Source organism: Bidens hawaiensis, unplaced genomic scaffold (assembly GCF_021521415.1).
Source record: "Bidens hawaiensis isolate Kalapana, Puna unplaced genomic scaffold, B.hawaiensis_p1.1 tig00007248_1, whole genome shotgun sequence".
NCBI classification, from domain to species: domain Eukaryota; kingdom Viridiplantae; phylum Streptophyta; class Magnoliopsida; order Asterales; family Asteraceae; genus Bidens; species Bidens hawaiensis.
This window is the reverse complement of record NW_027491500.1, coordinates 379354-451442: the sequence shown is the minus strand read 5'-3', so window position 1 is coordinate 451442 and position 72089 is coordinate 379354. Positions and strand designations below refer to the sequence as shown.

Below are 72089 nucleotides of genomic sequence, written 5' to 3'. Positions count from 1 at the left end.
TCAAGGTTTTGGGCTATACCCCTGACTATGGTCTAAGCCATATAATATAATAATAAAATAATATTTGGGCAGAACCCCTACCTTAATAAGTACTCAGGAATGTTAATACTAATACAGAATGACGGCTTGATTGGCAGAACCTTGTTTCCTATTCGCTTAACTGATCTACGACGCGTCAGAACTTCGATTCTCGCACGAACTTCAAGAAAACGGACCTCGGAACTTCTCGGCAAAGCTAGCACGCTTCCCAACACTAAGTGTGTGTTTGTGAATGTGAAAATAGGATGAAATGGGTTGAACCCGTAGCTGTTCTTTTATAGGCGAGTTTTAGCCACCATCGCGTAGCGCGACGGGGCTTTCCCTACGGCCATCGCGTAGCGCAACGCCGCAATCCACGTGTTGACACGTGGTTGGCCACGTGTCCCTGGTTGCTTAATGAAGTCATCGCGTAGCGCGATGCCCTTTTGATCCTGGACCATCGCGTAGTGCGGCGCCCCTTTTTCAGAACTTCTAGGGAATAGCATCGCTTAGCGCGATGTTCAATTATGTCCACCCATCGCGTAGCGCGATGGGTCTGGAAACCCAAATTTTTCATTTTAACCCCTTTAAGTTTCAGAATTGTCACTTTTAGCCCAATACTTGAATGGGGTATTTTCAAGATGTTACAATAAATGCTTATATTGGGAATTTCCCTATATAGCATAGGTTTTAAACTTGTCGTGGTAGAGAAATGTGACGTGACAAGTTTTTCCCAGTTCTAGGTGTAACAAAATTAGTTTTCTTTATAACAACTGTCAAAAACAAACACAATAATAAACATATAAAAGTCTATTACATTTATTGTAACAAATTCTTTAAGCAAAACGTCAAATAATATTACTTATTGTCAAAGTATTAGGGTCCGTTAACTGGTTGACAACGTTTTATAATATGGAAAACTCTTTATTTGCATTAGTAAACTTTAACTACATCCTTTTGTTAGGATTTGTGAAGGCTTTAGGCCGGTTTTGGGTTTGAACTCAAATTAGCGACAAGGAAAACACGAACTTGGGCTCAGATTGGTTTCTTATTCATTAAGCTATTATAAACCTAATTTTCTCTCCATATATACAACTAGTTTTAGAGCCCGTGTCACACACGAGATAATTCAAATTATAAAATTATAAGTAAAACAAATAATTACATAGCGTATATGAAAAAAAATGTCTTACATCTATGCTTGTATCTATACAATGTGTACATAAATTGATTTTATTTATATCACAAAATTATTTTTTTAAATGAACTTATTAAAAAATGCTCGTGCAAAAATGTACCCGAGAATATTTCTTTCTATTGAAAAATTCATTCTCGGTGCCATATATGTATAATTGAAAGACTTTTGGTTATCAACCAATTTCGGAAATAAAGCTTCTCATACGATAGGAGTTCTAATCATTCAGTCTAAATATAAAAGGAGCGTTACCTTTATTGATATTTTTATCAATTTACCACTAATTAAAGGAAAGTGGAACATTAAATTGTAACAATGGATGTTCTTCAAGAGCTATGTTTTTCTGAGCTATACCATGAAAAAGATTTTGATAAGTTTCAGAGGGTTTCTCGACTTTGTCATAATGACAACATAAAAAATAACATGTTAACACAACCAATTTTGTGAATATTTTGTTTCATTTGAGCATAGTTTTCCATGACATGCTTCCCATACAACGTTCTGATCACCATTAAAGGAAAAATTAATGTTAACATTAATATTTCAAAATTGATAAAAGTTAGAAGCATTAATAGGCATGGGAGTGGTATGTCGAAAGTGTTCGCAGTCTTTTCTTACATTTTAATAGTTGAGGGAAAAATAGTCAGTTTGCCAAATCCCGAACCTTTTGATTATTTTAAAAAAATCCTTTAAAAATCAATTTTAAACCCGAATCATTTTTAAAATTCTAACTTTCATACTTTTGACAATTTAAAGTTAACACTTTGAACCCATAATAAATTTGACGTTAAATCTATTTTGCATTCTCAAACTTTTAAAAACTCAAAATTTTCATTTTTGACCCGTAACAAATTTTTAGTTAAATTTAGTTAATTTGTACCAAATAATCTATTTACCAACTTTTGACCCATAATATCAAATTTAAGTTCCATAAAAAACCCGAAACAATTTTCATTTAAGAAACATGATTTGTTGTTGATTTTTGAAATTCACCAAGTATTTTGAAATATATAGTAAAATAATATGTTAATATTTATATTTATAAAAATATATAGATATTATATAAATATAGTGTAAAAGGAAAGTGAATAATTATTTATCTATTACATATATTAGGGTAAATTAGTTTTGGAGGGAAAAAATTGTGAGAATTAACCAAAACATGACAAGTGTTCACATTTATTTTACTTTATTATAATAGGTAGATGCTATGTAATTGTAATTTTTGGTAACTCTATGCTACTAAGAAAAACCGTAGTTATAGTCCGTTCATTTAGGTCCCCACTTGTGTGCATTAAGGAGTTAAAGCGTACCGGTAAGACGGAAAAGGAGACATTATGAGCGAAAAGAGCCGTAAGAGATCTGGAGTAAAGTGGCAAATGTGGTTTTGACAAATACAAATGTCACACCATGTCAAAAGGAGCATATACATTACCAGTTGATACGACACACTGTATTGAGTCATTTTAAATAACGTGAACCAAATGTCAAAGGCGGATACGTTTGTCCCAAGGTCAAGTAGTACCACTACCCATATATGCTTGTGGTTCAAACGGTCAGCATGGCCTACACCATATATGTAACAGCTCAAGTAAACCGTGTTAAGATATTCGCTTTGCCTTCGATGGATTGCTCATTTAGAAACTCATGGTTTTGTATTTACCTACGAATTGCTCCTTTACGCAAAACAAGTCTTTTTATAAAGAATGTTTCGTTCTCCCTCAACGTAATGTTATAATAGCTATAACGACAAATATCATTTTCTTAATTCTCCCTTCTTTTACGGTTATTAATCCAACAATGAAATGTTGTTTGGCTTTAAATAGTGTATTATGAATAAGGGTGGGGCCTACACCATCTTTTATATAGGTTTTTCTAAGGACACCTTATACCTCCTATACGCCTCGTATAATTTTATACGGGGCCCTATACGCCTCGTAGAGAACTATACAGGGAGGCTATATGGGGGCCTATACGCGTTGTATAGCCCTATACAGGACGTATAGAGGGGTGTCCCTAACAAGACCCTGACTAAAATGGAGAAAAGTCCTTTGCTGATAAAACATGGAATCTTTACTCTTTAGTCCTTTTCCAAGTCACATGCGATTGATAAGTTTCGTGAGGTATCAATAGACCATAAAATAAAACGTTTGTCGGATTAAAATTAATAAACATAGATGTTTTATATTTTATATCGTTAGTATTTACTGAGTTCGATTTTTTTTTATTCAAAAAATACTATTTACGAATCAACGGTTTCTCACATACTGATTGATCATGTTGTCGTTTATAATATCTATAGCTCATTATGTGAATTAAATAACTGAATTAAATAACTACCATTACTAAATGGTTGGATGTCAATTCTAACACTTATATGCATGTTTTTATCTGTATTCATATGTGTTCTTTTTGTTTCTTTGAAGGCTAAGCCTCTTTTTGATATTTATAACTTTGAATTTACTTATAATCACCCTAACTTAGAAAAATCTTTTATTGAAGATGATCTAGTATCTATGTTTAGAGGGCCGACTTCACAAAGCGAAACCGGACGAAAGATTTAAGCGAAACCGGACGAAAGATTTAAGGTAACTTACTGTTAGGTTTTGCTATCATAAGGATTAACACAGAACATCAATTTTTAGATTTAAATGTATTTTGGAATATGACTTACAAAAGTATAAATGAAACAAAACATTTTAACTTTGTCATATTAAGAACATTTATACAACCTGTCTAATTAAATACTCTCGAACCATTTGCCTTTAAATGAACAGATTATATTATTAAATGGTTCAAAAACAAGTTGGTTTTTGTCACATGTATAATGTATTGTATAATAAAATAGCAGAAAAGGGGGAATGTTATGTTAGATAAGCATGAAGATTAGAATAGTGATAATTAATAGCATAATAATAATAATAATAATAATAATAATAATAATAATAATAATGATAATGATAACTTTATATTTTAAGATACTTTAGATTTATAAAATAAATGAAAAAGGATAGAAGTAGGGAATTGTATCTTGTGATATTGTTCATGCTAGCCTATATGCCAAATTATAAATAGGGGTAAAGTTAAAATACAAATGACAACAAAAATGAAAAGTGTGGGAAGGAATCTAATCAATTAATCTTAAATTTGAAATGTGGAGACTAATTTAAGAAATTAATCGATGAGAATGACATAAAGGTAATAACTCACTTTTGTAATCATTCTCTTTCCACACGCAAGACACGTGTCAATTTTCCTATCATTTAAAACGTTCATAACTTTTTCAAGCAACAATATTTTTTTTTAAAAATTTCATCATAATAACAAATGTTTTTTTATCTTTAATATAAGTATCATATTGTTATATAAAAATAAAAAAATAGTAGGTTTTTTATATTGTGTTATTGGTTGTTCATTATGATTTTTAGTTGTGTTTTTCTATGCATTGGGTTATAGATTTTGTTCATTGTGTTATCAATTGATACTCATATTAAAGATAACAATTTACACAAAGATTACGTCATTGTGTCTTTTTGTTTGTCATTATGTCTTTGTGCTCATCATTTGTCTTTCTGCTTATTATTGTGTTTTAGTCATTGTGTATTACGTTTTTGTCATTGCGTAATATGTAGTTTCCATTTTGTTTTACGTTTCAGGTCATTGTCTTATATGTATTCACCATTGTGTTTTAAGTTTTAGGTCATTATGTTATATGTATTCACCATTGTGTTTTACGTTTCAGGTCATTGTGTTATATGTATTCATCATTGTGTTTTACGTTTCATGTAATTGTGTAATACATTATTGTGTTTTATGTATTTGATAATTTGTTGTTATTTTATCATTATATTTACGTATTATTATTACACAACCGTTTTATTAGCATTTTAAAAAAACACAATGATGATTTGAAAGACACAATGACGAAAAAAACACAATGACAAACAGAAAGACACAAAGACACAATGACGTAAATTTTGGTTTTAATTTTTATATAGCAAAGTCATACTCATAATAAAGATAAAAAACGCTTGTTATTATGGTGAAATTTTTTTAAAAAAATAATGTTGCATGAAAAAGTTATGGACATTTTAAAATAATGGGGGAATTGACATGTGACTTGTATGTGAAGAGAGAAAATATGTACTATTATTTTTATACTCTTTTACCTTTGGTCCCCACTTGACACATGTCAATCAATTATGGCTTCTCACACTTCTTATTTTTATTGGCCTTTGTAGAATAACTTAACCCTTATAAATAGTAAAGTTACTAAAGAATAACAACAGGTAAGTCTTATACAAATTAAAAAGATACAGATATAACAATATATAACAACTATGCTATGTCTTGTGGATGCGTCATTCATGTCATGTGGGTATGATAGAGCCTGCTACACCATGTCGGAAAATTTATGGGGCGCCATAGGTGGAGAGCGCCACCCCAACAACAACGTTATACAAAACAAATTGTAAGTCCACCCCTCTAACAATCAAAGAATTTTTATTGTGTAAACCAATAAAAAAAATCCAAGTAAACCCACTTTACCACTTTCTTTTTAAAACTTTTTTTTAATAATTTAATTGTTATTTCAACGGTTAGTTAACCCATAATGCTTAAATTAGTGAGATGACTAGTTAGCCACGTAGTAATGACGTGACGCGATTACTAGTTTTTGCTAGTTATTCCACAACACATAGCACTATAGTATTTTTAATTTGTGACATTTGGGCCCTGAAAAATCATAGATGTCTATGGGGGTGTTTGGCCTAGCTTTTTTAATAAAGCTTATAGCTTTTTTAGCTTTTTTTTATAAATAAGCTTAATTTAGGTGTTGTTTGTTTTTTAAGAGGTAAAATGTCTGCAGTCTGCGGACCACATCTGCAAACATCTGTAGTAGAAGAGGTGGACCAAACCTCTGCAGTCTGCAAGAAAAGACTGTTTGTTTTTTAACGTCTGCAAACTGCTAAAATAAACAGAAATTTAACTAAACCGATTTTTCCAAGAACCAATATTCCTGTGTTATAGAACCAAAAAATTTCCAGAAACTCTAATACAAATAATATACAAAACATGTTTCAAGTATACAAAAGAAGTTTCAAAGTACTACAAATGCATATATGTTTAAAAATAGCATACGTTTCAAGTAATATACAATAACTTCCCGAACCAACGTCTTCACTATTACAACCCGAACCGACGTATTCTCACTTGCAACCCAAACCGACGTCTTTATTTTTGAAACCCGAGTCAATGTCTTTATTCTTGCAACCCAAACTTTAGTAACCGCCTAACAAAGCGTAATATATTACATTAATACAACAAACTAACAAACAATAAACACGTTAATGTATATGACAAAAACAAACCCAAAACATTCAATATCTACAAGATCTTCATAGACAAAAAGCATTCAACAACATTTCTATTAAAACATATAAATCAATTCCAAGTAACAAGCAACAAGATCTTCGTTAGACCTAAACTTTATACAGAGTGTTTTCAACTAAAAACTAATTATAATTATAATCGAACAATTATGCAAAATTATAATTGAACTAAAGACAAACAAGAATTCAACAAATCAATATTTACAAACTTTTTTCAACTAAAAACCTAATAAGAACCTAATTGAACAAACCAATTAACAAAAGTCTAATAACCCAATTGAACAAACCAATTAACAACAATCAAACCTAAACATAAACAATTTTTCAAAGCACAAATTAAACCTAAACATAAACAATTTTCAAGGTATAAATCAAGCATAAACACAAACATAATTCCGAGGCACAAATCAAACCTAAACATAAACAAAATGGATCAAAAAGTAAAACTAAAATGAAACGGGTCAAAAATCAAAAATCAAGAATCCATGTCATGGGTTTCACTTTAATACACTAATGTCACTTATGACTCGAGCCATTATTAACCAAGTAATTGAAAATTAATCAAGAGAAAATCATGAATCAAGATTGTAATCTAAAGAAAATCACTTTAATCAAGATTGTAACAAAAAATAAAACCTTAACAAACCAAAGAGGAGAAGAGAGAGGCCGACGACGGTTTGCTGGAAAGAGAGAGGCTAGCGGCGGCAGGGGGCGGAGGTGACGGTGGCTGGAGGTGGCAGGAAATGGAGGAGGCAGGTGGCGGCGGCGCACCAGAGGTGGAGGGAGCGGGTGGCGGCTCACCGGAGGTTGAGGGGCAGTGGGTGATAGGGGGAATGAAAGAGGTCTAGGGTTTTGAAAGACCTGATGGAGAGGGGATGAAAGAAACATGAGAAGATGTTAGAAGATTTGAGAAGTGGGTGGTCCATGTTTGTGTGAAAAAGAGGGCGCGCAGACCTTTTTTAATGAAATGTCTTCTAAAAATCAAATAGTCTTCAAGCCTAAAGGTCTGCGCGTGGTCTAGGCGATACAGACATAAGAGGTCAGGAAGATCTTCAGACAAAAAACAAACACCACCTTAGTGTTTGGTTTAGCCTTTTAAGCTTATGCTTATAAGCTTATATAAGCTAATTTGAAGAAGCTAATCTGAAGATGGTTTTTTAGCTTATTTGAAGAAGCTTATTTGTGTAAGGGTGTAAGTTACTCATTTACCTTCAAATAATGGTGGATTAATAATTATTGAAGCAACTTATTATTATAACAAATTAAAGAATAGTGGATTTAACAACTTATTATCAACTTGTAGAATATAAGCTAATCCAAATACTTAAAAAGAGCTTATCAAATAATTAAAAATAAGTTATAAGCTAATTTAAAATATAAGCATAAGCCAAAAAATAAAAGCTAGGCCAAACACCCCCTATATTACCAGAGGTGTACAAAACCGGTTTTAAACCCAAACCGAACCGGTTTATAAACTGAATCGGTTTGGTCAATGGCTGGTTAAAACCGGTTTGACTCAAACCGGTTCGGTTTATAAACCGGTTTAGACACAAGATAGGCCGACCTGGTCACGTCGGTTCGGTTTGGTTTATAAACCGGTTTAACCGGTTTTAACCAGTTTTAGCCGGTTTTAAACCGGTTTTTCTCAAACCGGTTCGGTTTTAAAACCGGTTTGGTAGATCTTAAGGGGAACGGTCCTGAAACTAGCGGTTTGGGTCGGGTTGGAAACCGGTTTAGGTGAAACCGGTTTTAAACCCAAACCGGTTCGATTTGGTTTGCCTAAAACCGATCCCAAACCGGTTTTTTTGTACACCTCTATATATTACTATACATGCATGCTGATAAAAGACTACTCACCGGCCCAATCCAACCACATAAACTCAAAATGCCTACGTCATCTATGTTTTACAACTTAAATGCCTACGAATTGTCAAATTTAATGTCACCAAGAAGAGTTTATTTATAATTGAGTTATTTTATATAACCAAGCTAGTTTTTGAACCCATGTATTACACGGGATTTGTCAAATTAGCGAAATTTAGGTATTTAATAATATATAGTTTAGGGATTTTCTTTTAAATTTATAGATTATTTTTAATATTATCACACACACTTCAAATATTACATATTTTTATATTTTCTTAAGATTGAAATAATGTTTTAAGAAGACATAAAATCAATTATTAGTACCTAAACATATTAAATATGTTTTATATGATCAATAGTGTTTTACAAATTTAAATAGTGTTAAATATGTTTTACAAATCTAAGTTAAATAGTGTTTTACAAATTGTAATATTATAAATAGTGTATTTATTCAACAAAATTTGAAGTACACACGTAATTAAATATATATTCTAAGCATAGGTCACGAATTGTTATTGATAATGGTTCGTAAATCATTATTTAGCTAATTAAACTATTCGTTGTATGATTTTAAACTTATTATAGATATTTAATAGTTTATATGATTTTTAAAAATCATGGTCAAACTTTCTATATCTAATAATGTAACGGCTTAGTAACAGTTATTGTGATTTTAAATTACATTATATACTTTTTTTTTCCATATGAGTTACAGCTAATGGGTTACCAATTAAACGCATGGACCCATGAATAGTATGAATTAAGGAGAGTGAAGATTAGAAAATGGGAGGAAAGTTAAAGTTAAGATTGAATGTGGTTATGACACATCATTATCATTATTTTTGCTTATTAGTATAGATAGATTAAAGTGCATGAGGTTTCTGCAATCTGCATACTCAAGTTCGGAAAAGTGTCGGCCTGACTTGGATTTTAAAGCTAAATCGAGAATTCATAAATTATGAAGGAAAGACCTTCACAAATTTGGCGAACCCATGATTTTTTTTCATGTGGGACGATCAGAAGGTTTAAACAAAATTGTATGTAGGCGATCTAGGATTTTCATATATAAATAACATTAAAGAAATTACGGAGGGCAACTGCCAATCATATCAGTCAAAATCAAGATCATTTGAAATGCAAATTGTTTCATCATATATCAATCATTACTTTAAAGAAACCAATAAAATTATAAATCAATAGCATGCCTCTCATTGTCACACATGAGCCAAAAGTGGTTTTGAAAACATTATTAGTGTGTGGAACCATGATCTAAGAACAATTACAAAGATTATAGAATGCGTTGTAAGATCCAATTTATTCTATAAAAATTAAAACCAAAAACACACAATATGATGTGAAGCAAAGTACCACAGCTGATAATTTATCAACTTGAGTACAACTTGTCTTTAAAAGGTTTACATATCTCAGCCAAAACTTGATTAATTTTTATGTGAGGTTTTGAATGTTTAGGAAATTACCATTCGTAAAACCTAAAAGTAAGCAACACATGTAAGACTACGATGTATATGTTTTAAATTAAAACTTAAAAGCAATACGTAGACATGAATTATGCACACATGCATTATTTAATTCTTGCAGTTATTACAGTTCTCAACATATTATTTATTGGTTATGAAATAAACGTGCAATTATATTAATTACTAACTTTTGAATATTGGTTACTAGCTTTTATCCCCCGTATTACGGGATTTTTTTACATTATTCGTTTCTAATATTTATATATTGTTTTGGATTTTAATTTTATTTATTGTAAGGAAGTTAATAATATACTTAGGTGCTGTTTGTTTTTTCAGAGATAAAATGTCTGCAGTCTGCGGACCACATCTGCAGACATCTATAGTATAAGAGGTGGACCAAACCTCTGCACTCTACAAAAAGAAGACTGTTTGTTTTTTAACGTCTGCAGACTATTAAAACTTTCAATATAAGCTTCTATACCAAAAACACAAATTATCCAGCAACAATTAAAAATATAAATCCAAATTTTATATCTCTAAACTAGCAAATTATAAAACTTACATAAACAATTTTCCACATAATGTTTTTTCCTCCAGAAGTTTCTTTAATTGTTTTCGAAAGTAGATAGTTCATACAAACGAATGAAACGAGCCAAAACTCGAGCTTAAAACAACTCACAAGCCGATGACATAAACCTAAACTTTCTACAAACTTTTTTTAACAAAAACTTTCTATAGACTTTTTATAATCCTTAACTTTCTACAAACTTTTTTCAACTAAAAACTAATAATACTTGAATAATTATGCAAAATTATAATTGAACAAAAAAGAAAAAAACCTAATCAATTAACAACTCAATTGAACAAATCAATTAACAAGAATTCAATTAACAAAAACTTAATAACTTAATTGATATCTGATGGAAATAATGAGTTTAGAAGAGGTTGAAAGACTATGGTCCAAGTCTGCACCAAGAAGAGGGCGCGCAGACGTTTTTTAATGAAACGTCTTCGAAAAAATAAACAGTCTGCAGAGGGCAATGTCTGCGGGTGGTCTGCGCGCTGCAGACAAAAGAGGCCAAGAAGATCTTTTGTAAAAAAACAAACACCACCTTAGGATTTGATGATAAAAAAGCTTTACAAATAAATGAGATGTTATAACCCGGTTTAAAAACTATATGGGTTTAGTGAGACCTATGACACGTTTACTTTTTTTAGTATAAAACTGCATCTTAATTATAAATAATATTTTTTTTAAAAAAAATTGGATATTAATTTTTAGTATATCCCTATTTTATAGGATTTCATATCAAATATTTGGTAAGATTAATTTTTAATTTAATGAGATATTATAACTCATTTAAGGGCTATCTGGATTTGGTGAAACTAATACCCATGAATTCGGATCAAATGCATGAGAAACCTCTATTTACAAATAAAGCAATATTATGGCTTGAGAGAATATAGGGAGCAACCAGAGAGCTTTTAAATTTTTCGTTTATATATATTTAAGATTTAAGATTGCTTTACTATAGATGTAGATAAATGGTTAGAAATTTAGAATGTCTTTTTTAATATCACAGTATTGGGCTAGTTAAAGCAGTCTTATTTGGGCTAACAGATGTAGACCTTTTCAAGCCCTTCGGTGAAAATTTTTCTGACTCTAATATGCTTGGGCTAGCCTATCTAATCTAAGTTCTAACTTAATAATATGAAAATGTAAATGGCCATTTAATTATGACAACTTTAACTTCAACTTTTTAGATTTTCAAATTTGTTATATTAGATGGAAATATTAAGAGTGAAACTGCAGTTAAATTGCAGAGGTCAGATTGTTGTAATAGTTATAACTACACGCATGAGCGGATCTAGCATAGGACGAGGGATGGCTTGCTCTACCCCTCAATTTTCTTAACGAAATATGTTTTTAGTGTGATTTTTTTCTTCTTTTTATGTGTTGTCTACCCCTGACCTAAAATATTTTAGTCGCGCTATTTCTCAACTCTTCGTGTAATAATTATAATTACAAGTACAATTTCTTCTTACATAACAATGATTTTTCTCACAACATTTATAATACTAATATTTCGCATAAGGGATCACAAACATTCATTTATTGGTATTTGTATCTACAAGTATTCAATAACACCATTCTTATTTTTTTTAATTATTTCCAATTTAGAGAAAGTACAACGGTGAAATTGTGCTTTCAACACGTACAACGGTGAGAAAAAAACAAGAAAAAATGTGGACGATTATATGAATAAGTATAGAGAAGAACCAAGATAAGAGAAAACACATTAACGTACACATCTTCTTAAAGAGGCAACATTACAAAAAGCCACTAAAAAAGTAATGCTTGTGCTATTAATATGTATTATACTATTACTGATTAGCTCATTTTAAAAAATGTTTTCTTTTTAGTTAATTATTATTGTGGTCCAACAAATTTGTTGATAATCTAACATTGAAACCAAAATGATTTTATTTTTTAAATTTCATCCTCATTAGAAGAATAAGTTAAACATATGGATGAGCAAATGGTACCGGTACTGGTACAGAAACGAGCGTTTTGTTACCGGTACCCGTAGGGGTGCAAGCGAGCCAAGCTGATTACGAGCTACTCGAGATCAGCTCATTTAAAAGCTCGATCGATCCGAGTTTAATCGAGCCCAAACTCGAGCCTAAAAGTAAGCTCGTTTAATAAAAGAGCCCGAGCCTGAGCTTCACTTATTGAGCTTGAGCCAGCTCGCAAGCCTAAACGAGTCTGTCATTTATAATATTTTTTAAAATATATATTTAATAATTATTAATTAATATATATAATGCCATGAAAAAAAATAAACAAACTAACTAAATAATATATATTATTTTATACATAAAATTATAATAGACAAAATATATAAAAATAATTATAATGATATAGAAAAGAATTGATAAATAGTAAACGAACCGAGCTCGAGCTTGAATATCTACCCACGAGCCGATCTCAAGCTTTGAAAATAGTGCTCGAAACAAGCCAAACTTGAGCTCGAACTCTGTGTAAGTTAAATGAGCCGAGCTCGAGCCTAGTTGAGCTCGGGCTCGGATCGGCTCGTTTACACCCCTAGGTACCGGTACCAAGTTTTAAAAAACTCGGGATCGGTATCCAGCTTATCTCTAATTCAACATTTGTTTTTATATCAACAAATATAGTATTTGTGAAAATGTTAAGGAAAAGTAAGTGTGTGAGTAGGTGTTACTTGAGGCAGACTCAAGTTAACAATTTGTTTGAAGAAGTATTATTCGGTGTGGGGATGAGCTCGGTACCGGCACCGAAAATCCCGATCCTGAAAATCGCAAATTTTTGGTACCGGTACCGGGACGGTACCGGTATTTAATGTAAAATTCGGGAAATACCGGTCCCGATAACTCAAAACCTTGGTACCGATTCGGTACCGACGGTACCAAATCGGTACCGATTTCGGTACCGGTACCAATCGGTACCGTACCGATTTTTGCTCATCCCTAATTCGGTAGGGTAAAGTGCAGTATAAAGTTCGACTTTTAAAGTTGTTGAAATAAGTTTGGAAAATTTAAAGCTGGAATCCAAAATCAAAATACTCTAGTAGGACCTGGCGGAATATTAGTGGCGCAACCAGTTATAGTTGGACTGGATTTAAGAACCGGATGATGTTGTAAGTAATATAAAAAATTAAAATTGAATATATGTTTATGTTTTGGTATGAATTGACACTTTTGATTAAATATAAAGTCGTTATAAGTAATATTAAATTAGATAGTTCACCGGTAAATAAAAACGTTTAAATAGGCTTTACCTGGCTAGCTTCATATCCAGTTTCTAGTCTGGTTGGTTGTTAAAATAGTGTCTGAAACTAATTATGGTATTAGATGTGCCCTGACTAGATGATCTTAAAATTGATTTCAAACATGCTTTCATATCAGAGTTAATATTTTTTAAGGACTATTTGGATCACTGACGGGCCACTGGCACACTGATCCGAACCTCTTATTTTATGTCACTAACTCACTGGTGGGACTTGAACCTAATATCTCCTCCTTATTTAATGAAGTCTTTGGTTGGCTCACTTTAGCCTCTCAAACTAGGAATAATTGGTTATCAAAGTTAAATGTATTAATTTTTTAGTACATTATATATTTAAAATTATATGGCAAATAATTTTGTAGTAAACATATGGATAGTTTACTCTTAGGTTGTACAGAAGAAAAATTTCTGATAAGATTCAAAACCTAACATGAAAACAATCGGGGCTCGGACTGACATAAGCAACTCATTTAAAAATGAGTTTTCAGTTGCACTTGGATTGTCATATTTAACCCGTCAACTTGCATAATTAAACAAATAGACCCACAAAGTTTCTTAAACCCTTTTTTTACAACCCAATCAACACATTTATAACTTGATTATTAGAAAAATGAGTTCAATGGTAAATGTTTGGGTTATACGATTTTTAGTATATGTAGTTGATATTTTTTACACGGATAAAAATACGAATAGTGTTTGGACTCAACAATTTAACCGTGACTTCGTGAGTTTGGTAAAAGAAAAAGAAATAAAGGAAAAAAAATTAATATTGTGAATTGATGGTGCTATTGTTATTAACTTATAATATGCCACAATTACGACAATTGTGCCACCCCAGCTTTCCAGCCATGAGGGCTTTAACTATGTCACATTTATGAGTTTGAATTTGGTTTCGAATTAACAAAGTCGTAACATGAAGTTTAACCAGCTACGAGAATAAATAAAAATTACGAATTTAGTCATCCATAGTTTTATTTTACTTTATTGAACAGCAAAATTCAGGACATCTGGGATCACCCTGACAAATAAATCACCATTCCACCATGGTGTCAATCGTTTTATTTTATAACTAGATAAATTAATAATATACCAAAACCTCTGACTTTATGATGTATTATTGACTATTGTGAATCTGTGATTGTTCAGTTGTTAAAGGAGTTAAAGTGTTGGTGGAAAATAATGGTGGCGTATACTACAACCCACCGATTCCTGCCCCCCACTTTCCTCTTCATACCTTTTTATCATCTACATTTGGGTAGTGCTTAACTTACTCATTTACATTCAAGAACTTATATACAATTTATACATACACGTGGTGGATCAAATACAAATTAACAACCGGTACGAAGCGTACGATACAAGGGACGAAAACGACGCGGTGCAAACCATAGTTACGTTACAACACAATATATAACTACCGTAATAAAGTTACGCTATAGTATTTGCAACCAATGTGATATTATTACGCTAGTAGTAAATACATCGAAATAAAACTACACTAGCTGATTTTTATGGTTTAGCGTAATTATCAAATTGCCACCATGTCATTTTCGCTACTTGCCTTGTACGTTAATTTGATTTGTATTTTGACTCTAACCCTATAATAAATCTATATATTTGTATGTTACATTTAATTAGTTTTATATAAAATAACAAATAACTTATCATATCATATAAAATTACACGCATATTGACATAAAAACAATTAATTAATCATATTCAAACTTTTGGCCTCCTATAAAACCACCACTTCCCACACCTATCCATCCCTTGCTTCATTTTCAAACCCCCATTCCTACCAATGACTCAACTTTCATTAATTTCACTCTTCTTTACTATTTTATTTATAGCCGGAACCACCAATTTCCGGCCAGCCACCGCCGCCACCACCACCACAACAACCCGAGACCAAGTCTCTTGCACCATGTGCGACGAATGCGAAAACCCATGCCAACCCCCTCCCTCACCACCTCCACCACCACCTTCAGCGGACACAAACTGTCCGCCCCCACCCTCCCCACCAACTTCAGGCGGGAACCCCCCTCCCGCCACTCCCTCTGTTCCCAATTTCCCATTTTACTCCCCTCCTCTTCCAGCTTCAGGAGCTGAAGGAGGAGGGGGAGGTGGTGGTGGAGGTGGATACGGATACCCAACTCCACCACCACCCAACCCAATCCTCCCGTACTTCCCATTCTACTACTACAATCCACCACCCCAACAGACTTCATCATCCGATCAAATAAACACCAACCGGATGCATATCATCGTCTTGCTTTCATTTATCGTATTATTATTCATCTAAGGAGCAATCAAATGGGGTTCTAATTTTAGTTTCTGACATTTTATGATTCATCATCAAAGAATTCAAGAAGAACGATCAACCAAGAATGAAGAATCTGTAATTTTCCTTGATTAATTGTAGCTTTACTATCTTAAATAATAATAATGAGATTATATATATTTTTTTTATCAAAAAATATTGTCTACAGTTCTCATTGATCAATGATTGGAAGTTTGGAACTAATTTTGGTGCACATTATTTGCATTTATCACCCATATCCTTCTCATCACTTTTAGTTGGTGGGCTTAAATGAGCCGAGCTGAGTCCGAGCTTGTTAAGGCTCGAGCTTGGTACGTTTTAATTTAAGGCTCGAGCTTGACTTATTAGTAGTTTTTTAAACTCAGCCTTGCCTTGTTTATTATTTATTAATTGTTTGATTTTTTATTTATATATTTTTATAACTATTTACCAATATATTTATAATTAAAATTTTGTATATGTAATGTAATGTACATTACTTAATAATTTTTTTCATAGTTTTATACATAATAATAGTTTTTATATAAATATATTAGATAAATGGACAATAAATATTAAAAAAAAAGTGTTGTTTAGGCTCGTGAGACGGCTCGTGCTAGATACATGAAGCTCGGGCTCGTTTATTAAATGAGCCTTACTAAAGGCTCTAGCTCATTTAAGCTCGGCTCGATTTGAGTTTTTCACGAGCCAATTTCAAGTAGTACACAAGCAATTTGTCTTGTTTACACTCTAATTTTTGCTACAGATTACTCATTTATTTCATAAACAATTTTAAACAGGTATGTGAGATTTTGTGTTCTAACATATAATTTAAAATAATATTGTTCATGCGGATTACATTTTTTTAAAGTATTGTGTACATTAGGATCTGATTAGTGATTGACTGATTTTATTTATTTTGTGAGAGCAAATCAATTTAAAAATAAACATATTGTTCCTTCAATCATTATGGAAATGTACAGGGCAAGCTGTCAAAAGCATAAAGTGGCAATCAGCAATATTTGGGCTTCAAATTATATTCGCTTTTGGGTTACCTTTGCAATAAATGGGCCAGGAAAAAAGGAAAAGAAGGTTTTTTCTTTTTAATTGTTTAGCATAGAAGCAACTCAACACAAAGCTTTGTTGCAAAAGTGTACAGTCACTAACATATTTTACTAAAGGTTTATTTGTGGATGGTTTAAGATAAACTGATTATTGGAATTAGAGTGTGTGTTGATTAATTGAATTTCAAAATTTTGAGTATGAATTATGTATATATGTGTAATTTGTCAAGATTTAAATTTGAATTTAAATGATAGAATGATTGGAATATGAATGGAATTGAAATTGCAATTACAATTGCAATGAATTCTCTCATGCTCCATCAATTAAAAGAATTGAACATTGATTGTGAGGGAGTGTTTGGGATTATTTATTTTACCTTCTTATAACTTTTTATTAAATTAATAAGTTATAAAAGTGTAACTTATGAAACTTTTCCTCGCACAATATAAGCAATCCCAAACACCCCCTAAATTGTAAATTAATTAAACCAAGCAATTTGTTTTTTTTAAAACATACTACAAGATTTGAACCATCAACCTCTAAAGAGTGAGAACACCATTAAACCACCCTATATCATTGGCCAAATGCCTTTTGATCAAACAAATCGGATATCCCCACTCTCTAGCCATAGTTGTCGTCACCCCTACCATAGCCACCCCTATAACCGCATTGGTCTTTGACACCAAACCGCCGCAGCCTTCGTTGATCAGCATGTCACCATTTTATAAATTTCAAATTTGGTTTCTTTTTTTCTTTTCTTTTTTTTTTACTTTTGCGAGTTTTAGTTTTAAATCTAGTAAATTCAGTTTCAACTTCTTTTGACATTTTCAGTTTCTTTAAAAAGTTTATGTGTATCAAAATCAAACGACCCAAAAGTTTTATTATAACTTTGTTAAACTTAAATACAAAAATGGTTATTTCAGTCTCTTATATGTTACTTTTAGACTTTTAGTTGGAAACAATAAATCAGCTTTTTTTCTTTACAAACACACTTTTGACAAATGACAACTCTCGAATCATATAATTACATGACTAGTAATATACATGGTTTTTATATAAATAAAATAATTATGCATTTCTTATGAAAGATGAAATTGAAAACGTATATATTTATTAGTTAATTATGATAAAAGAAAATACTAGGGATAACGGATAAAAGATGGAAGCTTGTGATTATAAATAAGTAAACTAGATTACTAGAAGTTGATAATGTGATTAAAAAGTAAAAACCTTACTCGAGCCCTAACTCGTAAACTCATACAACAAATGCCTACTAAACAATAGATCGGAAAAAAATAATTAAAAAAAAACAGTTTACCTATTTGATTTGGATACAAATTGATATGAGTTTGTGGATTAATATAATGTGAGAATCATAAAAAACCAACATATATATTTTTTTCTCATAAAAGTGTTTCAACAACTTTTTATACGTAAAAATCTCTCGTGAACAAAATTATAAAAACCTGCACTGCTTAAGTATTTATTTATTTTTCTTACATGCCTTACATTTTTTTAATCTCGGATATTTTTAAAAACATTTTGAATGTAGCGATTTTTGTTTCGAACTCTCATAATTTTATATAAATTTAATATGTAGGACTTTAACGTATAGAAAGTATTGAAGTACTTTCTTGTGAAAAATACGTTGCTTTTTATGATATTGACCGAGTAATATATGATAGATATTTGTTACTATTACCAGGCAAAATATTAATTAATGAAAGATGTGAGTTTTGAACATAGAATCCAAATTTCTTAGAGTATCACCATGCAAAATGTTGGCCTTACGGACGCTTAGGTGGAAACGAATGATACAGAAGTAGTAAGGGGAGAGAATGGTAGTTGTTGTTTGTCGCCGTGAACCTGGATATGAAGCTAGTCTACGGTATATATACCTACGTATGTTTTAATATCTTCTTCTCGAGCTATAGTCGTTGAACTATTTTTATTTAATATAGAGCTATTTGAATCCTTGAAACGAGTTTTATTGTATAAAACTTAAGTCTTAAAATATGTTTCCTTTTACATTGTGAGAAAACATCAAAATACGGTGGACCCAACAAATGATGGTAAATGAACATTATTGACTATTGAGTAGAAGCATCAACTACTCAATTTTCTGCCATTTTTTGTGGCTTTCTTAGCCTTTTCAACAATAGTGTCTTCCTTTTATTATAGCATCGCTTCAATATTATTATTTGGTACATTTTTCGGATCGGGTCTTTTTATCGGGTTGGATTTTAAATCAACACGTAGAGAACCTGATAGAAGGGTTTCGAGGTCATAGCCCCGAGGAGGCGAGGATCGTATACTCACGATCAACTCGAATACTCAGATAATCGATATGTAAATAGAGAGGGGAAAAGGGGAGAGAAGCCCTCATCATGTTGCTATGATGTGGGTAGGCCCAATGGATTGAACTTACCCTGACTTGGGTCCATACATGTAGCCCAATATGAGAATACATTATGTGTTCTTAAAACATGTAATATTCTATGTTTAGAGGTGGCACTTGGAACTTGGAAGGGATTATTATTCAAATATTAAGTTAACTTAGAAAAAAATATATTGTATATGGGCTTATTGGGTCAACTTTAACTAGAAAAAAAAAACTAGTAAAATTATATTAAATGAGTCAACCGGTTACAACTATTATAGAACTTGTTAATTTTCAAAACTGGTTAGCACCACCTATCACCATTGTTTGGCTCTACTACCACTATCTGGGTCTACACCTCCACCGACTCCTCCCCGAAGCCACCCCGTAGTCCTCCCAACCACTCCATCGCCATTAATTACCATAAAAATAGTTGGTGAACTTGTTTTTTACTTTTAAACATTACTATATATTGTTCAAAACATGGTTTGTTCTAAACGAAACTGATACCTTTTCAGAACCGTCCAATTTAACCCAAGCTCATTTTGCTCAATACTCGTTCCAACCCGAACCCATTTTGACGTATACCCGAACCAGCCCAATAAACTAGGCCTAGTTACAGGTCAGTCACAAAGTACCAAACTTTAGTGATACATTGTCAAACAAAATCAGCTTAATAATCCATCTTTTAGAAAATTATTACACTTTATATTAAACAACCCTAACAAAAAGACAGGATGTCAGATTTGACTTAATAAAAGCATCATCACCTAAATTACAATAAACATTAAAAAACAATCTTGTTACTACTAGTAGTATAATTGAGCTGTAAACAAACCACAACAAAAATTTGCCTCTTTTTTTACTAATGTTATAGGCAAGCAACAAGTCCATAAGTTAGACTGTTAAGAGTACCAATTTCCCACAATTTCTAATTTGAAAAAAAAAAAAAAAAAAAAAACCCATTCAAAATCAATACATAGATCCACCACAAGAGATTGCCATTAACAGGATTGCAGCTTGTTCTTCTTCCCTTAACTTGTTCCACCAGGGCTTACCTCTTTCATAAGATGATCGCTTTCTCGGCTGCCTTAGCGGCGGTTTATGAAGATGATTATCATAATCAATGTCATGTGGTTGTTTTTTGTTTACTACCATTAATCTCATCTTCAGTTTCAAATCTTGGTTTCGCTTTACGGGGTTTGAAGTTTTTCGTTCGGTTTTTTCGAATGCGCTTATTTGTTGCCTCCTCTTCTTGTTGTATTTGATTCCACATGCATTGCATAGAGACTTTGAACCAAAACAACAAAAATGCGCATTCATAAATACTTTTAGAGTCATTACAATAAACCAATTACCAAATACTGGTACTCGTTTTTCATGCTTTCGGTATCAGTACCATACAGCTTCGCTATTTTCAGCGATACAGGTACCGATCGACACCGAACCGAAAAAATCGGTACGGTATTCGGTATCGGTACAATGTTTTATGTTTTCGGTTTCAGCGTCATACGTTTTCAGTTTTCTATAATAGTACAAGCATGGTTGCAAAAATCTCGTCTAGGCGTCGATTAATCCTTGATTAATCACGAGTTGGTAAACCCACCGACTAGGTGCCGATTAATCGTTATTCGGTTAAAAGTGAAAAGTTTTATCTGTAAAATGTGGCGTGTGTGTATATATACACTGAATGCATATTTAAAAATTTACATGTAAATTCCAATCTGATTAATCCCGACTAATCGTTACAATAAACCAATTACCGAATATTGGTATTCATTTTTCATGCTTTCTGTATCAGTACCGTACAGTTTATTTTCAGTAATACCGGTATCGATCGACACTTAGCCGAAAAAATCTGTACACCAATGGGTACATGGTTTCCCAGCATCAATATTTTCATACACACTACCAATCTCATGTTATTAAACAAAAACTTACCTTAGGTCCAGCAGGACCGCCTCTCCAAAGAGGAGTTTTACTAGTATGACACCCGGTACAACATTTCTTCTCGTTAGACGATTCGGTTACATCTTCAACTGATAGCTGCAAGCATGTATAGTTTTATTATTTGAACTTGTTTAGATTCATAGCAATTCAAATTAATGCACAATACCTTATCGTTGGGATCCATGGCTAGATGTGATCACTCAATGTGAGTGTGAGTATAGACATATATGGCCGTTGGGTTGGATTATATGTGCAGCCTTTTGAGTTATTATTATGACTTTGACCGGACAGACCAAAGTTTAATTTAAAAAATGAAAAATATAAAATTAATATTTTGGGAAGAGAGATTGACTGCGTGGTGAGTGGTACTGGTCGGCGGGACACAAAACCCTAGCAAACGTTACATTTTATTGCCAAATTACTACTGTACCCTTCACTGGTTAGTTTATGAACAGTAAAACACTAGAGTGAGAAGCAAACACTTAGGCTGAGGGGTGTGGGGGGCGCGAGAGGGGGCGCGAGTGGGGGCGCCAGCCAATAATATTGTGACGTGTGGCAGAGAGAGAAACTTGATAAGATGGGTGTTGGAGCCCCCGCTCGCGCCCCTGGCCCTGGTGTGGAGGGGCGCGAGAGGGGGCGCGAGCGGTTTTTTTTTTATTTTTTTATAAATGTATTAAAAAAACGTATTATTAAAAAATCTGATCGGAGTTATTTTTTGTTTTAGTTCCGCTACCTTAACGAATATGACTAAAACTCACTGAATTTGCGTAGACTCGACGCGTTTTGTTTTAATTCCGGTACTATAACGAACATAACAAAAACGATCATACCAATTTTTTTTCGTTCTTTGTTTTTGTTCCGTTACCATAACAAACATGACATAAAACCGACCGAATTTGTATACACTCGCCGCTTCAACGCCCAAGTTTTACCGACCGACTCCACTCTATCAGTCCACCTCAATTTTTATAACTTTTTTGTTTTAGTTAGTTTCAATATGATAATACACTTACCGTCCTAACACTTGGGTTTTACCGATCTATCCGTCGCGCAAGATAAAACACCCTAAGCCGTTTAAAAGTAACTCACTTTACAACCTAACAAGAAAAGTGTACAACCTCATAATGCACAACTTAAACAAGAGGTCGGTTACCACAAGCATATCAGCCCACAACACACAAATATAAACAAACAAATATCTCAAACCCTAATTCCGCTACTTCGCCTAATCCACTCTCATCACCACCGGCGACTCAACGCCGCCATGAACCACCGCCGGAGTCATACCGCCGTACACAACTAACTCCGATCAGATTGTTATTCACCATCAGGTAACAAATCGAATCAATTTATAAAAAAAAAATTTTTTTTAATAAACATAAAGAGCCCAACGGCTCTATTTACGCATTCCCAGGCTCCCTCACGCGCATTCCCAGCCGTGAGACCCCTTGCGCCCGCCTGGATTTCCGCGCTCGCGCCCCGGGGCGCGAGCGGATGGGCTCACGCGCCCCCTCTCGCGCTCCACACCCCTCAGCCTAAGAGAAGATTTTATGAAGGTACGATTTCAGAGAGGTGCAATTTAATGGCCCAGATAGAATTAAATACCGGTGAATATTTTGGTATAACTCACCAATTTTATTAATTAAGAAAATAACTCAAAACTTGATCACTTCTTCAATAACCCTTACATGAATTCTTTGGGGTTATATAAAGGCTTGATTACAATTAGAGTAAAATTTAAACTCCTATTTATCTATTAAATAAAATTCCATCTCTATCTAATAAATAAAATAGATAATTATCTCTAATGATAATAATTAGTTAATTAATGAGATCGATCTATTAGCTCGAACCGGCCCGCCTTCCTGACCCATAACTCGGTTCGGGAATTAACTCCAACAATCACCCTTAATTTCCGAACTGGAATAAGCGAACCTTTAACTTCAAACACGTCTCTTTTGTTCCTTTTGATTTGACCCACGATCTTGACCTTCTCAGCTTTCACATCCATATTGGTCATCATGATCTTGGTCTTCACCTCTTGGAACTTCTCTTGATCCATGACTTTGTTCTTTCGGCTCTTTCGAACTCGACCTCTTTTATGACCATGTCCCCGACCATTCCTTCGGCCGCATGAACTCGCATAAACGCTCCTTTGGTTGCGATTCTTGTCATCTAATCGAGCGAACAACAGTTTTCCTTGATCATCTTTTGTTCCCAAATCATCTAACTTTTCCTGTATCGGCGTGGAATTCTTAACATAACCCGGAACTCCCACTGTTAATTTAATCGTGTATAACCGGTTTCTCGTTCGAAACACCTTCATCATAAGTTTACCCCCGTCATCATACAAGAGCAAATAATTCTCCTTCATACGAACATCACACCCGTTTTATTATATTATCTTTCAAACTTTGTATAAAATAAACATCGGATAAAACCCGATCATCTCCGGTTTTCGATTTTAATAAAATCTTCCCTTTACCGCATATATCAACACACAACGCGTCCCTGAATTTTACCTTACCCGTTATATTTTTGTTGAGTTCGGAAAAATACGACTGGTTACCTGTCATGTGGTTCGACGCTCCGTTGTCGAGATACCAAGTGCCTTCTTCCACTTTCTCGGCTTTAAGCCTTTTCGGGTTAACTCATTCTTCGTTTAAGTAAACCGTCTCGTAAAGATTTAAATAACCAGCCGGATCACTATCGGCTTGTTCTTTCGTTTCAGCCATATTTGCTTCCTGGTTTGCTCGTCTTCGTTCCGGACAGGAGAACGCGAAGTGTCCCATCTCGTCACACTGAAAACACTTAATCTGGGAGCGATCTTTCCTTTCTCTTACCCGTCCTTCGGTTTGGTACGATCTGTGCCCTCCGGTTTCCCGGCCTCTTCCACGTTCCCATGAACTCGACCCACCTCTACCTCGGCTACCGAACTGATCATACGATTTACCTTTGTAACCACCTTCTGTTCGATTGAAAGTAACTGACTTTGAGACTCAGAAGCGCACTCTCTTCCTCGTAGACGTTCTTCAAACGCCTTAAGTCTTCCAACAGCATCTTCAAACCTCATACTATCGAGATCAACAGTTTGCTCGATTGAGGCTACCAAGTTAAAGTATTTGTTTGGAGCCGCGTCGAGTAACTTCTTCACCAACACATCTTGCTCGAATACGTAACCAAGACCCGTTGCCTTTGAAACCATAGGTTATTTTCACTGCAAACTGATCAGCAGTCTCGTTTTCCGCCATCTTGAGTTTCTCAACTTCACTTTTCAACGTTAGGAGTCGAGCCTTTTGGACTCGCTCGGCCCAACATATTGTGCCGTCAAAGCCGCCCATATTTCTCGTGCATTCCTGTATTGAGCAATCTGAAGAAGAATATCACATTCCACAACTTGAAACAAAAACGATCTTGCCGTTTTATTCTTCTTCGCATCAATAGCAGCACCTTCTTCTGGTTGAACGACTTCCCATAACCCTTGATCGTCTAAAATCGCTTCCACCACAATCGGCCATGTGATGTAATTGGTTTTGTTCAGCTTGTAACCTGCAGTGATATCCCCCGGTCGCTTTGGGTTGGATTATCGGTCTTTCTTCGTCACCTGCCATTAACACCCTTTTTTTCTTCCGTCGGTAAACACTTAATGGTGTCGAACTCCCTTGCTACAGTCTGTTGGAACAGAAACAAATAATTCAGCCCTGAACCTCTTTTCATAACCAAAGCCGTTTACTCGCAGCACCCCAGTGACAATTACCTCCGGAAGAAAAACAAGTCTCTTGTGCAAGAAAACATAATTGCAACAAAATAAATATTCTGTAGTTTTCTCTTCGTAACCTGTGTACCCAAAAGAATATTATGCAAACCTTGTTTCCTAATAATTCAAAAGCCTTGATTTGTGTGACACCTTTATCACAAAATATCCAACCACAATTCAACAAGAATTCCAATACTCCGGTTCTTTCTTGTTGGTTCCAATCCTTCGGTTTTTTCTTGGTTGAATCAGATTCTTGAATACAGCCCTTTAGTAATCAAACCCTAGTTCTTAGTTTAATTTGTTGCTGGGCAGAAACCTTCGCTGCTTGTCTCTTTATCGATTACTTCTCTTGAACGATTAGAAACTTCCAGTCTGTTCCTTGGTAATCGGCTAGTACTCGATTGAACCATCCTGGTTATCTGATTTGAACCGAACGATTCCTTTTTGTTCGACCTGGCCACTCTCGTCTCGCTACTCGGACACAAACCCGGTTCTTCTTGGTCTGCTCCTGCAATCTTGAGAAAATTTGATTGAAGTCTGCCTTGAACAGAATACCCGCTTGTAATCTGCTCACTTGCTTCTTGTTTCGATCCGGATTTGATACCAATTAATGGCCCAAATCGAATTAAATACCGGAGAATATTTTGGCACAACTCACCAATTTTATTAATCAAGAGAAATAACTCAAAACTTGATCACTTCTCTAATAACCCTTACATGAATTCTTTGAGGTTATACAGAGGCTCGATTACAATTAGAGTAAAATACAAACTCCTATTTATCTATTAAATAAAATTTCATCTCTATCTAATAAATAAAATAGATAACTATCTCTAATTATAATAATTAATTAATGAGATCGATCCATTAGCTCGAACCGGCCCCACCTTCCCGACCCATAACTCGGTTCGGGAATTAACTCCAACATAATTTAGGTAGCCAACACGTTAAGAAATACGTAATAAGATATTTTATAGATGGATAAAGCTATGCACCATCTCTCCTGACATTATAAGACCATTATCCATTACATATGTTTTTAATAAAAACATATAAGAGCATTATCTATTGCATATGTTTTTAATAAAAAAAGGTGATGATGATGTGACAGAAAATGTCACTTCAGAGGCATTAATCATTTCTCTGGAGTCTCATTGGAATGTTCAGGTGTAAATGCTACAACGTTGAGGTGTGAATGCCTTCGTACGTGGTTAGCGCCCGAATTCACAAAGTTGTATAATGGTTTTAAAGGATTTCTTGTTTGATTTGGCAAGTTCACCGTATAAATGGATCATGGCATACCATTATATTTTTGTCAATACATCAACATTTTCAAAGAACTTTTGAAGTATAATCTTTATTGTAACTATTAAAGTGTATAAAAATTATTTGCATTTAAAATAACCAGCATATAAAAGTCATGACTAATAAAAGCCGTCTCGCTAAATGGCATAAGGTACCTTCCTTTTTTGCTTATAGCTTCCGTGACTTGTTGGAGATGCATAAGTTTTTAAATTCCCTAAAAAGAAAGCAAAAGCGTTTCACGCAATTTATTTAACAACAAGACGAGGCATTTAGAAGGCAAGGAAGACAGTCTTTATTGGGAAAGCAGTGCACCTAGGTAACGTGGTGGGAGGCATAAAAGCATTGGGTTACTTATGGGTGAGAAATAGATCTAACACGGAGGCGATCACGTAGGAAAAGTGGCCAACTTTCAATGTTTTATGATAGAGGGTTGCTCTCTTGTGTGTTGCTGTATTGCCATTTTGCTTGTTTAACGGGTAATTTGGATTCGTGGCCCCGATTAGCAACTTGCTATACCGGTTTGGTATTTAATGAATATTTGTTCGCCGTTAAAAAAAAAGAAAGAAAAAAACGTCTCTTTAGTCTATACAAATACAACCCGTATCTGTTAATTCCATTTTGGTGCGAAATTGGTCAAAGAAAGTCAAAGGTGTGACGATCTTGTACGATAAGGTAACATGGAACAAAAGCTGTCATCAACCGCTAAATCCTTAAAACCTTCACCAATCCAGCAATTATCGATTCTAGCTGAACGCAGCAACGCCGTTAACCTCGCCGAAGGCTTCCCCGATTTTCCGGCGCCACCGCATATCAAAGAAGCAGCCGTCTCCGCCATCACATCCGATTTTAATCAATACAGGTTTTATGCATTCATCGTTTGTTTCAATATTAATCAGCAACCAGAAACCAACATTATATGTTTGTTAATTGTTAACTCTGCGATGAAGCGGAAGTTTAATAAAAGTTTATAAATTAAAGTAATAACCGAACCGAATTATTATTTTTAGCCCAACTTGGATTTTGGTTATTAACCGAACCGAAGCTAAAACTGACAAACTAACCGAATAAACAGAACTGATTTGGCTAATAAGTAATAACTGTAGATTAACTGTGTACCCGTAGTTTATATAATTAGATATCTGAATGATTTTCGTTATTACTACAAAATTCAAGTTGTTGTCTTAACTAATTTACAGTATTTATAATCAACTAGCTTTTATCCCCCGTATTACACGGGGTTTATTCATTTCTAATACTTATAGGTTTTTTTAAAATTTTAATTTTAGTTATTGTAAGGAAGTTAATAATATACTTAGTATTTGATGATGAAAGGGTTTCACAAATAAATGAGATGCTATAACCTGGTTTAAAAGCTATCTGGGTTTGGTGAGATCATGACCCGCTTATTTTTTTAGTATAAAACTGCATCTTAATTATAAATAATATTAAAAAAATCAGATATTAATTATTAGTATATCCCTATTTTATAGGATTTTGAGATTTTTATATCAAATATTTGGTGAGATTAAATTTTAATGTAATGAGATGTTATAACCCGTTTAAGGGTTATCTGGGTTTGGTGAGACCCATACCCGTGATTTCGGGTCGAATGCATGAGAAGCCTCTATTTACAAATAAAGCAATCTGATAGCTTCAGAGAATGTAGGGAGCAACCAGAGAGCTTTCAAATGTTTCGTTTATATATATTTAAGATATATTATTCAGTTACTGTTTACTGTTTTTGTATTTAATCACGTAATTGGAATGTGTGCGTAAAATATATTTTTGAAAGGTAGTCAAATACATAAAAGACAATTTCACCCTCTTAAACTTTTAAAAACTAATGTAAAAAGACAATCACGTCCTTCTCAAAATGTATTATAATATAGTATAGATAGAATCGTAATTTTAACCGAGTTTTGTTTCAATTGTAACTGAAGGCATGTGCAAGGGATATGCAATCTGCTTGTGGATAAAATGAAGCAGATGCATGGTTTAGACTTTGATCCTTTGACAGATATTGCCATTTGCTGTGGCCAGACTGAGGCATTTGCTGCCACAATGTTTGCAAGCATGTTACTTTATATCTATATACACTTTAGCTAAGGGTGCACACGAGACGAGAGCTTGAGCGCAGCTTGTTTCGAGCTCGTTTCCTAAAGCTTGGCTTTCCTCATGAGTCATTTTTTCAAGCTCGAGCCCAGCTCAGGATTGGCTCGTATGTCATCTATTAAATTATTTTTACACATTTTTAATTACCTTATATATATAATTTTCGTATATGCGTAATATATACTATTTAGTTATTTTTATCATAATTTTATATATATTTAATTACATTAAATAAAATTTATATAAAAATAGGCTCGTTTAGGCTCGCGAGCCAGCTCGACCTCGATAAGTGAAGCTCGAGCTCTTTATTAAACAAGCTTATTTTAAGTCTCAAGTTCGTTTAAGCTCGGCTTGATTCGAGCTCTTAACGAGCCGATCTCGAGTAGATCACAAGCTGGCTTGGCTCGTTTGACCCATATACTCAAATTACTCTTAGGCACGAGTGTATGTTATTAAGTTATGTTTCTATGCAGTAATTAACCCTGGTGATGAAGTAATATTGTTTGATCCGTGTTTCGAAACATATGGAGCGTGTATTTCAATGGCTGGAGGAGTCCCTGTATATGTAGCCCTTGACCCGCCTTACTGGACACTTGACAAAGTCAAACTTTTGGATGCTTTTAGTTCCAAGACAAAGGCTTTAGTACTTAATAGGTATGTGTTGACATTGACCAAAGACAAAGCAAAATTGCAGTTATAATATTCATTTGTTTCACAGTCCTCATAATCCAACTGGAAAAGTTTTTAACATCGACGAGCTAGAGATTATCGCTGAATATTGCAGAACGAAAGATTGCATAGCAGTTACCGATGAAGTATAACAACAACCTTTTATGATCATTATAATTTTTATTTGTTGTATCTTATCTGCATACATTTTCTTTTTAAATCATTTTACATTTATGCAGGTTTATGAGCATATAATATACGACAATGAACCGCATATAAGCCTCGCGTCTCTACCAGGAATGCAAACGAGGACCATCATAACGTCTTCCTTATCCAAGACTTACAGTGTAACAGGTCCATTCAATAAATGACCCGTTTGACTCGTTACCCGAGTCAACCCACCCATTTTGCTGCATCTACTGATTAATCATATATTATGTATCAGGCTGGAGGGTCGGGTGGGCTATAGGCCCGTCTTGCTTTGCGTTTGCAATCAGAAACATTCATACGAAAGTAACAGATTCTGCTCCTGCACCGTTTCAGGAAGCTGCTTTGACCGCGTTAACGAGCCCACCAGAATATTATATATCTTTGAGAACAGTAAGGATTTTAATCTTTTATATAATCTTATGACCTCGTGGGTCCTACTTTTTTACGTTTTTTTTATTTTTTCTTACAATGGGCGTGCTGATTTTCAGGACTACGAATCAAAACGAGATTTTGTCTTCAAGTTGCTTAGCCAGTTGGGTTTCGTAGTCGAGTTTAAACCGTTGGGTTCGTTTTTCATATTTGCAGCGATTCCAGAGACTTGCAAACTAACTGATGTACGTGTTTGTTGGTATCTGTTTTACGTTATTTTTATGTTTTTGAAGCGGAATTTGATGATGATGTTTTTTTATTTAGATTGAATTTGTGGAGGAGTTGATAAAAGAAGCAGGAGTTGTTGCTGTTCCTGGATGCGGTTTCTTTAGTAAGAAATATGATTATTATAATCGATTCATCAGATTCGCTTTTTGTAAGGACGACGCTACTTTGAGCTCTGCTGCTCACAAAATGCAGCAGCTTGTTGATGCAACCGGGCGCCTCAGGTTTCTTTGAATTCGTATAAATTGTAACTGTAACAAAAGTGTGACAGAAATATGATTTTTTTTTCGGCGAAGAGTATTTATTCAGTTTTATTGTTGTCGTTATCGGTGCTGTTTGTGGTAAATTGGCATCCTAACCAATCATCATACCACATGGATTCGATAAAAGCTAATTACATGGATGGTCAATATCATACAATCATCTTACGGTTTTTATCATTTTTGTTAAAAAAATTATTGTTTTTTTTTTGTTTTTATTGTTTTTTGTAATTTATTTGTCAAAGATCGATGATAATTGTAATAATAATAAACAAAACGAAGTTATTGTAACTGTAATTAAAGACAAAACAAAGTTAGACGAATCAAGAGCCTCTTCTAACATTCTTCCAAGCATTCTTCTCATATTTAAAAAAATAAACATGCCATTTTTAAGTCCCATATTTAGTTATTTTTTTATCAGCCTAGGAACATAATACATTAGGTAGTTATATTTGAACAATTGAACAGACTAGGGGTATTATTGGGCTCCATAATGTTGGTTATTATTAGGTTTAAAGAAAAAGTAGGCCTATAAAACTTTTGTGAGCTTCATTATTTATTATTGTTTTAATTATTATTATTAAACCGTATATAATTTTTTTTTTTAAATTTCCCTGCCTCTATTGATAACAGGTTGTAGACGGAGGCCGAGGCTTGCATGGCCTCCAGGCCGGCCCTGCATGTGACGACCAGAAGTGAACATTCAAACCGGTCCTTGATCCAAAACTGACTTCTAGTCCGACTTGAAGCCGGTTAGGGCGAAGCTAGAGGTGTAAAAAAAACCGGTTTCACCCAAACCGACCCAAACCGCCAGTTCCAAGACGGTTCCCCTTAAGATCTACTGAACTGATTTTAAAACCGAACCGGTTTGAGGAACACCGGTCAAACCAGTTCTAAACCGGACCGAACCGACCTAAACCAGGCCGGCCTATCTTGCTTCTAAACCAGTTTATAAACCGAAAGTCAAGCCGGTTTTGACCTGCCATTGACCAAACCGGTTCGATTTGGGTTTAAAACTGGTTTTGTACACCTCTAGGTGAAGCCCTTTCCAATCCCATCCCATCCCATCCCATCCCATCCCATCCCATCAAATGAAATCGGTTTGAGTATATATGTTTGAAAACCAGTTTTGAATGGGGTCTGGAACCGGTATGATTTTCCACTTAAAATTCGTTTTCTAAACAGATCCAGTTTTGAGCAAACCAGTTTTCACTATGTTTGACTCAATCCGGTCCGGTTTGGGCCACTAGAAGGGCCAGGGCCTGCAACAATGAAACCAGCCCATGATTGCACAAGTGAGGCCCATCTATAAAGTTCCAGACTTCCAGCCCAAAACTAATGGCATGTCCGTAAATATAACCGACAAGCAGTCATGACATAAACATAAAATAAACGTGTTGTTTTTTTTATTGTTATCAGGAGGGGGCCAATGTACATGTGTCATAAATATAAACTAGTTGTAATAAATCTTTTGTTTTGTACTTATTCTCATACACATTGGTTATGAATGAATATAGGGATTTGTAATAATAATAATAATAATAATAATAATAATAATAATAATAATAATAATAATAATAATAATAATAATAATAGAATGTTTGTAAAATGAAACCATCAACTTTATCAGAATCCAAACCTCTTCATGTATCTGCATCTCCGAGTGGTAAACGCAGTAGAGAGCCTGAAGATGATGTTTACCTTGATAATCTTCACTCCCACAAACGTTATCTCAGTGAGGTTAATTCTTCTTTTTTAATGTTTAATTGTGGATATATAAGTTGCATCATATCTTGTCCAGTTTCCAGAGTTTATCTAATTTATATCTAAAGCCAAAATTTGTAAGACTTTGATCGATTAATAAACTTAGAGGAAAGTTAATGTACAGATTAAATTAACGTGCTAATTGTGCGAATCAAGTAGTATAATTATATATACAAGTATTGTAATTATGTAATTACATCGTAGTGTAATTACAATGCACTATTAATTACAATATATCGTATATATAATTACACTGCTTGATTCTTACAGTTAGCACACGTTAATTTAATTTGTATTTGATCCAGTCCCTATAAATCTAAAGTAGTTGATAACACTTGGGCAATTTGAACGTCGATGTTATATTATTATACCTTAATCTGGGGACATATCGGTCTATTACACGGTATTTACACCATCTATTTTGCCTATTTGAAGTTCTTAATGATAAGCATTATTATGATTCTTTGTATTCTGTTAGATTATTTTGGTAATTTTTTTTTTGTTTTCTACTTCTATGGAGTCACGCCAGTTTTTTAACGGCTTACAGGGATGTTTGGATGTGTGTTTTAAGATGACTTGAAGTCACAGTAGAAAATTGAATATCATTATGTTGCTTATAGAAAACTGACTATCTTGGTTTTGATTGATTTTCTGTTTTTAGTTAAGAATAATAGCATTCAAAACTCATATAATGACACCCTGAGCACGCATGCGGTTTGTTTCTCTTTACTGATTAACGACGATTGTATATCCAAGTACCAAAAGGGGTTGTGGCGCAACTTGTTGCTCGTTTACCTGCCATGTCTACTGTAATCGTTTATGATGAAATAAAGTGTGACTCTTAATAGAACTCTTTGAAACTTTTATTATTAATAGGTGCGCCATTTTAACTAACTAACTAACTACTAATTGGCATACATATGGGAATATTGTAGATAATGGCTTCGAGCTTGAATGGACTATCGGTTGGAGACCCCCTTCCCGAAAACATCATGGATTCTCCTGCAAGATCCGAAAACATGTTTTATCTAAGGTAACAAATTTAATATTATTACCAGTTCATGATCTTTTAATCATACCTTATATTGCTGCAAGTTGAAAATGATAGCCATGATACGAGCCTCCGTGGCATGTTGCATAATCGTAAAGTTAGCTGCTTGTTTCCACCAGTTGATCTTCCATTGTGACAGCAACCGCTATGAAGTTATTATCTTAACGTTATACTTGTTTGCTGTTTGGGTGTCTTTTGTTGCAATATTATTGAGTTTCATTAATTGAGCGGAAAAGTTTATGTAACGCATAAGCTGCAACGTCATCATTTTGAGCGTTTACGACCAGATCAGATTACCTTAATCGATTATTTTAAATGTTGCCAAAAGAGTTGGTTACTTATAATAGCAATTGGACTACATTTTCTAACCTTTTAAATTTTTTATGCAAATAACATTTACTATGCTTTCGGTTTCAGAGACGAGTTAGCATTGCATTATTCACCAACGTCAGAAGACTTAGATGAATTTAGACACTGCGAGTCCAATGCATGCTCACCATCTCGACTCGACAGCCAACCAACCAGCCCGGTTTCACCAAACCGTCTCCAAAGACTAGCTGCAACATCCACATTCTCACCTGCGCCCGTCTACCCTGGTGCACTGGCTATGACCTCTTCACCGGCTCGTCAACGTGGGTCTGACCCCGAGGGGCGGTTCCCATCGTCCCCTAGTGATATATGTCACTCTGCTGACTTAAGGAGGGCTGCGTTGATGCGGTCTGTGCAGATGAGGACTCAGCCCGTTGGCCCGTCTCAGTTTGATGCAGAGTTTGGTTCAGTCCAAGACGGTGTGCGACCGAGCCCATATATCAAGTCTTTGGTTCATCAAGAAAAATCTTGCAAGGTAAGTATGAATATGAAAGGAGATGATGAGACTAGTCAGACTACTACTGATTAGTTAATAGTTAGTTAACCTGTTATGTTTAATAGTGTAAACAAATGTAATGAGTTTTATAGATTTTTAGCTGATTAAATCATAACCATAATTTTGGAAGATATTAATCCCTTCTCAAAATAAGTAATTTACACACACACACATATATATAAAATAAGTTGATAACATTTTTTTTGTACGATGAATTTCTTTAATCATTGACATCGATGGGACTTAAACCCAATACCTTCCACTCTCAGGTACTTAAAGTCTTTGTCAATGGACCACCGCCGCGTTGGTATAAGTTAATAACTTCGTATTGTATAGGATATGTTGTTCGTTTTTTAATATAATTAATTAAGAATTATCCAATTACAATAAAGATGCAAGTAAGCGGACAACAAGTTACAAGATGCTCTGCAACCCCCTTTGATTGACAAAACCAATCTTACTAAAAACAAAGCAATGGTTATTTGGCGTTCTTTGGCGTCGATGAAAAACTATGAATAATGACACTTAGTTGTCCTAACCACATTCAATCATAGCATAAAATTCCTTGCTAATTATCTAATCTCTCTTCTCCTTAATCCATGCTATCCGTAAGTCATTGGTGAAAATGATTTGACTTATGAGTTACAACATTTTCAATATATTTTAAAATATTATGCACACATTAATGACAATTTACAACAATATAATATTTAAAATATAATCATGCTTGATGTATATCTATCTTACTTTTCACTAAGAATTAAGCATTTTTTAACAATAAGACTTGTTAATTCAGTTTGAATTATACAAAGCTTCTCATTTCATATATATAAAGTTTTTATTAATTATGCTATTTAACTTAAAAATTCCAATTAATGTGATTAGTTAATTTTGAATCTTTAATTTAATTTCTAAACATAGTCATTCTAAAAAAAACTTTTAAACATTAAAACAATGATCAATTCAGGTTTTTTTGCTAAAAAAAATTATAAATTCGAGATGCTTATTTTTCAGAAACTATTTCATAAATATTTATGACATAATCAATTTCAACAAAAGAAATCTACCTATACTAATAAACAAAAAAATAAAGAAGATGATATGTCTTAACCACATTCAATCCAACTTTAATTTCCCTCATATTTTCTAATCGTTATTCTCCTCAATCCATGTTATTCATGGGTCATAAGTTTAATTGGTATGACCAATTAGTTATAACCTATATGAAAAAAAAGGTAGTTAATATAATTTAAATCACACTAATTTTTATTAACCCGTTACATCTAATTTTACTATTAAATATAGAAAGTTTGAGCATTTTTTTTAAATAATATAAACTATTGAATATCTAAAATAAGTTTACAATCAAATAATGAATTATTAAATTAGTTAAATAATGATTTACGAACCATTATCGTATAATAATTAGCGACATGTTTATAATTTACATTTAATTATGCGTGTGCTTCAAATGTCATTAAATAAACACAATATTTATAATTTTACAATTTGTAAAACACTATTTAACTTACATTCGTATTGATTATATAAAATACATTTAATATGTTTAGGTAATTACGAGTAATTGATTTTATGCCATCTAAAAGCATTATTTCAATCTTAGGAAAATGTAAAATTTAAATATGTAATATTTGAAGTGTATGTGATAATATTATAATTAATCTATAAATTCTAAAAAAAAAATCTCTAAATTACGTCTGATTAAATAACTGAATTTCACTTATTTGACAAATCCCGTGTAATACATGGATTCAAAAGCTAGTAGAATAATAAAGTGCATGCCAAAAACAAAGGATTATTTGGTAACGTAAGTTAGATGTATCCTGAGGTATGATTAGAAAATAGATATATATCGTACCGTGTGGGTAGAATGTTTTTTTTTCTTGAAAAATATTAGCAAGTCTTTCTAGGAAAATGTTTCGGATAAATTGATTAGTCAACCAGCTAGTCAACAATATAATGCTTTGTTTTCTATGTAAACAACGACCGACAAGTGGCTACCTCTTTGATTGATATCAATTGTTGCCTAAATTAGTTAACTACGTTTTTTTGTTAAGTATTTAAGATTGGAATTTGGAAGTCGTCGTTGAGTATTATACCTAAATTTTATTGGTAAACCACGCATGTAGTAATATTTATGACTTTTTATTTTGCTGCAAATATAATTGTGTTTTTTTATCACATGGTACATTTATAAAATTAGGTATATTGGTTTTTTATTAATCCCAACGATCGTCTTTTGGTCACTATCGGTCTCAACTATCGAATTGGCTGCTGACGGTCCCAGCTTTAACGCATTTGTTCACAATGGTCTGCGACTAACAGAATCCTAACGTCGTTAGTTTCAAGTTGCCGGAAAAATGTTTTTGGCCGGAAAACTCAACATTTTCGTCCCAAACATCTTGGTAACTTTGTATCGGACCTTTAAGTACCTTTTTCTAGTAAATGCCCCAATTATTGAGGTCGCCGGAAACCCTGGAACCACTGTCGGAATCGGTTGATGGTGATCAAGTGGTGGTAGTTGGTTGGCGGTGAGTCAATTGGTGGTGGTTGCGATGTTCAGGTGGTGTTTTCCGGCAACAAATTTGATTTTCCGGCCAAAACGTTTTTTGACGACCTAAAACTAACGGCGTTAGGATCGTTAGTCGCGGATCATTATAAACAAATACGTTAAAAGTTAAGACCATCAGCAGCCAATTAATTAGTTGAGACCGGCAGTGACAACTAAAAGACAACAGTTGAAATTAATAAAAACCAAAATATCTTAAAAATTAAAATTATAATCTAATATATGTTTGATTGGTCATTTTAATCTGAACAGTTTGTGACTGTTATCTGTGTTATTAAAGAGAATACAAAAATGGGGGGGGGGGGGGGAATAAAAATATCCTCTTACGTCTAATTTCTTTCATAATTATCATATAAATTTTATTTCTTATTCACTATATATTGAGTTTTACGTTGTCATGAATAAAATAATAGAATTACGGTCTTTTCAAACTTCCCATAAGATAAATAAAGCAATAGAATTGCGTAACAAAGAATACTATGAGCAAAAAGTATCAGTTCATCAAAACACTAGATGCTGCTCGAGAGACTGAACTGGAGCCTTGGGATATTGTCACATTGGGATGTTAAGATTAGACGCGAAGAAGGACGTACCATATGATTAAAAAATTTTGTCAATTAAAATAAGGAAAAAGGGTTGTAAAGTCATAATTAATCCATTTAAATCTTTGAAGGAAAAGATACAATGAAGGAACATAAGAGGGTGCCGTGCAAGGAAGGTGGTTTGTATGTAAACGATATTTATTTTGTTTTTATATACACCTATTTCATATTTTAAATTTTGAAGAATAACATCATAAAGTATTATCTATAGAAATGAAAGTAGAATGTGAAATATCTTGACAGTTGCATGTAGGGCTGTAACGAACACGAAAAAGGTCTTATTAATATTCATTTGTTAAGGAAATATTATGTTTACGAACACTTATCGAACGAGATTTATGTCCGTGCTTCCACATTGAGGAAATGAATGTGTTTACGAACAGTTCACGAACACAAATAAAATCAACGGGGCCTAGAGATTGAAATCAATGTGTCCATCAATACGAATATGAGAAATGAAATGGGAACAATACAAACACAACGTGAAAATACGGTTTCATATTTTGTGTCATGGGTAATAAAGTAAAAATATAAAAAACTTTCATTTATAGTTCGTGAACTGTTTGCTAAGCGTTTGATTTATTTACGGTCCTAGTTGCATGTGACATCCAAATAATGTAAAAGAAATATTTACTACTCTAATAAAAGAATACCTCTTTTTGCCACTTATTACTCTCTCAACCCCCCTCATCCTTTTCTTCTATAACTCAAATTTTCAAAAGGAATTATAATGTGTTTAATATGATGGCAAAGCTATAGTAATACAATTATAATCCAAGCAATAAAATAAAACACTTTTGAGTATGCATTAAAAACTCACTTTAGTCAATTTTATACCAGTTTGACCCATTAAATAATAAAAGATTATTTTAATTTTTCAGTCTTCCCTAAATATAAATCAATAAATTATTTTAGGTAAATATATTTTAGGGAAGAAATTAAGAGTTTAATATGAGAAAGCTATAATCACAATATTTTTTTTAATCTGGTCAAATCATTTACTATGTTTAAATACCTGAAAATCCGAATTCTTTGATTATTTGGAAAGATGTACGGTGTTTCAAGATGACCATATACAAAAGCCAATGTTAATCATTAATGATGGTTGGTTTGTACTTGAAAGAACCCATGTTCTCAAATAGACAACTATATGTTGCCTTATCAAGAGTTATAAGCAGACGTTGACTAAAGATATTTATTCTTGATAAATAAAGTTATTGATCAATACTATCACAAATGTAGTATATAAGGAAATTTTTTGTTATTTATAAGTTATTTGTTTAATGTTTGCTTTGTAATTTATGTAATTTTAATGTAAATTGTAATTATGATAATTATGTTTTTTATTGTTTTTTACTTGATATTTAAATTAAAATTCTTATCAATTCCCGTGTAATACACGGGTCTCAAACTAGTGAAAAATATATATAAAAGATGGTCCAATAAAGTTGGCAAAAACTGAACAACAGCGTGTGCATGAGGCGTTGATATTGTGGATGGATAGGTACGGACTGGTGGACACGTCATCTCAGACTCCAATATTGGTTCAACTATACACCAATGACGTGGAACTTAAGTGGACCCCACCATATATTTTGATTGTATACACGCGCTTACTTTTGTGGATAGGCAGTAGAGCTGTAACGATTTCATGTCTCGACAACACAAGCACACCATTTGCTGAGTCACCTTAATATTCAAAGCCATCCTCTTTATCAAACATTGGTGTTACATTAACTACGTTATATTTAGGGTCTGTATGAAAGAAAAATTAAATTAGTGTGCTAATTATAAAAATCAAATATTTTATTATATATACAATATAGTATAATTATAGTGTAGTGTAATTATAATTAATGTTTTAAAAATAGGTTTTTTACTTGTACCGGGTTGGGCTAAAAAATGGTACAACCAGTTGAACCGGGTTATACCGGGAGGTTTAACCGGTTGAATAGTTTACCTTATAATTTCCTATAAATACAACTTTAACTCCAAAAATAATCCAAAAGTAAATGATTTCATAATAAAAAATAATCCAAAAGTTAATCCATATTAAAAAAGTACTTGATTTTAGAAAAACAATCATAAAGTTTACACGTTTGAATATTAATTGTTGGGTTAAAAGTAATTTTGATAAAATATGGGCCGCAAATATCAAAATTTTCTTGGACATAAAACCGGTATTTTAGAAAAAAACCGCCGGTACGATGTTCTAGCAAACTAGCCAAATATACCGGACTCAAAATGCCGGTCTGCAGTGCAAAGTCCGGTTTAACTGGTTCAACCGGCCGGCTTGAACCGGTTTTTAAAACACTGATTATAATTATACTACGATATAATTACATAATTACACTACTTGTATATATAATTATACTATTTAATTTTCACAGTTAGCACGTTAATTTTATTTTTACGTTAACTTTCCCTATATTTATATATTTTAGATACTGGTAACTCTTAAAACATATTTCGTTTGTCTTCAATACCATACTACCATCAAAATACTATGGCATGGTTTATTGCCACCACATACCATGAAAATAATGTCACAAAATAGATAAGAGTAAATAAAAGTAATTGGTTGGTTTTCTAGTCTAATAACATTGCGTGATTGTTTAGACATCTTTATAGTCTTGGGTTAAAACCTGACTCATATGGGTTTTTCTACAGTGATAGGTTTCCTCTTCGGTTGTGTTACTGAGTGAGTAAGGCTGAAACATCAAAATCAATATGGATGGTTGGTATCCTGTCTCGGAAAGACTCACTCTCGCATTATGGGTAAATTCTAAACATTTTGCAAAAAATGAAAAAGATCACAAACTTATTACGTGCTTTTGTTTGACAACCATCAATCACGTAGAAGCTACATTGACATATTTAGATATGCTAACCTATCCGATCCGATATTACTATTTCACGCATTAATCTTCATTAGTGACGAAACGGATTAGATCGATAAGGGGGCAAGCTTGAAAAGAGGGGAGGGTCATCTTTTCAAATTTAGTTGTCCAAATGATCATTTTGAAGATGAAACACTTTATCACGTTGTACGTGATTGTTTTGGATTGAATAGGATCTTGTTTTTGACTTGTCAAAATAATTTCTTTAAATGGTATGCGTGTTAGCTTTAAAAAAATGGTAATTGTTTTAATAAACCCTTTTCACTATATTTCTTTTCTTACAAACACATACAAACCAACCAGTCTGAAAAATTTTCAGGGGGTATGATATCATGAGGTATAATCCATCTACTGGAGTTTCACTCAAATTTAAACCCAAGATATGTCACGTTAGCGGGATTCGAACTTTCAACATTTAACAAAAAAATACTTTTACACTGCATTCTTGAGTTTTTTATTTAAGGGTTTGAAAGAGAAAAGATAAAAAAAAATTTCTTTTTTCATTATTGAGTTTTTTTATTAAAAGAAAATAAAGAGAATGGAAAGAAAAGTTAGGATTTTTTTCCTCCAAAACTTTCCAGCCAAATATGGCCGGATTCGGAAGGAAAGTTTATAGTCATGTACAATATTACTAATTTGCCCTATATTTTCCTTCCAATCTAACTCAATAATGAGGACATGATTGTAAAATTACAATTTTTTTCCTATCTTTTCCTTCCTATCTAACTCAAGAATGCAATCAACACTTTCTTTTCTATTCTTTTATTTTAACTCGAGAATGTCTTTTAAATATATAATTTCTTTTCCTTTCTTCCCTTATCCAATCTTATCATTTCTTTTCCTTGTATTTTAAACCCGAGAATGTAGTGTTAGGTTAAAACTCATGATTACCCCATCAAAGTTGGTATATCCTTTTTCACAGTAATCATGAATAGTTTATATGACAAACATATAACAATGACAAGAATATGTAAACAGTAAGTTTGTAATTTTGGGTGTGAACGAGCCAATCTGCTTGTAAGCTACTTTATGTTGAATCGATAAGAACTCAAAATGACATGAGCCTTATTGAGCTCAATTCGAGCCCAAGTCTCAAAAAAATCTTGATAATTTATTGAGCCTGAGCTCAAGCTTTTTGTGGGAAGATCGTCCGAGCATTTACAATCCTAGTGAAATTTGAAGTTTTAACTCTTCTAGACTTTTATGTCTTAAAATAATTATAAAATAATTAATATCACGACAGACGAGTTGAGTTTGAGCTTGAAAAACGACTCACAAGTCTAACTCGACTCTTGTACGCACCTAGTTGTAGTTGTAATGAACATTGAAAAACATATAGTTTTTTTTATCTGAAAAAATCCGTATAGCCATTTTTAAAAGAGAGAGAATGTAAAATAGCCTATACATCTAAAAAGATTCCCAAAATAGACCAAATAATATGAACTGGGCGACGCTTTTGGAAAAGATCCGCAATCTGACACGGTTGGCCAGGTTTTTGAAAATGTTGAGGGAGCATGCCAACTTTGTGAATAATGTTTATGGACACAACCAAAATTTTAAGAATCTTGAGGGAACCGTTCATATTTTCTCACTAAATCTTCTTCTCAAAATCAGTCCCCCCATACGTTTTTTTATGTTTTCTACCTAATCCGTACAAGTTACCAACTTCTTGAAAATTGTTCCTTTTGAATTCTGTCTTGGCAGACGTATTTTAGAGAAATTTGTTCCAAGAATTTGAAATTGCTTTTTTTGTTCTTATAAATCTATGAAGTTGATTTTTGCCGGAGATCCGCGTCTGATTAGCCGGCTAGTCACCTTCGTCGCATGATCATCATTTTCTTTCATGAACACAATCTTTGCTAAAGTTTTAATCTTTCAAAAATTTGGACAGCCATGTCAGATTACGGATCTTATCCCAAGATGTCGTACCAGTCCATATTTTTTGGTTTATTTTAAGATTTTTGAAGATTTATAGGTTATTTTATATTTTCTCTCTTTAAAAAATAACTATATTAAGAATTTTCTCTTTCTTTTTTACTTGTATTGATAGAAAGGTACAAACATATTAACCAGTTTAGTTTTTTTAATTAATAATTAATATTTAAAATAAAAAAATTAAAAAAATCCAGGAAAAAAGTATTGACTAATTAAGAAAGAGAAAACGGTTGAAAACTGAAATCTAACAACTATATATAAATATGGCATGCTTCATTTCATTTCATTTCATTTCAATAATAACGTGTCCACATCATTCTTCTTTTAGCATCCAATCCAATTTCTCAATAATAATCAGACTCATAACTTAACGATCTCGTCTGAACCCATTTCAATCCATATTATTAACATCATATCATTCATTACTTCAATTAATAATAATTTCTCTACCAACACATTAATGGATGGCATCTTTTTAAAAACCGGCTTCACCGGAATCACAACTCCGATCACCGGCGCCGGCGAGATTCGCAAACCCACATCTCAAATTCCCACCGTCATCACCGCAATATCCTCAGACAAACACAATTCTCATCCCTTAACAACAACTGGTCCATGGGGGTTTAATTTAAAACTCCCTTTTATTAATTCTTTCTTCACCGGAAACAAAAACCGGCACGACGCGGTGGCCGTAAACGACGCCGTTTCGGTACAAGAAACCAACGAATTGCAATACCCAGAAGTTAAGTGCCAAAAAGATGAGGTTTTGGCTGATCAACAGGAGTGTGATACGTGTAGGGTTGATGATGAAGATGATGATCGAATTGAGTTTGATAAGATGAGATTTTCGAAGATGCTTAGAAGGGTTTCGTTAGCTGAAGCGAGGTTGTATTTGAAGCTGTCGTATTTGGGGACGTTGGCTTATTCAATTCCGAAAATTAAGGTGTGTTTTGTTGTTGCAGATAAGGTGTTTGATGAAATGCCTATTACAAATGAATGTTGTTTTTTTTGTATGTTCGGATCTGGGGTTTTTTATGAGCTTTTAATAAGGGTGTGCATGGCTGTTGGCTCCTCTCGGTTATTCGTCTCAACCAAAAACCGAAACCGAAGGCGATTGGTTGATCTATTTTATTAACCAATTGTTTTCGGTTAATCGGTTCAGTTTATCATGTTAGTTTTTCAGTTTTCGGTTAAAACCAAAACCAAACTTGGGTTATATTTTTTTTTAAAGAAAAATAGTTTTCAGTTAATTGGTTCGGTTTATTATGTTAGTTTGTTAGTTTTCGGTTAAAGCCAAAACCAAATTTGGGCTAAATTTTTTTCTTACAAAACATGAATTGGAGGCATAAAAGCTAGAAATATATAAAAATATGAATGGTTTGGTTCGTTTAATTTCGGTTAACCAACGGTAAAAAAACGGTAATCTATTTTCGGTTTTCTGTTAATTTCGGCTAGGTTTTGTCAGTTTTTGGTTTCGTTTCGGTTTTGTCAGTTTTTGGTCTGGTTTTGGTTTTGTCAGTTTTTGGTTTGGTTTTGGTTAACGGCTCGGTTATTGTTGATTACTTATAATGCAGTTTATTTTAGGGCTGAATTTTGAATCTTTGCATACTAAAAAGTTCTTGAATTGTGTTGTTAATTGTAATGACAGTCAAAATTAAATCTTTAAATCTGTTTTATCTTATTTGTGCAGCCTGGTAATCTCCTTAAGCATTACAAACTCCGGTTCGTTACTTCGTCACTAGAAAAGAAAGCCCAACTAGCCGCGAAAGCCGAACAAGAACAAGAAAACAGACCGCAAACGAAAGAAGATATAGTCTCGGAAGTAGAACAACAGCAAGAAGAAGAACAAACCGAACAGGCTCATGAAAACGATGATAAGGGAGGTATGAATCTGATAAGCGCGTCTACAGCTTACCATATCGCAGCCTCAGCTGCATCCTTTCTGCATTCTCAAACAAAGACTATTGTTCCTTTTAAATCTTCTGAAACCGATAATAGCGAAGTTAATAATAATATGACAAAAGCAGAGGTCGCTTCGTTAATGGCCACCACCGACTCGGTGACTGCTGTTGTTGCAGCTAAAGAAGAAGTCAAACAAGCGGTTGCAGACGATCTAAACTCAATGCATTCGTCACCCTGCGAATGGTTCATATGTGATGACGATGAAAGCACCCAATACTTTGTTATTCAAGGGTCCGAATCACTTGCATCATGGCAAGCCAATCTTCTTTTCGAGCCTATTCAGTTTGAGGGTTTGGATGTAATCGTGCATCGGGGTATATACGAGGCTGCAAAGGGTATTTATGACCAAATGCTGCCTGAAATCCACGCGCATATTCAACGTCACGGTCATCAAGCGAAGTTTCGGTTCACTGGTCATTCGCTCGGTGGAAGCTTAGCATTACTTGTAAACCTCATGTTGTTCATAAGAGAACAAGTCCCTCGGTCTTCATTACTCCCGGTTATAACATTCGGTGCACCCTCGGTTATGTGTGGTGGCGACCGTTTGCTTCATAAACTCGGGCTACCAAAAAGTCATCTTCAAGCAATCGCAATGCACCGTGACATTGTTCCCCGAGCCTTTTCCTGCAAGTATCCGAGCCGTGTAGCCGAGCTTCTTAAAGCTGTGAACGGGAATTTCCGAAATCACCCCTGCCTCGATAACCAGAGTTTGTTATACGCTCCAATGGGCGAGTTTTTGATTCTACAACCCGATGCAAAGTTCTCACCGAGCCATGATCTTCTTCCATCAGGAAGCGGTCTGTATATTTTAACCTCGTCGGTTTCAGATACGATAGAGTCCGATAAGCAAACAAGGGCCGCACAGTCAGTCTTCTTGAACACACCGCACCCGTTAGAGATTTTAAGCAACCGGTCCGCGTACGGTTCGGGAGGTACAATCATGAGAGACCATGATATGGCATCATACTTGGTATCGGTTCAAAGTGTCATCCGTCAAGAGCTGAACCGTGCGAGAAAAGCTCGTCGAGAGCATCGCCGACAGGCTTGGTGGCCCCTGGTTACACGAGGCACCAATGGCAGTGGTCGTATAGGGTTGGGTCGGGTGAAGTTCACGAGAGTGTTGCGGACCGGAAGTGAGTCTTTGAAAAGGTTCACAAGACTGCTTGCATCTGATCATATGGGTTTGCTTGTAGTATTATTACTCCCTGCAAAATTGTTGCTTGTGGAGGCAAGTAGTGTAATTGTATCCATTTAAGCATAGGTAAAAAATGTTAAAAAAAAAAAATCATTCTTTATTGTTTAAAGTGTGTACTCATCATATAGGAAAATATCATTGAAGTATTAGCTATCAAGCTATCAATATGTTGATTAATTGATGTTGGTTTGTTTGTATTATTTAGTGAATGATTGCTTATACGAAACTAGTATAATGACTTGTAATGTGTCATGACGTATGGAGTGAAATATTAAATGTATGTCACATAAATACAACAAAGTAAGTTAAGCTAGATTGGGTGCAACCAGAACCACATAAATGTGTCGTGGTTTAAACGTGAATGAGTAGTTTGATATAGACATGTACATGTCGGTTTATAAACCCGAATCGGCTCGGGTTATTAGCCGATCCGGGTTGGGCAAAGTTTGGTTAAAACTAGTTTGGCCCAAACTGTATCGGGTCAGAAAGCAGTTTGGTATGGGACAAAAAGAAAACCCGGTTTTTAGCAAGTTTTTTAAACTGGGTTGGGTTATAAACCGGTTTCAGGAACAAGACTACGAACTGGAGTCTGGACCAGTTTGGGATGAAAACACGGTTTTTTTGGGAAGTTTTTCAAATTGGGTCGAGTAGGGTCATCCGGTCAAGTCCAAACCGGTATCTTTATGGTGAAGTGGGTCGGATTATGAACCGGAGGCCCAAACCGGTTATTTGTACACCTCTAGTTTGATAAGGGCAAGATGTGGATGAAGGGGAACGTTCAGGCCTACTTGGACTGGTTTGGATCGGGTTGAAACCGGTTTTGGACCAAAAAAAACTAGTTTTGGCATGTTCTTCGAATCGGGTCGGGCTATAAACCTGTTTCAGGAATGAGACTACGAGCCGGCATCCAGACCGGTTTGGGACGTAAAAAACGGTTCTTTGGCATGTTTTTCAAATCAGGTTGGGTTATAAGCCGGTTTTTCAAACGAGACCCCCACGAACTAGCGTCAGGACTTATTGGGGACAAAAAAAAATTGTTATTTGGCATGTTATTCATATCGGGTCGGGTTATAAGCCAGTTTCATAAACGAGACCACAAACTGGAGTCTGGACCAGTTTAGGACGGAAAAACGGTCCTTTTGCATGTTTTTCAAATTGGGTTGGGTTAGGTCAAGTCCAAACCGGCATCTTTATGGTGAAGTGGGTGGGTTATAAGCTGATTTTTGAAACGAGACTACGAACTGGCGCCCGAACTGATTTGGGGTTAAAAAACGGTTCTTTGGCATATTTTTAAAATCGGGTCGGGTTATAAACCGGTTTCAGGAGCAAGACTACCAACTGGAGTCTAGACCGGTTTGGGACATACACAGTTGTTTTTTTTACATGTTTTTTTAAATTGGATCGGGTTATAAACCAGGTTGGTGGGCCGAACCAGTCATTTGTACAATTGTACACCCTTAGTCATTTGTAAGGACAAGATGTGGATGAAGGGGACAAAATAAAGGTCATGTTGGTGAGCCGGCCAAGACCAATTGAGCCACTTGACTTGATTAAATGGATATTTATTTACACGTCTTTGGTTGAAGTGATACATATCCACAAGACAATGTTTCCTTTGCCTTTTTTAGACTCCTCGTGGGTAGGACCAAAGTGTTAAGGAAAGCTGTGCCAGATTGTAATGAGGTGTTTTCGAATGATCGATTTGATACTTAGATTTGGCTTTTGTTTTACTCTTAGGTAGCGTTTGGTATGTAAGAATGATAGGAGGAATGGAATGATTCATTGTATAGGAATGAAAAAAGTGGTGTTTGGTTGCTCAATGGAATGGAATCATCCATTACACATGAAATTCCATTCCATCAAAACCATTCCTTCCCACCCCCTTATTTTTTTTCATTCCATTCCTTCTACACCCTACTTTCTCAACATCACCACTACCTAACAACAACCACCACCACTACCATCGTCACCACCAACACCTAACCGCCACCGCCTCCGCCACCACCACCCTACCACCAGTGCAACCACCCTCACCGCCGCTGCCACCATTGTCACTGTAACCACCGTAAACATTGTCACTGCCTCGCCTAACCATCACCGCCACCACCACTTTCACTGCATGACCACCCCCACCGTCGCCACCATCACTACCAATGCTATCACCACCACCCCGCCGCCGCCGCCACTGCCACCGCCATTTTCGTTGCCAGAGCTAACCCCACCACAGTCGCCATTGATTTTTTATTTTATAATTTTTTTTGCTGAAAAATGTTTTTGGATAGGAGTATTTTTATTATTTCTATTTCATTCATACAATTTTTTTAGATACCAAACAACATTAAGTAATAATTCATTTAATTCACATAGGTTAACCAAACAAAACAAAGTAATTGAATGATCCATTTCATTCTATTCTCCATTCCATTTCTTCTTCCATTCCATTTCCCCTTCATTCCATTATCTCCAACCAAACATACCCTTACTCCTTTTATTAGCTAGTTATCGTGAAATATTAGTGTAGAGCTGTGAATGTGATTCATTTTCTATTTTATTATTTACTAGTTTTTATCTCCCGTATTACATGGGGTTGTTTTACCCTTTTCATCTCTAATATTTATATATATTTTTGGGTTTTATTTTATTTATGGTAAGGAACTTAATACTATATCTATGGTTTGATGATAAAAAGTTTCACAAATAAATGAGATGTTATAACCCATTTAAAAGCTATTTGGTTTGGTGAGACCCTTGACCCGTTTATTTTTTTTACTAAAATTTTTTTTCTTAATTATAAATAATATATATATATATATATATATATATTGTTATATCGGATATTAACTTTTAGTATATCATTATTTTATAGGATTTTCATATCAAATATTTGATAGATTAATTTTTAATTTAATAAGATGTTATAACCCGTTTAATGGTTATCTGGGTTTTGGTAAGACGCATACTCGTAAATTCGGATCAAATGCATGAGAAATCTCAATTTACAAATAAAGCAATCTAATAGCTTGAGAGAATATAAAGAGGTTTCAAAACCAAAAATAGAGTGAATAATGAATCATTCATATTAGATTTATATATATATTTAAGATCTATTTCTTATGTTTCTACTAATTTTTTTATATATAATTATAGTTGTTATATATAAAAAATATTATTTATTTTGTATTAAACTAATAACAATCCTGTAACATTTCGGATTTTCAAAACCCATTTCCGTTTACGTTTAACCCGAACCAGAAACACTTTTAGATCTTAATTATTCGTTAAGAAATTTATATTTATATGTATTAAATTTCTAATGTTCACTTTTAACCCCATTTCTTATTTATTTCATATAAAAACCAATAATTGATCAAAACATGAACTTTAGGGACTAAACATGACAAAACTTGAAAACCTTCCTCCGGTGGCTAAAGCGCCGCGCAACGGCGGGCTCCAAGGCCACCGCGCAGCGCGGTGGTGGTGCTGCACAGAAACGTTGCTCGATCTTGTTTCCTAAGTCGTTTTTTGGTATAAAATCGTTTATATTAGGCATAATCGAGAGAATTAAGGAACAAGTAAACATATTATAACTAAGATACAAGTCTAAATTCGTTTTCCCCTGCCCAAGATCAAATCTTATGAATATTTCGATGATTCTTTCATTTAAATCATATATTCTTGCTTAAACGAATGACAAGTCCATAATTAGTTCGGTTTTGCTTTTTCTATATAAAGAAACCATAAACATCTGCCATAAACCTTTACATGAACCCTAAGAACATACTCTCAGCCGTCATACCCACTGATCATCATCATTCGCTCTTTTATTGGCTACTTTGTTGAAGACATACTCATAATCGTTTGATTTTGCATACGTGTAGACCGTTGACTCATCATATCTCCTTGTTCTCTCGTTTTTTGGGTAAGTTGTAAACTGAGTTTTAATTCACAAACATTCCCTAGTCAATAGCCTTCAATCGATTTCGGAGATTGAAGAGTGTTGACTGGTCAATCGCTTTAAAACTTGATACAGGACAAAATAGTCAACTTGTTTGACTTAACATCTCATACTTCTGGTCGGATTCAACGTTCGGTACAGAAGACTTTTATTCTCGTAACGAAATTTTAAGGCTACTGACCAAAACCCGACTTCCGAATCGCTGTTCGGATTCTGGTCAATACCATCTCGTTTAAATCCTAAAACAAACATAACTTGAATTCTAAACGTCCGTTTGGATTGATTCCAGCGGAAACGAGTTCGTTTTTATTTATATTATCATATCCTAAAGTCTCATATTCTGAATTGTTTATACATTTTGACATGTAGTGGACGGCTCGCTTATTCGTATTTATATACGATTGTCATTAATCTAATGTGAGTTTTATCATTCCCCTATTTTACTAACTATTCTAAACGTTTTGGGGACATATGCGTACATATTCATATTTCATACTATATATATATATCAAACAATAGCAAACGTGTAATTGTGCGTGATTAATCGAGCATACTTGTTACATGCTTATTTGTGCTAATATTCATTCATTCGTATATTCGGAGGGGTGCAACGTATTCCCATGTATTGGGTGCTCATGCTATTGACCAACGCCCGATTCGCTTGGCAACGGTCTACATACTTGTTAATGGTTTGATTACTTTTACCGCATTTACTATGTTATGCTTACTTATATTGACATGCAAAAATGGTGATATTGTCACTCAATTTTATGTTGACAAACTCTGTTTTTCTACGTATATGCAGGTTGCTTAAATTGAAGTTTGGATATTTAGTCAAGACCATAGGTTTTAATTGTGACATTCGTCAATTTCGGGTCTTGTTTGTATTCGTTTTTGTATTTGTTTATTATGTAAACCGACCCGATTTGTAAACCGAAGCTTATGTTATAATCAAAATGATGGATTTATGTTACAATATTGTTTCACACTTGTTGGGTCTTGAAAACATCCTATTTTTATTTTTATTTATTTATTATTTATTTATTTTTTTTGTTGTTTTGTGTTTTTGTCTTGATCCATTTTGCATGAAAACTCTTGTGTCTCACACCCATATTTGACCACCAACATTACCCTATATATACACCACCTTTCCTCTTCATTTTCCCTTGCTACAACTCCAAAAAAAAAAAACTCTCTCAAACATCAAAGATTCAAGGTTATCTTCTTAAGCGTTCTTGAAGGATTTTGGTCTTTCATCTTAATTAGTTTATGTAGCCTTATTAATACTTGTTTATGGTTGTGCAACATATATATAATATACACCCCTTGTTTACCTTTGGTAGTTACTTCTCCGATTCCGGTCGGTGAGGTTTCGGACCCCATAAGGCAAGGCTTCATGGAGGACTTAATGTCCTTGATATATATACATCTATATAACTTGTTCATACATATTAATCTTGCTTATTTTAGTTTGTTGGTCATGTTTACAAGTTCCATGGTTATGGGTTTTTAAGAGTCTATGCTTCGGTTTAACCGTAAATAGCTCTAAACCGTAAACCGAACTTTGTTACTAGTTTTGTTTGTTTAAACATACTTAGTGTTAGATCTAAGTTTCTAAAATCATTTTTACAAATTCTATGGTTATGGGTTTGTAGAATCTTACCTCGGTCTTAACCCGAAACACGATCCGAACCGAAAACCGAACTTTTGTTTAAAGACTTTATTGTTAACTTTTGGCATTTTTTTTATTTGTACATTATTATACAAGTTATTTAGTGTTTGGACATGTGGAAACCATCTATGAACTTGTTGTAAGATGGAAACCGAACCAAACCGATTCTTGCTCGCTTAAGACACACAAGTGTGTTTTTTTTTAGCCATCAAGACTTGTATATTTCTTTAAAATAGTTACAAATTGATTTTTAAATATTTTCTTAAGTACTTGGAAATGTTGGATCCAACTTGATCTCATAACAAAGTTTGGACCGACAAAACCGAACACTCGCTTAACGTGCGTTGTTAGTTCTAAAACAATGGAACTACATACTTGGTTAAGTCTTATTAAATTTTATTGAGTTATCTCATAACATTCAATATTTTGGAAAGTTGACTTTGGGTTTGACCAATTATCAAGACCCGAACCGACAACCCGAACACTCGATAAAAAAAACCTGTTTTAGTATCTTTATTCCAAAGGGATTTGCATTCTTGCATTTTACCCACCTTATTACTTAACATAGGTTGAGTAAATATTAGGGTTAGATACTTTAACCCGGTTTCGAGCAAACTTACATTTTTAAAGGGTTATTATTATAAATTCTTAAATAGTCACATTTTAAACCTTGAACTTTAATTATTTACATTTCTCAACATTTATTTTGTTTAAAGACCTTCAAGACAACCTTTCTAAATTCAATACTTCTTTTCTTTTTATGAATTGTGCGTTAAACTCGTCGTTCCGACAAATCTCCAAATTATCATCTTTCAAGTTTACTACTTGAAGGTGAGTACTTCATACCCCATTTTCCATCTTTTATTTTGGGGGTAACATTTCATACTTATTCAACAAAATGCTTTATATTTGAATCTTAAACCACAAACGTAGTTGTATACTTTACCTAAATAATTGCTCGATTTGGTGTCTATGCTTATATGCCTATGTGTTTATCGCTTTTGGTTGGTGGAACTATAAAATCCTAGACTATTTGGCATCCCCTTATAGCAAGATGTCGTTAACGTAATGCAATTAACGATAATTATAAAATCCTAGACTATTTGGCATCCCCTTATAGCTAGGTGTCGCTAATGTGTTTAGCGATATCTATTTATCCAAATTACCACTTTTATTTATCGTTTCGTATGCAAATTTTGTGGCTATCTTTATTATATACTAATATGATTAAACTTATGAATTGCTCACCGACCTTTGTGTTGACAAACTTTATTTTATGAAATGTTGCAGGTTTGCATCTTGGTTGATTTATGATTGTGAAGAAAACGACATCAAAGACCTTAGGATATTAGTAAAAATGAACAATATCAATTTGCCATATTTTGTGATATCTTGTTTATGGTTATTTTATGGATAATTGTTATGTGACATTTTCGATGTTGTGAAATGAAATGAGTTTATTAAATACTGTCACTTAATTAGTGTCATGTGCTTATGGACAATCGTTACACCTTGGCATGTTCCGCCGCCTTTGGTCAGGGTGTGACATTAATGAAGACAATCGTTAAATCATGTTTATAATCACTTACTTGAAATGTTTTGTAATGTTTGTAAATTTGTGTGTATACATTTGAAATAAAATAATTAAATAGATATTGTCACTTTTATATTATGATAGTATCTTCGAGCTGTGAGCACTCGGATCATGCCCTGGCATTTCTGCCTTAGGTTGGGATGTGACAAATCCTAATCTAACAAATCGTTAACTTCATTAGTTATCAATTTTGTTACTAATACCAATCTTAGTCTAGCACTTTGACCAATTGCAACCCATCAATTTTGTTACTAATAACTTAAAAACATCATAACAGGCGGAGTTAACACTTTGTTAGACTAGAATGTTATTAGTAACAAAGTTGATAGTTGAGATTGCCACCAACCAACATATTAATTAAGATTAATATTAATTGGTGATTAATTGTTTAGATTATTAGAATCCAATTTTACTACGTATTAAAAAGCAACCATGGATGACTTCACCAACAAAAATAACACCTATACCTCGGCTACATAATTAATAATTTATAATGTATAAACTAAAGGACATTTAATTAAATAAAAATAGTAGACAAATAAACTTCATAAATTTAAACGGGTCATGTTTTACACGGATCTACATTACATTTTTTCTAAAATCAAAATCAAGTCGCTGCAACGAACCGAACAAATGTAGATATCTTTATTTCAGTTGAGTGCTCCCGTCGTGAAAGCACGGGTCTTAAGTACTAGTTTATCTTAATTATAGGTGGATAATCTTATCTTATTTTACTCCACTAATAAAAGAAAAGTTAAAGCTTATGTGTCAAGCTTACAATTTTTCTAATTCCTAATATCTTATCTCATTCATTTCAGCTATCCGTGGGTCATGGGTCAAAACCATTTTGTCAAGCGGGTTATAACATAGTATGGATTTATTCATTATTTAACCGAACTATGCAACTTTAGTACCTTTTTTCTTAATTTATTGCAAATCAACACCTGACATTTCCAAAATCATGCTATTTTAGTACTTTTTGGTAACCTTTTTATTTTTTTCATTAAGTCTACATTAAATTAATTCTTTAAATATTTTGAGAATCTCAACTGAAATAAGAGACTTTATTTATTTTTATCATTTGACAAATCCCGTATAATACACGGATTAGAAAGCTAGTAACTTTCTATAAGTACATATTATATTGAAGAATTAGTGTACTATAGAAGTAACTTAAATAACCTATTGCCCCTATAAATTTACTTGACGGAAAAAACTGTCCCTGATTAACATGTTACACTTGATGACATGATCTACACATCTAAGAAAAAGTAACATAAAGCAATGGAATCCATAACTATGCATGTGTATATACCTAGACAGCTCACTAATTTAGAAAACTTGTCACCGGCAGACCAAACACGGCATGAATCCGGTTGGCACGCATACTTTGGGTATATTTGACAAATAGTTTTTAGGAGCTTCAAGCTTTAAACTTTTAAGAAAAAACGCATACTCAATAAAAAACTTTTTTTGGTTGAAGAAGCTTCAAGCTTTTAAGTTTGGAGAAAAAGCTCATTTTTTAAACGCTATACTAGCGTTTGAGAAAAAGCTACAAGCTTTTACATTTGAATTTACAAATTTGGTACTTGAACTTTCATAAACTTTTGTTAATTTATATAATAGTTACATATTTTACCCCTATTCAAAACTAAGTACCCCAATGACTCTTTAAAAGTCCATAACCTTTTCACACTTTAATATTCTTTTAAACAAATTACATCATAAAAAATAGCATTTTATTCTCTTTAATTTGAGTATGATATTGTTATACTTCTTTACCGGTTATGATTGGCAACAAGTCGAGTCAGACAAGCTCGGTCATGTGTAAGACCAAATTAGGGTCGGAACGAGTCGATAAAAAAGGGTTAATTTAGTTCCGTTTGTGTCGGTACGGTTTTGAGTTGAAAGGGACTAGGTCAGAACATGTTTCAGATTAAAACGGTGTCGGGTCGGAAATGGTTTCAGATCAAAAGAGGTTGGTTTAAAAAATTAACTATTTGAAATTACTGTATATTTTAGCTTTGTTTTTTGATTTTTGCCACCGATTACACGCCTACTGCCTTTGCACGAAGTACACGTCTGCATTCGGGTTATGCGTGCACTATTATCAAGTGAATCACGTATCGACACTGATTATGCGGTTGATGTCAGGTTGCGCACGCACTCCACCACACCACGCTGGCACCCAATTAGTTTTATTAAAAGCTTCAGCTACTCTTCCAAATACCTAAATATATCTAAAAAGCTCCAGCTACTTTGCCAAACACCTAAATATATCTAAAAAGTTACAGCTACCAGCTTTTAGCTTACAGCCACCAGTTAGTTTTGCCAAACATACAAAGAAAAAACTCATATTCAATTAAAAGCCTTGTTTGGTTCAAGGGGCTTGAAGCTTTTAGATAAAAAGCTTAAAGCTTGAAGCTCCAACTAGTAGCATTTAGAAAGAGATACAAGCTTTTAGTATTTAATTACTTAAATAATCTTCCAAAATAAGTACATTTAATATTATTTTTTTAGAGAAAATTATTGTTTGAGTCCCTGTGGTTTTAAGGCGGAGGCACAATGAGTCTCCAGAACTGGTTGAGTCATTGTGGTTTCAGAAAGGAACCATTTGGGTCTCTGCCATTACTTAACTTTCAGGGTAAAACTTTCATTTTACTGAAACCACAGGGACTTGAATTGTCTGTTTCTGAAACCACAGGGACTCAAATTGTTCGTTTCTGAAACCACGGGGACTCAACCAGTTCAAAAAAATTTTCGAGGACTCATTGTGTCTCCGACCTAAAACCAAAGGGACGCAAACAGTAATTTTCTTTTTTTTTAGTTATGTCCATTTTGATCATTTTATACATTTTATTAAAAGTTCCAGCAACTCTGCCAAACATCTAAATATATCAAAAAAGCTACAGCTACCAGCTAGTTTTGCCAAACATACCCTTTATCCTGACTGTTTCACCATGGGCGGATCTATGTGTTAACTTGGGGGCGGTTGTCCACCTTAAAATTGTTTTAGTCTTATTTGTATGTGAAAATCCCGATTGGCAATTGCCCCCTTAAAATCAGTGTTAAGTCCCAATAACGCCTCCATAAAAATAATTCATGAGTCCGTCATGGCGTTTACTATCGTGAGAGAAACCGGGTTTGAAGGTCACTCCATTACACACCCACATTCAGCCCATTGGATTTTGGTCTCATAATTTTCATAATCCTGTTTTCAAATAATGTAAGTTTCCCAATTGCTCGGTTCGGTACCAAAAAGAACTAGGATACATGTACGCTGCAACTTAAATCGTTACCAAATATGATCAAGCGCAACGTTTTGATCAACCCGTTATCCGCCCAGTTGAAAAAAAAATCTTGAATCCGCCACTTATCTTTTATCAAATGTGGCTCTGCATATTGACATTCACAGATATTTGGCAAGTGGGTTTTTATTATTCAAAGCTTGAGCATCCTTTTACATAAGAAGAAAATGGTACATTACATTCATAATCAACATACAAGCATATATAAAACAGGATGGATCTAGAGATCAATTTTGCCAGCCAAGTACCATGAATGCATTGCAAGACTACCAAAAGACATTATGTTTGCAAGAGAAGACAGCCCATGAATCATCCCAAACTTCTTGTTCATTGCAGCTAGCTTCGGGTTCACCTTCGCAACCTCCTGGTTCTTTGTCCACCCGACTTCTTCACCGATGTTTGACTCCCTCTCTACCTTGTGCCTTTGCTTCATCATCTACATCCACAATTTCACCACATAAACCTCAACATTTTCACTCACTTCAAGAAATCACACACCCGAGTCCCTAAAGATCTTATTAACTGAATAGTTTGACACGTCACTGGCATACTCACAAACCACTGACAAGTTATACGGGTCGTATAACATTTTACGTATCATACAAACTGTATAACCCTGTATGGACAGTTTAGTTTGGCGAAAATGCATAGATGGGCAGGCATACGACAACGACATACAATGCACACACAACTGACAGGTTATATGAGCTGTATAACACTTCAGCTATAGCATGCAGGTCGTTAAACTCTATACAGACCGGTTTATTCGTGTATATGGGCAGAGTTAAATACTTAAACACACACCACCGGCATACAATGCACTCACAAATGACAGGTTATACGAGCCGTATAACATTTCTGCCATATCATACGGGCCGTATAAAATTTTTGCCATATCATAGCCGTTAACCATATACAGACCTTTTGGTTCACAAAAATGTATATGCACGCAGAGTTATACAAACACCACTGACATACTGTATTACTATCCATACACAACTAATAGGTTATATGGGCCCCATATAACTTTTTTGCCGTATCAAACATATTTTATAGCCTAATACGGGCCATAACCCTATATATACATTTGGACAAATAATAATGACTCGTATAACTATACTGAAATTGACTGATGTAACAGTAGTGCGTCGCATTGGAAGTCATATGGGCTGTGTGGTGCCAAAATTTGCTTTATACGGTTCGTATGGTGTGAGAGATGTGACGCACCTGCAACTTGTAAAAGCCATATGGCCCGTAAGACCTCATACAGGCAAAAGTTATACAGGTCTTATATGACCTCATGCGGCCCGAATGACGTAACATGCATGCCGGTGTGCAAATTTGGAGGTTATGTATGCATAGGATCATACTTTCAGAATGCGATTGTATAAACATTGGATTAGTTTACCTCAATGGTCATGGGGGTAAAGACAAAAAGATTGGTGAGGTTAAACACGAATGCAGCGACCAAAAACCCTAACTGGTACTTCTCCGCAGTTGATGAAGACTTCCATGGATGCGTATACCCAAAACACCCCACGGCCACCGCACAGCATATTCCTACCATCGTAAAGTATGCTGGAAACATCTTACTTTGCAGATTACCAAACTGATGTCTTGGCAGATTCCTATTAAAATCACCATTCAATTCATCAATTTTCAATTTTCTAGTGCAAACAGTAAAAATTACAAAACACAAGTGAACAATTGCTAGAGTAAGACCATAAAATTACAAAACACAAATGAAGAATTGCAAGGGCAAAACGATAAATTTAAAAAACTATGAAACACAAGTGAAATTTGCTATGGCAAAACAGTAAAATTATAAAACACAAATCGACAATTGCTAGAGCAAAACAATTCAATTTCAAAGTACCATTTATCACTAGATTTACAAACTGTTGAGTTACATATTTGTTAAACTTTTATAAATTCCTACAAAAGTACCATGTAATTTATCAACTTTTAATTTCTAGAGCAAAACAGTTTAATTCAAAACACAAATTAACAATTACTAGGGCAAATCAGTAATATTACAAAACACAAACGAACCATTGACAGAGCAAAACAGTTCAATTAAAAAACGCATATGAACAAGAGCAATGGTAAAACACCAAAATTGAAAACACAAATGAACAATTTCTAGGGCAAATTAGTTCAATTTCAAAACACAAATGAACAATTAATAGGGTAAATTAGTACATCGTTTAGGCCCAAATTCATTGTTTGGGGCCAAATTTATTTTTCGGCCCAAAATTTTCAAGCTCAAATGACAAAAGTCCAAAAAACACAAAACCAAACCAACCTCAAAACAAAACCGAATGGTTTTCAAGATTTCAGAAACCGAAGTTTTCATTATTTGTTCGGTTTTAGCCCAGCCTAACCGTGCACACCCCTAACTTATAATGCCAGCTGTACAATATATCACTAGATTCACAAACTATTAACTTACATATTCATTAAATTGTATAAAATCCTACAAAATCACCATACAATCCATCAACTCTCAATCTCTAGGGCAAAACAGTAAAAGCACAAAACACACAAACAAACAACTACAACAACCAAGTTCAATCCCAGTTGCTAAGGGCAAAACAGTCCAACTCAAAAACCCCAATTAGCGTGAAACAAATCAAATTATGAAGGCGTTACTTGAACATGATGATGCCGCCGATGAACTGGACTCAAACTGAAACTGAACGGTTTTCAAAAATTCAAAAACCGAAGTTTTGGTTTTTAATTTACAGTGCAAAACTGTACCATTCATCACTAGATTCACAAACTATCAAGTTACACATTCATTAAATTCTTATAAAATTTATAGCGCTAACTGTACCATTTGGTTATTAAATATTAACTAATAAAATCATTTAAGCCCAAATCCATCGTTTTTTTGGGCCAAATTCATTACCGGCCCAAAAATTTTCACTCTCAAATGGCAAAATCGAAAAATCCGAAACCAAACAGTTTTCAAACATTCAAATACCCAAGTTTTGTTTTTTGGTTCGGTTTTAACCGAACCTTGCACACCCTAACTATTTATCAATGGATTAAACAAACCTTTGAGTTCAAGCAATCCATCAATTTTCAATTGCTAGGCATTACTTGAACAAATGAATAATTTCTAGACTTTAATTTTTTATTTTTTATTTTAAGTAAATTATAAAACTTTAATAAATATGTAACTCAAATACATAATAACCATTCGGTTATTAACTAGCAAAACCATTTAAACCCAAATTCATCATTTTTGGCCCAAATTTTTCATGCTCAAACGGCAAAATCGAAAAAAACCGAAACCAAACGGTTTTCAAAATTTCAAAAACCAAAGTTTTGGTTTTTGTTTCGGTTTTAGCCCAACCTAATTTAGAGTGTCAGTTGTACCATTTATCACTAAATTTACATACTCATTAAATTCTTATAAAATCCCATAAAATCACCATACACCAACCAAACAGTTAGTCCAATTCAAAACCCCAATTAGTGTTAACACTGAATATGAATCAAATTACAAAGAAGATGAATGTTAATATATTATTACTTGAACATGATGATGCCACCGATGAAGGTGACCCAGAGTGCTGCGCCCCAGGCGGTGGAGAAACATAGGATATGTGCGAGTTTGACGAACGTTGTTGTCTTCGCAGACTTGGATCCGAAGGTTTCCGGTGAGAATATGACTCCGATTGATAAGAAGGCGATGGCGGTGAGAAATCTTGTCATCCAAGCCATCGTTTGTGGTAATTAATTGGATAATTATGAAGAAGTTGTAAGTGAAATGAAGGTTTGAGAATATAATAATGAATGAATGAATTTATTGGGAAGGTTTTACCTAACCCAAAATTGGGGCGGGTGAGAAAAACCTAACCATAACCGAAAATCGAAGATCGAACCGTTAATTAGAAAAAATATCTGGTTAATTAATCAGGTATTTTTTAAAAACTGGAATCGGGTATGAACTAATTTCGGGTGTAATCAACAAAAGTTAAAATCAGGTCCGGTAGGAACCAGTTTCGGGTATAGTCGAGTATTTGACTGGGTTTTGACCGAATTTTCGGGTTTTTTCGGGTTTCTGGTAGGGTCAGGTTGGGTTTTGACTGGGTAAATGAGGAACCCGTTACGGCTGGGTCCGGGTCGGATCGGGTGCAGGTCTAGATAGAAATCCAATACCAGGTCGTACCCGTGGGTTAGGTACGGGTAGGAACTGATTCGGGGTCGGGTCCGATCTGGTCCATAATTAAGTATTTTGTACACCTTTGGTTGATGTGTATTTGTTCGCCGACTTTAAACGAAACCATACAGAAACTTCTATGTTTGTGTTTGCCAAAGTCTAAACCTATATTTCATAGGCATACCAAGATTTAAAGTATGGGGTAGCCGTCTCCTGAGAATTTTTATAGTGTTATTTGTGCTCAAAAATTGCAGTTATTTGTCATAAAATGTTGGTTAATCCTTCAAATTGCCTTTCATAGAAAAAGATTTCAGGCCCGCCACTACTCTCTTTCCATCTTTTGTATATGTCACTTTTATACGGTTTCTTGTTTCTGGTCTTACTACTTTTGTTTTTGATTTATGGTTTTATAATGGGTAAATTACACGGGTAAAATACTTGATCTAGGACATTTGAGATCTAAGTTTGAGAGAATTAACTGTTTGATATATAGGACCATTTTGCAATATATTTAGAGTTTGGTGTTATCTAACATAGTTAACTATTTTTTTAGATAGCAAATATACTTCATTTGTTATAAATTAAAAACCAATACACGTTAGCTTGCTTATACATCAAAAAGGAAACTTGGGACTACTGACTCGTCGTTTGCATACCTAGCTAAGAGACTCAATACTTCGTGATTCTTGATTTGATGAAGAAATCAAATGATGTTATCAAAGGACTAACAAAAATTTGTAAGTGACCGTTCAAACAGGAAATTGATGCTTTAAACAATTCACGTCGTAAAGAAGGCAATATTACATAAACATTCAACCATTTAAATATAACGTAAAATCATATTACCTAAATGTGTAACTATTTAAGTATAACGTGAAATATGTAACTCACTAAATTACATGTACTAGTAGCATAAATAACTTTTAAAAATTTGTTTTATAAATGATAAGAAATTAATAAGTCCAAATTGGAATGCAATAGAGGAATTTCTAGAAGGCATATCCATGTGTATTAATTTCGCTTGTTGACTAATTGACTTCTTGTTATTAAATAAAAAATATATACTTATCGTGACCTATTATTGACTTATTGTTATTAAGCAAATAAAAATATAATTATGTTGTTACCGATTATTGACTAATTGTTGTTAAAAGTTATCTTATTCGATATTTAACAATATAACTCTTTTTTCTTCTTTTTTTATAGAACATTGAGAATGGTACTTTTTTTGTTGTTTCGTGTTTATACTTTTATATATGTGAACATTTTCTCTAAGCAAAAGTTACCAACATGGTACAAGAAATAAGAGATGTAGGTAAACCGTACATCTATCTTTAAAGATATAGAAACTACTTATAGTGAGACCCCCGACTCTAAAACAAACAACATGAAAAATAAAACAAATAAGTATAAAATAGAATATTAGAATAGTGTAGTATTTAGTCCCAACGAAAAAATATAAAGAAGGGTAATAATTAAATAAATAAGCAAATAGTAACATAAATAATAGTAATAATGATAAAAAAAATTATATTAAGTGGGCAAAGCTAAAACCGTAAGACATATTTCTAACAAAAACGATACCCACTCTCTAAAAGCTTTTAACCTCACTGGCTCACTCCTACGTTTTTAAGAAGTCCTATCATCAACCATACTCTCAGAAATATGCGATTATAAAACTATGGTTCAGTAACACCCCGGCTAAAGCGGAAACGCCTGAGTGTGACGTACAGATTGCTCAAACACACGTGACACTATTAGGTGACCATAATAACATTATTTCATTTAAATCTTCATGTAACACAGGTTTATCAAATAATACAAGTTGTAACGAATAAATAAACAAATGATAAGTTATTATTTGAATATCCTATAGGCATGCTATGTGTCTTCTAACTTTCATCCTCGTATCTTTACACCTGTAACATATGTATAAAATAAAGTCAGCTACGAACATAGCTGGTGAGCTTCCACAGTTTAAATACGTACGTAAAAACCATACAACTCATGGACAAGTGATAAACGAGCAAGTAAGTCCTTTCCAATTGGTAACAACCAACGTACTCGGGAAATCGCGCAAGTAAGGTCCTTTCCAGTTGATAGCAATCAACGTACTCGGATAATGAGGCCCTTTTCCACTCGATACAAATGGACCGGAGTGCAAAGGGGGGCGTATGATCATACTTAATGAGGCTTCCCAACCGTGCAAGTAATATTCGTGCAAGTAATACAAGTAACACATAAGTCTATATACGAATTGTAGTTTTGTAATAGAAGTAACAATACTTGAATTTCAATATGGATACATATGCTACCCCAAAACAATAAAAATATTAAAAAGGGGTGGTGAAAAACTCACCTTGAAATTGAAGATAAACGTTGCAATGAAAACCGAAATCATGATAACGAAACCGAAGCGGTCGAACATGCGTTAAAGAAATCCGAAACGATTGAACTTCTCGAACTATAATTAAAACAAAAGCAAAGTCTAACTATCGGGATTGAAAAGGTTAAAATTATTTTGTTAACGAAGTTAAGCATTATTTAATGTAACTTTTATTATTTTATGGCATTTTTATATTTTAATAATATTGTTTAAGCTTTAACGGGTTTTAACGATTTAAATTAATATTTTATTAATAACTTAACGCTAATACGAGAATTATAATATTTGCGAATCACGGATTTTAACTATAGTTTTATCTAAAAAAAATGATTATGTTTACAATTTATCAAAGGTAACGAGCTATAGTCAACGAAACGGAAAAATAAAATAATTTTATCGGGTTTAATGAAGGTGAACGTTAGTTTTTAGATGAAAAATGTTAAACTTAGATTTATACATAATTTATTTATGTTAAGATGATTTTATTTGATTTAAAATAATTTTTAATAATCTATTTGGTTTATTTAATAATAAAGACGACTTAAAAGAATTCGGTTCATTTCCGGTCGGACCCGGACTCAACTTTAGTTGGGTTCGTTTCCGACATGGTAAAAAGTATTATATTTTAGAGAGTGAGATGAAAAGAATTAGTTTTAGATGTTGGATAAATAAAATAACTAAACCGAACCGAATAAATACATAAGCGAGTCAATATCGTTTTTGATGAACTACACTATTGTTAAATAAATAATATAACATTAAGTTTTAAACGACACGAACAAGCAGAAACTAAAAACATACCCGGAACAAGAACTTAGATAATAAAAGAAGAAATCTTGAACCTCACAGGTTGACTTCATAAATCAAAGTAGGTGAAAATCACCAAAATGAGAAAACAACAAGAATCTTTTGTAAATTGAGTTGTGAGGAAATGGGAAGGAATGGAGCTCTATTTATAAGCGAAGTGAGCTAAAGTTGTTTCAATTGTATTAAATTGGTCAAAATACTTAATGGGTCATGAATGCCATTTAAAATTTGTAATTGGTCATAAAAAATAAATTGTAACATACAATTTATATTCTAACACATTCATTATCATCATAAAGAATTTTGACCAAGATTTAAATGTAGTAGGAATGTATTTTTCTTCATCTTTTAAAACCAACTAAGTAAAAAAAATGTGACGTAATTAAATAATAATAAAAAAAAACGTATTTTGGTTATACGTAAGTAATGTTATCTATGGCGACATTTGAATAAAGTATATATATTAGTAATGGTTAATATATTTAAATAACTTTATGAAAAGCTATTACATATGAAATATGTAACATATGATTGTATTTATAACTAAATGGATCACCTCGACTAATAAAATTGATTAGTTTTCAAAATATATTTACTCTTTAGTCATTGAACTTTGAGGTGCAATCTATATGAAAAATAATTTATATAACTTGGATATTTTTATATTTTACCCGCACAGTTTGCAAATTGTTTTATCTTTAAAACATTGACTTTCGTTAATTGCGCAAAATTAATTGAAAGCGACAAATGATAACCGTAAATCCTCGGAATTCAATACGAATAGAAAATGAAGGTATGATAAACGACGAACAAGAGTACATTAAAATGAAAAACCGGGTCGGTTTAACGAACACAATACTAACTCAAAAATGACGAATGTCACTTGAAGTGAAACTTAAGAATCTTTTAATAATATATATATTTATAAATAAAAACCGAAAATTTGAAATGGGTCGGGTTTTCAGATTTGAAAAGTAACGAATGTTACAGTTCATGAATTCTAACCCCACAACCCTCAAGTCCTCAACCATTAACCAAACTCGTCCGCTGACCCATTTGCAAAACAAACTTGTATGCAAATCCGGAACGACACTCTAAAACATCAGTCTAGTACTCTAGTCCCTGAAACATCGAGTTCAACGATAAATAAAAGGTATTTCAAAATATCTATAAGATAAAGAGTGTGATGACGCGAGCCGATAATTGAATTAAGAGATGATAAATGATGATTGAGAATTGAAAAGTAGAGGTGCGAAAAAAAAGGTTCCGGGTCCGGCCCGATAGTTTCTACCCAGAACCAGCCCCCATCCTACCCGACCCACGGGTATGGACAGGGTTTTGGGTTTCTCTCTGAAACCGTACTCGGAACCGGAACCATCCTGGACCCGTCGAAACCGGTTCTGCCAATACCCGACGCGAAACCCAATAAAAACCTGTTCAAATACCCGATCATATCCGAAACCAGTTTCTACCCGACCGGTCAACAACTTTTGTGAACTATACACGGTTTCGGTTCCTGCGAATACCTGGTTTGTGCACATGGAGTGAAAAGTATAATGTTGTGGACCATTAGTCCAAGTCCTACAAATCATTTATTCTATAGCCCAAAACCCCTAGGAAAACCTGCATCGGCCCAAGTTCTACACATCACAAAGCCCTGGTCCAATAAAAAAAACGAAACACGTCATGTAGAACTTCACTCACCACATGTCACAAACATGCATTTTAATGTTTTCATTCCTGGCTCAAACGTTGACCCGGACTTCTTATCGGGTCAAAAGTCAGACTGACCCGAAGAGCGGACCAGTGTTTAACCCGTATGACGTCATAAATAAAAAATTACAAATTTTTATATACAACTTTACAAATTTTTATACACATGTAGTAAATTTATATACCATTTCTGCATAAACTTATCAATTTATGGACCAAATGTAAACTATTGAGGTTTGAGGGGTTAAGGTGTTAAAATGGCCGATTTGGTCCAATTTTGACCCAGCTTTTAACCTAATTTATACCGACCATGCCCCTCGGGTCCAGTTACCCGAGTTTGACTATCTCCGCCTAGGGGCGACTTTTAAAACACTGGTCTAGTGTGTTTTATGGATCTGATTAAAAAAAATTGCCGGTTCAGTCACCGGGTCGGTCCGACCGTCACCCGTAAAACCCGGCTGACCCAATAGAAAACAAGCTATATACCATGATCCGAACCAGTATCAACACTGGGTCCTAGTCAAACAGATCCGTCTGGCCAGGCCAGACCGGGTTTCAAAACACTGGATTTTTAACCAAGCGGCAGATTCTCATTAACACCTTTTATTTTATTTTCTCCCGCGCTTTCAATATGAAAACCAACAAAAAAGTGAAAAACATTAAAAAATAAATAAATAATATAACCGTAAAATTCCCTTTGTACCCCTGGCCATCGTCATCACTCATCATCTCATACTCATTCTTCTCCGAGAAGCTTTACATTTCATACATAAACAAACAAACCTGTGACTCAATGATCTCTAATTACTAATTTCAGTTCAGTTATTATTATTCAACGACGTCGATTAGAGACTTCCGGTGATCATGCAAACGTCGCCGTTTGACCGGTCAACTCAGCTCTTCAGCGGCATTAGCTTTGTACTTCTAGGCTTTGATCCTATCAAAAAATCTCAGGTTCATTTTTGTTATTATTATTATTGTTATTATTTTTGTTTGCTGATGTCAGCATATTTATTGGATTGTTTGTTATGATAGCTTGATTAATGTGTTAGGGTTTACAATCAGATGATTTGTTTGTTGCTTGTTAGCTGACATTGTTAGCGAACGGTTAACGAGCAGCTAACCGAATGAATTACTTGTTCGTGTTTGTTCATTAAGGAAATGAACTCGTTTAAACAATGATTTATTTGATTTGGCTAACCGAGAATGGTCAATGTCAACGGTCGGTTTGACCTGCCTTCCAAGTTTCATATATATGTGTGTGTGTGTGTGTATACTAATATGATAAGATTAGAAAAGTCATTAAAAAGTATTAAAAACATTTACTGAACCAACATAAACAAACAAATGTTAATGGACGCAAACGAACACATTATTGAATGTTCACGAACACAACAGAATGAGCGTGGCCTTTGTTCGTGTTCATTCATTTAGTTAATCAAACAAAATTCCTTGTTCATGTTCATTCATTTATTAAATGAACGACATAAACAAACTTGCGGCCAACAATTCACGAACGGTTTGCTGAACATTTGGTTTGTTTACAGCCCTAAGTGGACGTAACTGACAGATCATTTTTATTTAAATTGTATTTGCAGGTTTCACGGGAGCTTGTTAATGGCGGTGCGCTTGATGCTGGTCAATATGGTCCAAACTGCACTCATGTTATTGTTGATAAGCTTGTCTATGTAAATTTACTATCCATGTTTTGCCCATTGTTTTGCATTTTAACTCTAATTTGATCCTTAAATTTTAGAATACATGTGGGGTTCATGTTTGCAGGATGATTCTGTATGCGTTGCTGCGAGACGAGATGGAAAGATATTAGTCTCTAGTTTATGGATAGATCACAGTTTTGATGTGGGAACGCCTGTTGATACCACCTCGGTTAGTTCTCTAATCTAATTAGTACTCATTTGATTGTAGTTAAATATGGTGTTTATTTTTGTTACCATTGTTTAAATGCTGTTATTTTGTACGAAAGATAATGTACAGACCTGTTAGGGATTTGAATGGAATTCCAGGTGCAAAGTCACTGGTAATATGTTTAACAGGATATCAACGTGAAGATCGAGAGGATATTATGGTTAGCCTATTTCCAATCTGCTATTCATCTATTCATGCTGCAAACATTCATAATGAACAAGATGATGGATTATTATTATCTGAATCTTTTTTATATTTCAGACCATGGTTGGACTGATGGGTGCACAATTTTCTAAACCACTGATAGCAAACAAGGTCACTCATCTTATATGCTACAAATTTGAAGGTGTGCTATATTATTTCATTACTTCATTGTTTTATTTATTGATTGGGAGCTATAAAACGGGACATCTACATATTTGCACATTTATTTAGACACTTCTATTGTTTTCTTTTAATATTATAGGGGAGAAGTATCTGCTTGCAAAGAAAATGAAGAAGATAAAGCTTATTAACCACCTATGGTTAGAAGATTGGTAAGTATCCTGTACACCTACTTTTTACGTGTTATCGGTTATCATGAGACCTTGTTTTATGTTTTTTTACATATGATTTATCTCTTGTTCACACCATACTATAAGTTGCTATGATGTTTCAACCGCTTTGAATTTGATTCTCTGCTGCATGATTTCAGTTTAAAGGCTTGGGAGATTGTCTCAGAATCAGATTATAGTAAAAGGTTAGACTATAAGACTATAGCTTGTTATTTTTACATTAATGACGTGCGACACTTCTGATATTTTTTGTATTATCACACGTTACATAAAAATATTTTATTTTAGTTATTTACTCAAAACACTATTTTATCTTAACTACAGTGGCTATGAGTTGGAGATGGAGGCTGAAGCCAAAGATTCTGAAGACGAACCAGAAGGCGTTACTGCAAGACAAAATGAGAGGAAAATAGCAACTCCACCTCATTCTCTATTGAAAACTAGTGCTTCTAAAGTGTTTATGACATCTACGTCTAATCAATTTCTTAAGCCACATGAGACTAAAAATAAGCATGTGGACACTGAAAATGTTATTGATTCTTCCTGTGGCCCGTCTAATCTTTGTGAAAAAACTGTTGGTAGTTTTCCAAAGCAAAGCCAACTCATTTCTGCTTCCACTTTAGCCAACAAATCCCCTCAGAATGAAGTTAGAAATATCGTATCTCCAACAAAAACCACATCTCCAACAATGAACATGAAAAGCTGTGCCAGCACTGCTAAAAGATTGAATACGTTTACTCTCAATGATTCCTTCAATAATGATGTGGAAAGTGCAGCTCAAGAGTCAAGCAAAGATCACCTACCTGAAACAAGCTCTGCACAGAACCGCTCCTGTAACACTCCTGGAAGGAAGTCGTTGAGTTCCAAGGGTAAAAATGTAATTTGTGATGAACCCATCTCCAAATTATCAACTACGGAGATTGAAGACTTAGATGCAGTGCAAAGACCACAGAAAAAATACAAAGAAACCAGCTTGGCTGCAAATTTTGACAACCGAGATGTGGGCATGGTTGAAAAGGTCACACGATCTCCTTCTGTGGTTAGTTCTGATCTTCAAAAATCCAGTAACCAGAACTTGGAGACCAGCCAATTAACTGGTGGATCAGCTTCAAAGTCTGTTAAAAGGAAGTCTATTAGCAAGAAATTTTCGCCCCCTAATCGTACTAAAAAGAATACCGTGAATGAAAAGGGTTCAACTTCTTTGAAAAACAATGTACCAAGGAATGATAATGGTTTGCAAATTGAGAATATGCCTTGGCACAAGTCTTTATGCATGGACGATGAAACCGAGCCTCCAGAGGATAAAGATGAGTCAAACAAAGAGAAATATGAAGATAGGGAGCCAGATAACACTGTTGATGTAGTGATGGAAGAGAAACGAGACGAAAATCTACATGATGTAGATCAACTTACTGAGAATCTTGGGTGTGAAACGACATCTAGAGGGAACCTGACTAAAAACGGTAAGAAAAAGACTGCTCGCTCAGTGAAAAAGAAGGAACTTGTGAGTGACCGCAATAACAAGAAGCCAGAAATTAGAGAAGAATCAACTCCAAATCGAGCTACGAGAAGCAAGAGAAATGCAAATGATTTGGAGGATTCTATGGAAGTTAAGGTAGCAGAAGATGTTTGTAATGATGCTGACATGGAAACAGAGAATGTTGTGAACAAGAAGGAAACGAAAAGAAATGAACGCCCTGTGAGTAAAACTAAGGTTTCAGTGAAAGAGGTAACTGATGTCAAAGCTGTTAACAAGAAAGGCAAACGAACTGCTAGTACGTGTGATTTGGAACCACAAGAGGAGAATATGCAAGCACATGTTGATGATCAAAGTACTGGTGAGAAAGAGGTAGTAAAATCCGGTAAAGATGAACCTATGTGGTTTATATTGACTGGACATAGGTTTCAAAGGCGGGAGTTCCAACAGATGATAAGGCGGTTAAAGGGAAGAGTATGCATAGTTACTCATCGATGGTCTTACCAGGCAACTCATTTCATTGTGCCCGGTCCCGTACTCAGAACCGAGAAATTCTTTGCTGCTGCTGCTTCTGGAAGGTAAACATCTCTTTGACTTTTTCGTTCAAGTAATCAATTTTAATTACGTGTTAAATAGAAACCAATTTACATTTCATCACCAATTTTAGCAGCAAAGTTACCTTTTAACAACTGTTTTTATGGAGTTTTTAAAAATAGATGGACGTTGCATCTTATTTCATCTTAGTGTGTATGCAACTATGCAAATGCAAGCGCCACATGAAATCTTACGTGCCACACAACTATTTTTTAAATGTAAATTGCAAAATTTGTATAACCATTATGAAAAATGTAACTGGATTTATTTTTACATTGTTTGTGCCTAAGCATGTTTTACATGTTTCAACAAGTGCCACACCAGCTATTCACTTGAAAAATCAGTTGAAATGAGGTTGGCTGCTTAAATTGGTAATGAAAATTTTAAGCCTGATTCAAGGTCGGTCGTAAAAAGGCACGAACGATATAATGTTTACTTATACTTGGTGCAGTTCACACAATAAAAACAGTGTTTAACCACCCTATCATTGTGGCAGACATTTATCTTAAATTTCAGAAATTTGTAGTTAAAAAGTTTTTCAAAATGCAGGTGGATTTTGAAGACAGATTACTTAACTGCAAGTAACGATGCAGGTAAATTCTTAGCGGAGGAGCCTTATGAGTGGCACAAAAGTGACCTAACTGAAGACGGTCAAATTAACTTAGAGGCACCGAGAAAATGGCGCCTTTTGAAGGAGAGAACGGGCCATGGTGCATTTTACGGGATGAAAATAATAGTATACGGGGAATGCATCACGCCACCTTTGGTATACCAATATCCTCCTATGATCTTATAATATATTGATATTGATATTATTGATTTTTCTAATTTTAGGATACTCTCAAACGAGTAGTGAAGGCGGGAGACGGGACAATATTAGCAACTTCTCCACCATACACTCGCTTCTTAAACACCGGTATAGACTTTGCGGTTGTTAGCCCCGGGATGCCACATGTCGACATATGGGTGCAGGAGTTTTTAAAACACGAGATCCCATGCGTATACGCGGATTACTTGGTGGAATACGTCTGCAAACCGGGATATCCACTAGAAAAACATGTTCAGTATGACACAAATGTTTGGGCAGAGAGATCATATAACAAGTTAATGCAGCAGTTAGAAGAGGAGACTAGTGAGCCCAAAACTCCGGATGGCGATGACGTGGCGTGTGAGGTGTGCGGGTCACGTGACCAAGGTGAAGAGATGTTGATATGTGGGGATGAAGGTGGTTTGGTTGGGTGTGGTGTTGGTACACATATTGATTGTTGTGATCCACCACTTGAAGATGTTCCTGACGAAGATTGGTTTTGTGTTAAGTGTAGCAAGAAGCCCAAGTCTAAAAGTAGTAAAAGAAAATGTTATGCAGCTAGAGGTTAGTTTTTTATTTCTTAAGTTATTAAATTGTATGTATATTTTTGTATAATGGTGTGTATGATATTAAGTGTATTTACATATCAATATATGTACATATATTCTATAAGCTTATTTCTTAAGTTATTAAAATTAACGTACAAATTAAATTAACGTACTAATTGCATAGTTACAATAGCGCTAGGCGCACTCAAGGCCCATAGGTCTCCGTAGACGCAAAGCGCAAAAGAAAGCATGGGCCTGAGATAAAAAGAGCGCATTTAAATAAAAAAATTAAAATTATGTTACGTATTAAAGAATAATATATTATTCAAATATAAAAAGCAAAAGCTATTATGTAATAATCATAAAAATAGAAAATTAAACAATAAGTTTAAAATTTTAAAATATATAGAGATCAGATAGCTAAAAAGATTCATAAAAACTGCAAATATTATTTTAGCCGTCCAATAACAAATGGTTTTAACATTAAAAATTTATTTGAATTAACCTGTCATTTGTAAAAAAGAAATCTTAAGTTGTTCATTGATTTGAAAAGTAAAATCTGTCATTACTGTAGCAGCACAATGCATAGCTATAATAATGCTGTACTTCAAAATATAAAAAACATAAACTTGCTACAGCTTTAAGCCACCCACATACAAAAATCGAGAAGATTAAAAAGACACTCATTCTCTTTCCTTCCGGCTTCAGGTAAATATCTTCCATTTCAGGCCAGAATTTTCAGGTTATGGCCGGAATCTGGCTGGAATTTTCAGATTTTTGCCGGAATCTCGCCGGAAGAGAGCCTCGACCACCACCAGGCGCTTTACCTGCGCAACGTCTTGAATTAGCGCCTAGGCGCGAGCCTAGTGCGCTTTTAATAACTATGACTAATTGTGAAAATCAAGTAGAGTAATTTATATTTACAAGTAGTGTATTTATGTAATTACATCATAGTGTAATTACATTATGTTATAAATATAATTATACTACTTGATTCTTACAGCATGTTAATTAATTTGTTTTTGATCCAAACCACATATCAATATATGTTCATATATTCTATAAGCTTATTGCCTTAATGGATACAAAATAAATGATTTGTAGATTGATTCTCTGATAGCCCAAAAGCCCAAATGAGATTACTGTTGGATGCTGAAAATGTCTTATGATTCAGGTCCTTTTTTAAATTTTGGATATGTTTTTATGTGTAAAAAAAAACTTGAATTCGGCCACGATTAGGAGTGAATTTCGGACCGATCCTCAAACTTTTAACACAAA

At 34.0% G+C, this 72089-nt stretch overlaps 5 protein-coding genes and 1 pseudogene across 6 annotated transcripts; 4 read left to right on the top strand and 2 right to left on the bottom strand.

The window, feature by feature from the left end:
- Nucleotides 1–20489: 20489 nt before the first annotated feature.
- On the bottom strand, nucleotides 20490–21651 carry LOC143634791 (GATA transcription factor 15 pseudogene; annotated as a pseudogene). Its single transcript, XR_013153928.1, has 3 exons — nucleotides 21634–21651; nucleotides 21459–21563; nucleotides 20490–20807 (listed from the first exon to the last, which is right to left on the bottom strand). The product of XR_013153928.1 is annotated as a GATA transcription factor 15 pseudogene (transcript).
- Nucleotides 21652–27201: 5550 nt separating this feature from the next.
- Nucleotides 27202–30430, top strand: LOC143634818 (uncharacterized). Its single transcript, XM_077102802.1, has 8 exons — nucleotides 27202–27388; nucleotides 28470–28600; nucleotides 29115–29295; nucleotides 29360–29456; nucleotides 29550–29664; nucleotides 29756–29910; nucleotides 30009–30134; nucleotides 30214–30430. Exons 1-8 carry the CDS (start codon nucleotides 27207–27209, stop codon nucleotides 30406–30408), a joined length of 1182 nt encoding a protein of 393 aa, XP_076958917.1. The 5' UTR covers nucleotides 27202–27206; the 3' UTR covers nucleotides 30409–30430.
- A 1511-nt stretch (nucleotides 30431–31941) lies between these two features.
- LOC143634790 (uncharacterized) lies at nucleotides 31942–34147 on the top strand. The gene is made up of 4 exons (XM_077102781.1): nucleotides 31942–32014; nucleotides 32050–32174; nucleotides 33134–33231; nucleotides 33667–34147. The coding sequence occupies exons 1-4, from the start codon at nucleotides 31942–31944 to the stop codon at nucleotides 34145–34147; spliced, it is 777 nt and encodes a 258-aa protein (XP_076958896.1).
- An 8454-nt stretch (nucleotides 34148–42601) lies between these two features.
- LOC143634834 (phospholipase A1 PLIP2, chloroplastic-like) lies at nucleotides 42602–45358 on the top strand. The gene is made up of 2 exons (XM_077102815.1): nucleotides 42602–43084; nucleotides 43832–45358. Exons 1-2 carry the CDS (start codon nucleotides 42602–42604, stop codon nucleotides 45356–45358), a joined length of 2010 nt encoding a protein of 669 aa, XP_076958930.1.
- A 10575-nt stretch (nucleotides 45359–55933) lies between these two features.
- On the bottom strand, nucleotides 55934–59559 carry LOC143634817 (uncharacterized). The gene is made up of 3 exons (XM_077102801.1): nucleotides 59369–59559; nucleotides 57236–57455; nucleotides 55934–56263 (listed from the first exon to the last, which is right to left on the bottom strand). Exons 1-3 carry the CDS (start codon nucleotides 59557–59559, stop codon nucleotides 56048–56050), a joined length of 627 nt encoding a protein of 208 aa, XP_076958916.1. The 3' UTR covers nucleotides 55934–56047.
- Nucleotides 59560–65768: 6209 nt separating this feature from the next.
- On the top strand, nucleotides 65769–70832 carry LOC143634789 (BRCT domain-containing protein At4g02110-like). Its single transcript, XM_077102780.1, has 10 exons — nucleotides 65769–65856; nucleotides 66489–66592; nucleotides 66687–66791; nucleotides 66889–66990; nucleotides 67092–67176; nucleotides 67297–67366; nucleotides 67525–67569; nucleotides 67709–69439; nucleotides 70005–70221; nucleotides 70290–70832. The coding sequence occupies exons 1-10, from the start codon at nucleotides 65769–65771 to the stop codon at nucleotides 70830–70832; spliced, it is 3090 nt and encodes a 1029-aa protein (XP_076958895.1).
- Nucleotides 70833–72089: the final 1257 nt, after the last annotated feature.

Coding starts and splice junctions, on each gene's coding strand:
- LOC143634818 (XM_077102802.1), top strand. CDS start 27,207: ATGGAACAAAAGCTGTCATCAACCGCTAAATCCTTAAAACCTTCACCA. Junction 27,389..28,469: donor TCCGATTTTAATCAATACAG/GTTTTATGCATT, acceptor TTGTAACTGAAG/GCATGTGCAAGGGATATGCA. Junction 29,911..30,008: donor ATTATATATCTTTGAGAACA/GTAAGGATTTTA, acceptor GCTGATTTTCAG/GACTACGAATCAAAACGAGA.
- LOC143634790 (XM_077102781.1), top strand. CDS start 31,942: ATGAATATAGGGATTTGTAATAATAATAATAATAATAATAATAATAAT. Junction 32,175..33,133: donor ACAAACGTTATCTCAGTGAG/GTTAATTCTTCT, acceptor GGAATATTGTAG/ATAATGGCTTCGAGCTTGAA. Junction 33,232..33,666: donor GAAAACATGTTTTATCTAAG/GTAACAAATTTA, acceptor TTTCGGTTTCAG/AGACGAGTTAGCATTGCATT.
- LOC143634834 (XM_077102815.1), top strand. CDS start 42,602: ATGGATGGCATCTTTTTAAAAACCGGCTTCACCGGAATCACAACTCCG. Junction 43,085..43,831: donor ATTCAATTCCGAAAATTAAG/GTGTGTTTTGTT, acceptor TTATTTGTGCAG/CCTGGTAATCTCCTTAAGCA.
- LOC143634817 (XM_077102801.1), bottom strand. CDS start 59,559: ATGGCTTGGATGACAAGATTTCTCACCGCCATCGCCTTCTTATCAATC. Junction 57,456..59,368: donor GGTGGCATCATCATGTTCAA/GTAATAATATAT, acceptor TGATTTTAATAG/GAATCTGCCAAGACATCAGT. Junction 56,264..57,235: donor TTACCCCCATGACCATTGAG/GTAAACTAATCC, acceptor TTGTGGATGTAG/ATGATGAAGCAAAGGCACAA.
- LOC143634789 (XM_077102780.1), top strand. CDS start 65,769: ATGCAAACGTCGCCGTTTGACCGGTCAACTCAGCTCTTCAGCGGCATT. Junction 66,593..66,686: donor TTGTTGATAAGCTTGTCTAT/GTAAATTTACTA, acceptor TCATGTTTGCAG/GATGATTCTGTATGCGTTGC. Junction 67,570..67,708: donor GAATCAGATTATAGTAAAAG/GTTAGACTATAA, acceptor TCTTAACTACAG/TGGCTATGAGTTGGAGATGG.